The sequence below is a fragment of the Netta rufina genome (genome assembly GCF_964035555.1).
Source record: "Netta rufina genome assembly, chromosome: 9".
Lineage (NCBI taxonomy): Eukaryota > Metazoa > Chordata > Aves > Anseriformes > Anatidae > Netta > Netta rufina.
This window is the reverse complement of record NC_140132.1, coordinates 19728015-19800103: the sequence shown is the minus strand read 5'-3', so window position 1 is coordinate 19800103 and position 72089 is coordinate 19728015.

Sequence of the window (72089 nt, the reverse complement as noted above, 5' to 3'; positions counted from 1 at the left end):
CAAGAACAACACATTTTCCTTGGTGCACCTCACAAAAACCCTGTTCAAGACCATGATTCATCAGCCTCTTGTAGGTCTGACTGGGCAGTTAAAGACAGCTTTGCCCTTGTGCTAGGGGGAAAAACTGAGCTCTGAGACAACCCAAACCTCTCTCTAACTGCTGCACGAGTGCTGCAAGTGCTGTGAGTTAACCTTAATAACTTTGTAGGGGAAGCCAATAGGTCTTCAGCCCTGCAGCTGTGCTGCACCTTCAGCTGAAAGGCCTTAATTGCATCATCTTCTTTTAAGAGGCCCATGTGTCTGAAGCAGTACACACAGATCTTCTATAAGCCCACGTACAGTTTTCTTTAACACACTTGTTCTGTGTGAACTTCTTGGCAGCCTCAGGGTGTCCCATCCACCCCAGTATGTCCCATCTCCAGGCCAGGACTTAGCACACATTAGGGCCCGATGCCTGATGAGCCGCCAGGGTAGAGGATAACGAGCCGAGTATGTGGGTGGGCTTGGAGAACGGGGTCACCCTCAGTGTGTGGGTTCAGAGACAACTTCAGCAGTGACAGGGTAGGAGATAAGGTACAAGATTCTGCAAAGGGAAAGGGTCTGATTCAGACACGAACTGGTATAGAGGGCTGGAGGCGTGTCATTGTACCACTCTGGATTTAGAAATGGGTGATGGAAATGAACCAGCACAAACTGCTTCTCCAGGGAAAGTCTGCAGCTGGGTCGGTGCAGGCAGGTGGCTTGCATGGTCTGTGATCAGGTGTCAGTGACGGACTGGCCGTAGCCTGACCTAACAGAAAGCCCCAAAAGCTTACATTTTCTGTGTGTTTTACATGCTACCTCCTAAAATAAAAGTCAATATGTGTCAGACTGGAGATGTTTAAACATATAATTCCCTTTGTAGTGAACTGATGCTTCCCTTTACCTGTCTTACAAGCGGTTCTGGGAACACAAAGTAGGAAGAGACCTTGGACAGGAGATGAGAGGGACTCAAGAGATTTGAAGTTACTGAAGATGCTGGAAGAGGAACCAGCAAAATCAAACCCACAAACAAATTGTTCAAGGTCAAAAACCAATATGCATTGCTGAAATGTGCTGCTTTGTTTCTCAGTCCCAGTTAAGAGAAACAAGACCAGACGCATTGTGTGCACTATCCAGGGCTGAGGGAGAAGCAGAATAACCAAGAGTCAACAATCCATCAGAAAATATGAAAAGCAGAAGAAAGAGTGGGAGGACCAGGCATGCCAAAAAGACAAACCCAGCTCTTCTAGCAGCTGAGCTGTGACTGGAGAATGAGCCACACTGGGGCTCTGTTTTATCGGGAGCTGAAGAAAAATCTCTGCAGGGGGCAAATACATTGGTCAATGGGTACTGTTCTACCCTTTCAGGTAGAAAAGGTGATGCACTGGTGGTTGGGTTTGTGTTTTGTTATAGTTAGTAAGAGCCTCAAAGTGTGCTGGGTTTGTAGCTATACTCTGCCATGCTGCTCTTTATCTGATAACGTGAATTTTAAAAACATTGGGTTTCCCCTCTCTACAGAGGCATACACTTGGCTGCCATCCCAGGTAGTTAGACTGGGTGATCAACACATGAGTAAATGCAACGTGGTGACAGCACAGGGGCTGTGGGCAGAAATTTCCTAACTTACACTGGACAGGAAGTTTCATATGATAAAAAATGATTATTTGATTAATGTAAATCTTTTCTTTCTGTTGATAAAACTAAGCCAACTTTTCCAGTGGGAGTAGGGAAGCACTGCCTGGTGCCTTTATGTGAAGCCACACTGTCACTCCCAGCAGCGTGTTTGGCATACGGTGCTATGGTGTTGCCTACTGGTGCCACAGGCATCCCAAGGGCACCTAGGAGGTCCCTTCTCCCTTGCAAGAGGAGGCATCCACGTCTAGGAGAAGTTAGAACATGTTCAACGTGTAGGGCATTCACAAACCCACTGCTTTGGCAATGCACCAGCCCCTCCTCAGGCAGGGTATCAGTCATCTCACGGTGCCAGCTCACACAGGGCACCAGAAGACAAACTGAACTCTCCTCCAGAAACTCATTTGCACGCCCCGTGTTGCCAGCTCCTTTGTGCACAAACACAAGTGTTTGTCTGGCCAAGCTTTTCCTTTGTGGTGTTAGTTTTAAGCCAGACCAGGTTCTTGGCTTCTTTCTCTGAAAGAACAATGAATTCCTGTGCTGGAAGATGGGATGAGGGACAAAAATGTGCAGGTACCACCGTCTTCCAGAACCAGTGACAACTTTGCATGGCCTAAACAAATTATGAAATTACAGCACAAGTGGCATGATAGTATCATTCTTAGCTGACTGGGTAACCAGAACTTCCCAAATAAGGATTACGACTGATAAATAAGTAATGAGAGGACAGATAACACATGGTGTGCTGTTAATAATCTTTCTGAGAACAAAAGCCCGATTACTCAGTTTTTCTGAAAGACAGTCACTCGTTAAACATGCATGTGAGCAAAAGTAGTCTAGTGTGACCATCTGAGACTAGTTAATGACGAGGAACGTGGTTGTGGTCAAAAAGCACAGTCATTCAGAACCAAATTAACATTATTTTGAGGTGAGCAATGTTTTTTGTGGCATTCACCAGTTTTCTGGTATTTTATGAAGCTCTAAAGCTTGGCAATGTTAGGATCATGCCATTTGAAAGTCTGGTATCTTGAAAAGTTTAAAGGAGTTCTGATACGCTGGGGAGGTAGGGGTGAGGCAATGAAGAGGGGAAAATGTCATGGAGGGGACACTTCTTTGCAACTCAGAAGAATCTGTTGAGGAAAAAATGGCAATTTTCTTGTTACACCTTCAGCGTCATTGCCTGAGGTGTAAGCTCTGAAACCACGACTTCCCTAGCACAGTCCTCTGCAAAACTAAGCAAAGGATGATGTGTGCTTAAGGTAACAGGCGTGGGAGCAATTTTCCAGGAATACTTTGAAACATTATTGTTTACTGTTTTCTGTGTGAACAGTCTGTGAACCAAACTTCTACCCAGACATGCTTTGAAAAGAAAAACTTCAGAATATCTGCTCATTGTCCTCACCTAACTTCTACTCAAAGTTGAGCTTTGTTTGTAAGTGAAACTAGTTGGAGCCAGAGTCAAGGCCCACAGGACTAAAATGAATGAAGTCTTTCTGTGCCAGTAAGTAAACTCAGGGTTTCACCTTGAGGACAGGTTTTCCAAAGATTCGGGGAAAATGTCAAGTGTTTGTAATGCCCATCCAGGAATACGTTAACCCAAACCCTCACCTGACTGGGGTGTAACTGGCACCCAGGTTCTGGTGGCCCCTGAAGGTTAAGGTAGATTCTGGTCACTTATTTGAGTGCTTTAATATTTGGGTGCTGCAAATATTGCCCAAGGCAAGCACTATTACCTGCAGCCTTAGAGAACAGGATTTACCTGCTTCCAAAGGTATTACTCGTGAAAAATTCAAAGAAAGGAAAAATAAGCAAATGGTAAAATAAAATGAAGTTCCAGCAGTACTCTTATGAGATTAAAACTTGACTCAAGCTGTTAAATTAACAGCCCCATCATATTACTTGCTGATTAGTCAAGCAGCACCAAGTCAGTGTACAGGCAGAGCTGTGCGTGTGTGTGATGTAAATATAAAAGGGTATTCCAGGCAACTGCAGCATTTCCCTTAGCAACAAGTCATGTGAACTGTTAAGGAAATGTAAATAAAATAATAAAGTCATATCATCGTGCACAAAATAGCCCTGCAGAGAAGATGCCCTGCAGATATGAACTCTGTAATAATCTATCCATCTAGAAGCCTAGGTGATTTATTTTCCCACAGCTTTTGTGTGTGTGTGTGTCTGAAAGGAGTTTCCTTTATTTAATGGCTCACAGTCTGTTCTGGGGCTTGTTAGTGCAAAGGAGACAAGTCTAATTTTGCTAATCCATGCTGTGAAGGGAGTCAAACAGCATTTCCTATATTCTCTGCCAGTATGAAACAAAATCACACTTCTATCGGGTTCTTAATACTATCTCACAAGATAAACTTCTGTTGCTAATAATACCTGACACTTCTATGTATGAAAACACTGAAAAAAAAAACAACTTCAGAACAAATTGATCCCTGGAGTAACTATTGAATTTACTGGAATTAAACTAGGACTAACCCGGTATATTATAGGGTCAAAGCAAGAAGTTGGAGAGCCTCTTCCTTCAGCAGGCTTGCCCTGACAGCCAAGGTTAATGGTGCCAAGCAGAGCTCCTGCCATTTTCCTAGAGCCATCAAAGGCTGGAATTGGGATTATACAGCAGTGATCGGGGGTTGTTGCAAGACTCTGGTTCTCCTTCTTCCTCTTCAGTCAGCAGAAAGACGGAAAAGGAAGAAAACCTCATGTCAGTGCACCAATTCCTCATGGGGGTCTGAGGACAGCAGTGGGAAAACCTCAAAATCACCAGCACAGCAGACTGAAAGACAGAAGAGGAGGTAAGCTGTGAATACAAACCAGCTTTGCTAAGGGAAAAGTCCTTTACCAGAGCTCTGAATTTGGCAAAATTGGGCCTTTCTTGTTGCTTTAAATTATAACAAGAAACAGGTATTTTTCTGATACTTTCTAATCCTTTGTAAATACGTAATTGCCAAAATAATATATATATATATATATTATTTTTTTTTTCTAAGGTGGGAGCATAACAACATTTTCCTAAATCTATTTTTGCTGGTTTTACTACTTTCCTGGGGGGAAAAATTACGTTGCGATTTAAAGGCCTTTGATCTATCCAACATCCCCTTTTTGGAATTAACACCATGTTGCTCTTCTCTCGGGACACACTTATGAAAGAGGAGAAAAAATACCACTGATGCATATGCTTTTTTATCCACCAGTTATTTGAAGTCTGCACTCTCTAGAACCTGAGCAGTGCCCATGTGTGATCCCGCCTTGTCTGGGCAAGGTCTTGCACAACTGATGTGGGTAGCCCCGGGACTGGACTCAGCAGACACCTCCAGAGCCGTCACTCAGAGGTTATAGGGACATGGAGAGCAGCAGAAGCCAAGCCCTCTGCTCTCTTGTAGACTCAAACTCCTCTGTACTTGAGCACTGCTGCATCGCACTGGTATTTAGCAGCCAGGCTGGGGTAGCTGAGTGGGATACCTTGCTCATAATACACCAGCTCCTCCTGTCTCAAATGCAGACAATTTTCTTTGTTCTCCAGCACGTCAAATTAGCCTTTGTCCAGTCTATCACCAAACAGGTGAGGCAGAAAATTGCCAGAAAAGCTCTGAAGTTAGAGCAGTGTTTTGTGACTACAAAGTTTACTCATCTGGTAGTGCCCAAGGACACTAAAGCAAATGAGATTCCCCAGGGTTCACCTCCATTTTTGGGGGAATCTTGTGCAGCACTAGTTGTGACCCCTGCTCACCAGATCTTTGTGTGGCAGTGTGAGCAGTGAGACCACATCAATCGGAGGTGTGCCTGTCTGAGGCTTCACAGGGGCCTTCAGGGAATGTACCTTGGGATTTACAGGATCACCACACGTGGGTTCGTGCAGCATTTGATCCTAAATGGCCTGTTCACAGAAGACAAACCCAAGAAGTGCTGTGTTTTTGGCAACGTGTTTTACAGTACGATGCGAGTTTAGCAGATTGGAAATGATGAGTGCCTAAACAATCCCCAGGGCTGCTCTGACACAAACATTGCATTTTGCACGTCTCCTAGCTGCAAGGGCAGCAATTTGCACAAGTCTGCGACTTCTGCAGGCAGTGCTGTGACTTGGAGCAAAACATATTTACAGCACCTAAGGGAGAGGGAAACACCCAGAGGCCTGGGGACTGAGCCTGGTGACTCCTAGCACAGCAGAGAGGAACCACGGCCGGGAGACCCTGAAGTCAAAGAGCGAGCGATCCCAAGGGACTGCGATGCTTGCAAGGCAGAAACACGCAGCTGAGCCCAGCAGCCACCGTGTGCCTCTGGAGAGAAATCCTGACTGTAAGCAGTTGCATGTGTAATTTTAGGTAAGTACAAACGCACTGGATCTACGTAGTATAGATAAATACATAAACTTTATTTCCCGTGGAAACATTAACAACATGACATTTGGGTAAGAAGGTCTCTGGATGCTCCAGGAATGGGCACACACACCTGGGGCACGCAAAAGGCGTCGGAGAGGCTTCACAGAGGTAAGGGGGGTGGACATTGGTGACCACAGGTCGGAAATTCAAAGAGGTGGCCGCTGTTGCATGGCACATACGTGCTGGCCATCAGGCCTGCCTCCTGCTGGTCTCAGCTCTGAGCCTGCAGAAGTGGCTGGCAGCCCACCACGGACAAATACAGCTGCTGGGACCACCACGGACGAGGACCCCCTGCAGCAAGTGAGGCCCTTTGCAGGACTGAGCCCTTGTCAGGCTGCTTTACGGTCTGTCTGCACTGATAATCTTCAGTGACTGCGAGTTCTCGGATGTGCACATGTGGTAGTATTTGCTCATTTATTGTTATATTTATTTGGCAATCCGTGGCATGAATATGACCACTATCAGTGAGTAATACTTCAATAAAATGGCTCTCTACTAAAGCAGTGACTCTGGAAGCAGGTACTGTGCTTGGTATAATGACGAGAAAATATCTATCTAGTGCTGCAATAACCTTTGTAAAAGAATATTGCAGACCCAGGTGTCCTCTACAGATGTTAAAGGAAATCCCTCATCATGACCACTCCAAAGAAATAAGTACACTGAGAGCATTATTATTTTGGGTAAGTGCCAGTGTCTCAGAGGCGTGAGCCCTACAAGACCTGTGTCTTCTCAATACTGTGTGGCAGCAAAACACAAAGGGAGTGTCAGATTCGAAGTGGGAGATGGAATCAAACAAACCGAGCTTTGAGATAAGACAAAGTTTAGAGATCAAGGAAAAAAAAATGGGAAGAAGATATAAGGAAAAAATGCAGTGCAGATGTGGCTAGCCCTTGGTATGCTGCAAATCTTCAGTTCCCAAGACAGGGTGCCAAAATTAGGCACACTGAATGAAAGTGCTCTTGGCAAGGGCTACCAGGAGGCTGACAGCAGAGCCCAGCAGAGAAAGGAACTGCTGGCACCAGGGCTAAAGACAAGCAAATTTCTGTGTGAGTAACACAGTAAACTGAGGTCATGCTGAGTGTAGAGCCCCGGGGCAAAGCACACGTGGATTTTTCAAGGGATTAATGGGTCTTTTATTTCCTCTCCAAACTGTTACACTGGCAACAGCCACCTATCCAACTGCATCTATGAGAAGGAACCAAAAGGAATTGGGCAACAATGTATAGTCATTTCAAAGGGATTTAGGTCAGGTCTGGTCAGGTTTTTCTATGCTAATAGCAAGAAAGGAATCTTCAGCTGGGCAGATAAATATCAAGTTTGTTTGTTTGCTCTCATATCGGAGCTTGCGTTGTGGCTCATGTTACACATAGTTTACTCATTCACATCAGGCTCAGCTTGGGTTACAGGATTCAGTTTCCTCCCCATTAACATGCAGCCCTTCTAGGGTGGAAGTTGCAAGGAGAGACCTTTGCACAGCAACCCTGAGCAAACGTTTGCAAGACGAGGTGTAAAAGTTACCTGGGCAGGCATCATCCAAAGCAGGGTTGCATAAACAAGGTGAGTACAAGCCTGCAGGATAGTGGGTTTACATTTCACCTCAAAAACACCACCTATTTGAGCTTTTGCATAAACAAGGTGAGTACAAGCCTGCAGGATACTGGGTTCACTTTTCACCACAGAAGCACCACCTATATAAGCTTGTTACCAGAGCTCACACTCTGATCTGGTATTGCTGTAACATGGGAGAAGAGTACATCATCCAGCATTGCTCCCTCCTGCTCTTACACCGTTTCCTTGCCATGCTACCAAACAGAATGACAGTCCCATGAACAGCCACCAGCAGAAGAGAGCAGATCAGAAATTCTTGGGATTGCCCAAGGTGCTGGCAGGGCAGGGCAGGCTGTGCTGAGCAGCAGCATTGCCCCGCCAACCTCCCGTTTTTTCCTGAGGGGAAGGTTGAGACTTTTTGCCTCAGGCCAAGGTAGATGACTTGAACAGTTAGATAAGTTGGAAGGGAAAGTGCAAAGATCCTCGTTCAGTTATCCACACTTGGACATAAAATTGCCAGCTGAGTTTGTTTCATTATAGGGAATTTTAGCAAAACAATTGGATTTGGAAATATGACTTCTCCTTTCATTGCCAGTATGCACACCTGTAATCTGACAGGAGCTCAGTGAAGTTTTTACCCAGAGAAAATGAGATTGCATTTTATGCCCGCTAAACATTGCTCACAACCTCCCAGGGAATTTGGCTGCATGAGGAATCACCCAATATCTTGGAATAGCCTCTGGGTCAGGGTCACTTCTTTAATCTCAGCTGTTCTAAAAATAATTTCTATGTGACAGACCATTCCTTTTTTGCACCATTACTTGAAACTATTTTCCTGGCTGCTTTTGCTGGTCTACCAGAAATAAACCACGGTTTTAGAGTTCCGACTCTAGTTCCTTTTGTTACCAAAGAAGCTCATGAAATGCTGTAGCAGAACCATGTTAAATCATAGGATTTTTAGGTAAATCACATTAAAACTTCCAAGGATGGAGGTCCACCAAAGCCTCCAGAGAGTTGTTCTCACAGCAAATCATCCCACTAGGATTTTGCAGCTTACTGTAACTCTACATTCCACTACCCTCAACTATCTGCTTACAATTATTTTAGTAGACTTAAGATTGTTTTATCACCAAACTCACATTCTTTCTATAAGGTTACTTAAGACTCTGATCAGATTTTCCTTAAATTTGTAAAGCCAAACAGATGGGGCTGCCCTGAAAGCTTTCCCTGCAGGGAAGATTTTCCGGGGCATTCAGTGTTTTCATGGCTCCTCACTCCCAAATTTTCATAATCTCTTTGGAGCTACTGTCAGTAAGACCCAACACCAACCACACTGAGTAACGGGCTTGCCGTTATTATTGCACAGTAACACAAGTTCCCCTTCCTGCGCAGCATTCCTACTTGTATGCAGAGTTGTACAGAGTTGCACTAGCTCTTCCCACTTTCCACCTCCATGTTTTTAATATTGTTGTCTCAGCTAGACGCCTCTTTTCAAAAAATGTAACGCAGAAAAGGAGAAGCTTCAAGGATGGACAGGAACAACTATTCACATGCAAAAGACTTTCATGAGGAAACAGCTCAAATTAAAGGTAAGAGGAGGAGGAAGTGAATTAGAACTGACATTAGCAGATGTTTATGAAAAACAAATGGAAAAGTCTGTAAGGTTTACTGTGCCTTGCACTCTATTGACAAGAGGTACGCCAATGAAATTAAATGGCAACAGCTAGTAACAGAGGTGATAGGAAATCTTGTTTCCCAGAACATAATTAACTTGTGATGTCTTTGCCATGAATTACTATGAGGCCAAATTAGCAGGAAGCAAAGAAAATTTCAGCTGTTTCTACCTATCCAGGTAGGTTTATCGGGAATAAAATGTAGGAGGAATAGTGACCTTCAAGAAATCAACAAGCACATCAAATTATGAAAAACCCAACTTCCCTTAGGAAATGCATTCTCTTTCTGAAAGCACCTGATGTAAATATGTTCTTTTGTTGGAAGCAAGAAGGTGATTTTGATGCTGCACTGGTGAGGTGATCTGTAGGCCTTTACACATCAAACTTCAGATTTCCTGTCAGCCCTACACAAGCACCCATTTTTCTTCACAAGTGCAGTTATACCCGGTTGCTGTCAAGTTCATGTTTGCTTTCCTTTCATAGGGCCAATCTATTCACACAAAGGTATAGCAGTAGAGTACAAAATCACTTTTTCTACCACATTATTATTTCAAAACCTTTTTTTCTTTTTTTTTCTTTTTTTTTTTTTTTTTTTCCCCTGTAATCCTTGCCACATTGCTGGCCACAATATTAATGTATTTGTTTTGTTTTGTTTTGTTTTGTTTGTTTTTGTTTTGAAAGTGCATTTAAGGTAATCTAGAAAGCCCACAGAAAGCTTCAGTGGTGTTGCACCTACTTCTGAGTGTGTTGGCCTGAACCCCTTGAACTAAAGCCGTGTTGGGCTGTTGAAGGGAGCCATGAGGCCATTAGGGAGACAGATCCCTGTGCTGGCTGGGCCTCCCTCATCGGGGAGCTCAGGGTGACCAGGACGGGCCATGGCTCTATGTGAGGGGAAGCAGAGCCAGGTGCGGCTCAGGACATCCATGAGTGCCACAGTGACAGGGACAGGCTGAGGCCAGGCGGAACGCCATCCTGCAGCTCCAGCTGTGTGGAGGCAGGGTGAGGCACAGCCCGGGACGTGCGCACAGGGCCGGGGTGACAGAAGTGACGCTGAAAGCCCTACACGCAGCTCCAGGCCGCTGCCTCATTGCCATGGCGACAGCGCCATCTTGTGGCGCCGCGGCCGCGTGGCGGGCGGGTCCGGCCTCATGGCGGGAGGCGCAGGCGCAGCGCCTGGGGCGGGAGGGCGGCCCCTCAGGGGGGTGCCTGGCATCAGAGGGGAGCTCCGCGAGTTTCTCTGTTTTAATCGCGTATTCCGGCCTTTTCAGGGTCAGAAGCACAGGCTGAACCTCGTGAAAGCTTACATTTTGGTCTACATACTGTGTAATACCAAGTTGTAATGTGACTGCTCGGAGTTGTTCTCCAGTTGAAGGAGGCCTTCAGTTTCAAGTGACTTGGAAAATTCTGTCACGCTGAATACGCTCCCATGAAGCGTCCTATGGAAGCTGTGTTCGCTAAGAAAGCGTTTTTCTGGTCAGGCTGAGCCATTTTAGGGACATTAGGCCAGGACAGGCCAGATAACAATGGGAAGGGAAGGGAAGGGAAGGGAAGGGAAGGGAAGGGAAGGGAAGGGAAGGGAAGGGAAGGGAAGGGAAGGGAAGGGAAGGGAAGGGAAGGGAAGGGAAGGGAAGGGAAGGGAAGGGAAGGGAAGGGAAGGGAAGGGAGAATAACAACATGAAGAGGCTTTAATATTTTACTGAATGGAAGAGAAAATTTCAACCGCTCCTTCACTAACTCGCCTTTCACCCTCATCACATCATTGCACCTAATTAACTTTCCTGTTGCCTGCTGACCTGAGCACTGTAACTACCTGGCAGCCTCAAGGGGTAGGTGAGATCTGTCATTCCCAATCCTGTCTGCAGAGCAGAGGACAGTATATTCTGCCTCGTTAAAAGAAGTAACGTAGATGCCCTCCACCATTTTCTGCACCAAGATACCCATCCAACAGTTGCAACAGAGCAATATGGGCTTGACCCATTGTGGGAAAATTACTGTTGATTGCAATGAATTTACAGTCTAGCCCCCCTCTAAGTACAGGTCGATTCCTCTATTTCTATTTTCCTCTTTTGTTTCCCAAGAGTAGGTTTTCCTGCTTCAACAAATTACAGAGTAGCCTCCAGGCTTTTTATGGTTACTAGTATTTTATGTCACCCTTTAATCTCCTGTAAATCACTTTTTAACATCTTTTCTAAAATGCCTTTTTCCAACTCCTTTCTGCTTTCCCAGGGCTCCGGCTGCTGTTGTGAGAACAAATTTAATTTGCATTGATCGCTGTTCCCAAACAAAGCTGACTACAATCAACTCCGCCTTTCTGTGGAGTTCATTAGGACTTCATTGCAATGGACATCACCTCACATTACGCGTATTTATGTTACAGAAAACAGCTGACCGTATTAACCTATATGCTGCCTCTGGCCCAAGCCACTGAAGTGCTCTGAGAGCTGAAAGACTAGCAGGCAAAGTCTGAGTACATAAATCTGGAAATTAGACTTGGAGAGTGCCTCCTCAGCTGTCAGATAAGCTGTAGCCTTAACTCTGGAGAAGCCCAAGTTTGTAACCTTGGAGTCTATAATGTCAAACTGCAGTAGAAGAGTCTGTAACACCGTGCGAGGCATCCACTCTCTCCTCAAGTCAGCAGCTTCAATCTGACACTCACGGACTTGTTCACTGATGACTCCAAGCAAGTCAGTGAAGGCCAAAGTTGTGCAAATGTTCAATACAGCTTTGTCAGGCTCTTTGGAAAATCTGTCAATTAAGGGCAAATCGCCTTGTCCTAGGAAATGGAAATCCTGCCCCCGTCCATCCCCACACCACTGGGAGAGCTGATAATGAGACTTAGCCATAAAACTCCACCATTGTGGAAATGCCTTCTAATGCTGTCAGAGAGGAAGGGACTTAATGCTTCCAGCTTGACAGAAGCGTGGCACAGAAACAGAGAGAGCCATCAGGCTGCACTCTGCAAACCACTCATACACCACAGAGCCACGGATGGGGTTCGCATAGTCATATTAAAGAGGCAAGCCTGTAGCACTTTCAGCTGCAAAGCTGTGTTGAGAGAGAGAGGGGGGGGGAAAAGGAGAAGAAAGAAAAAGAAAAAAAGAAAAAAAAGAAAAAGAAAAAGAAAAAATTTTTAAAGAAAATTAAAAAGAAAAGGAAAAAAAAGAAAAAAGAAAAAGAGGAAAAAAAATTAAAGAAAATAAAAAAGAAAAGGAAAAAAGAAAAAGAGAAAAAAGAAAGAAAGAGAAAAGAGAAGAGAAGAGAAGAGAAGAGAAGAGAAGAGAAGAGAAGAGAAGAGAAGAGAAGAGAAGAGAAGAGAAGAGAAGAGAAGAGAAGAAAAAAGAAAAGAAAAAAGAAAAGAAAAAAGAAAAGAAAAGAAAAGAAAAGAAAAGAAAAGAAAAGAAAAGAAAAGAAAAGAAAAGAAAAGAAAAGAAAAAAGAAAATTAGAGGGTCTGTCAGTTGCAAATATAAACAACGGTAGACCAGAGAATTTGACTGGGATGGTCAACATTTATTAAAAGTTGATTTGGGAAGAGAAAGTGTCAACACTGCAGAGATGAATGCTGGTAGCACAGTGGCATTAGAGTTACCAAGAGGGTGGTGAGACTACGGCTTCTGCAAACCTCTTTTGGCTTTTGAACCTCCTTTTTAGCTATTGAGCTAAAAAAATCCTCCATGCAAGGCAACACATCAACTAGAACATTACCCCCAGAAAATATATAATAGGGGCCGATCTTGAATTTGACCTCCCGGATGTATTAGATGGGCTAAAATTATTTTCCCCTTATACAGCTTCTGAGTTGTTCTAATTCGAGGATAAACACATACAGATGGAAGAAAATCATGTTGACATGTCAGCACGGAGCTTCTTCCAAATGCACACAAAAATAAAGAAATAAAAAATCTTACTTAAAGCTTCATGGAGAGCTCTTTCCCAGTGTCGAAGCTCCCTGCTGTGCAAAGGGCCACACTCAGTGAATAAGTTGATCGGCAAAACATGTCAGCGAGGCAAGCAAATCAGTAATGACCTTGTCTTGAAGAATTAAAGCTTGACTGCAGCCCTGCTGGCCTAGGGCTGTCCTCAGCTCCACCAAACTGCCCTGCGGTAAGGCCGGCAGGCTTCAAAATACACCCACATTGCCAGTGCGCCAGCAGCACGTGCAGATTGCAGAGCAGGGACTGTTTGTTGGTGCCCTGATCCTTCCGAGCACCCTCCCAGCTGGGCCCGGCTGCCCACCCGGCTCCTGCTGTGCTGCTCAGTGCGCTGCTGAGCCGGGCTCTGGGCAGAAATGCTTCCCTTCAGCGTGGTGCCAAATTGCCGTGGCACCGGGTATTTCCTGGCAATGTGAGCGCAGCAACAGAGGGACCAGCTCTCATCTGCACTGGTGGCAGCATCCCCATGTGCCCGCAGTCACCACCCAGCCCGACACAGACAATCTAAGAGTCAGACAGGATAACCTGACCCCCCTCAGCTCCCCTCCCCATACACAGTGCCCTGAGCAGGCCATCCATCCCTACCACCTCCCTTTCACAACCATCGTTGCTGCCTGCCTTCTTGGAGACCTGGTTCAGGGCCGTACATGGGCAGAGAACAGACCTGCAGCCTATTTTCTGCCCATTGAAACCCCCAAACCAGGTCACCACGTGGGCAGGCAAGCAGCACTGCAAAGGAAGGGTATCCATGGAATAAGATGCAGTTATATAATTGTAACTAATTAGAACAGAAACATCTTGGACTCAAGCATAAGTAAAATTAATACAGAGAACGATACAGAGGGAAGGGAAGGGAAGGGAAGGGAAGGGAAGGGAAGGGAAGGGAAGGGAAGGGAAGGGAAGGGAAGGGAAGGGAAGGGAAGGGAAGGGAAGGGAAGGGAAGGGAAGGGAAGGGAAGGGAAGGGAAGGGAAGGGAAGGGAAGGGAAGGGAAGGGAAGGGAAGGGAGACAACTCCATTTGTCTGGGAGGTAACTAACCCCAGGGCTGGCTGTGCACCATGCCCTTGGTGGTGTGTATGGCAGGGTCTGGTAATCCTGATGAAGTCACCTACGGTGCTCAAAATGCTGCGTTCATAACGAGGAAGAAAATATTCTGCTCCGACCTACACAAATGCCATTTGCAAACCAGTAGCTTAAATATAATTGTGCTGGAATTACTCCGCTGATTTTCCCTTCTAAGATGACCAGCTTTGTGAACAGCGAGCAAGTACAAAACCAAATAAATCTATAGCTGGCAATTACTCCAAACACCTGCACCAACCAGGCTCATTAAAAGTAATTGAAAGGCATGTAAATGATGCTCTGCCATTAACCTGGCTCAATTATTCAGAGTCGGTATGTCAAGCTTTTAACCAGCCCCAAAGACAGCATTGCCGGATGCTTTTTCTGAGAGAGAAATGGGAAAGGGGAAAAAAGCAAGCTGCCATGTGGCTCCTTGTTGTGCCAGACCGAAACGAGCAGAGAGAAATGATCCGGAAGGAGTTTTAAAAGGGGCTGCTCCTCTCGTCTTGGCAAAGGTCTGGTTTTGTACGCAGGGGCTTCAGAGATGCAGCTCAGCCACCCTCTGCTCTGAAACCCATTCACAGACCAAAGGCAATGAGAGACCAAAGGCAATGGGTCACTCCGGGCTGGGGACACCTCTGCCCCTCTTGTGCCTAAGGGCAGTTGGGAACCAAGTGCCTTTAGGCCTCTGAATGTCCCGGGCAGGGGCTAGAAGACATTCTCTTCCCCAGGAGCCAACTTGGCAGCTTTATACATGGCCTGCAACAGCAAGGTGTCGCCAGGAGGGTTAAAGGTGTGCGTGTGTGTGTGTGCACATTAAAATTACCTTTACTGGGAGCGGTGTCAGCCCGACTGGCTGCAGCTGCTCCTTCCCAGCTCTGCTGCTGTACGCAGCACTTTCTGCCTGGCCTCCAGGCAGCTTTCATTTACCCTGGTAAATGGCACGACCTTAATTTCTGTCAGAGCAGCTCCGCCAGCCTCCCCGAAGTAGGTCCAGACTTGATCTGAAACAAGGGGAAGATCTGATCCTAACTTTTCAAAACCAAATGAGTTTCCTGCACCCTGGGAATTTTCAAACATGACACATCCATCAGCTTTCCTTTCTGACTAATGCTCGGCAAAATGGAGCTGTCAAAACTTTTTAAATTCAGACCCAATTGTTTGCTGGTTGTTCCGAGCCACGTCTTAAATGTCAGTGGGAAAAGTTTCCACGCAGCCGTCGTGGGCACTCACACACATCACTACTCGGTGACCTACACTGAGAGGCAGCCCTGGGGAGGCTGAAATCCTCCGGGCACGGTGTGAGGGCACCGCAGGGCCCAGCGGCTCCTGCTGCTGCAGTAAGTCCTGCTCTGCCCCCTGCAAGTCCCTCTGGTCCTGAAGTCTTTAGAGGTGAAATCATCAGCTCTCCTTCTCAATAAAAGTTCTTTTTTGGCACTAAAAATACCTCTGAGGCAAGGACAGGGTGGCATATTTTCCCTGCCTGCCCATCAAGCTCTTAAAAAATTAAGTTATTAATCATCTAAACATTCACCTCTGCGGCACGAAGGCTCTCTGGCCAAAAAGTCCCATAGGCAGCTGTTTCAAATATCTCTCTTCTCCTGCGGAGGATTTCTGAATTAAAAACACAAAAGTGAAGCATGGACAAACGCACCTTGTGACAACTGCTGCCCAGCACTGTGCTTTTAAAGTGGTCAGCTGAGTTTCTAGTTCATATTTCACTAATTTGCTTACTTGGTCCAAAAAAGGAAAACAAAAATAATAATAACAAAAAAAAAGCACACACACACAAAACCACAATCACACCAACCCCACGTTCATCATGCAGTTTATCTGAGGTCTACAAAAACAGCAAAGCTTTGCTTGCAAGAAGGAAGAGAAGTTTGCAGCAAAAATTGTTTTGTAGCTGATGTATCAATGGAAAAAGTTAGTAACGGGGAGTGTTCCCTCCTTCCCTGTCTCTCAGTTGCTATTAGTGCTGGTCTTTTGGGTGTAGCTTTCCTCTTGGGCTTCTGTGTTTGTTTTACGTATTGCTTTCCTCTTCCTTTTGGTCAGGAGCCTTTTTATGATCAGGCAAGATAATACTGAGCAGCGGCACCGAATCTGCAGGACAAAATGAGCCTTTGCTTGAAATATCCAAGAGACAAATGGAGGTAAGTAGGAACAAGCAGCTCAGTCTGTTTGGGTTGGGGGGTTGCTGTCAGCTCGTTTTTTGGAGGTTGCTAACGACTGGTGCATTGGACTGGGTTTGTTTTGTTTCTTTTTCCCCTGCAATTTGACTGCAGTGTGAAGAATGTAAAGTCTGGCTTGAAAATATACTGAAGTAGTGATCTCATTCGGGCCTTTGGTATGGATTACGGAGAGTTGGTTAGGATAGAAATCCTTTAAGCAGGGTTTACTAGGCCTTCATGGCAGACCTTAAGTACATTTTCCCTTTCCTTTCTTCCCCATCTTGCAAAGCATCTCTGTATTTCTGATTCACAGTGCACACTATAGCTAATCAGAGAGTTTATCCTGCTCCTATTATCTTCTTGTATTTCATATATATTACAGAGGTTGTATTTGCTCAGCTGTACTGAATCCTATTATGAAAGCAGGGTGCAGAGGGCAGTTTCTGGATGCACAATGAATCTCTGTAACTAATAAAATATAGCATTTGCTCTGCTGGAAATATCAATGTGAAGCCATAATGCTAGCAGAGAGCTGACAGGGTAAGTGATCCCACTTCATAATCCTATAATGTTGATACAGTTTGGTGGTACCAGCATAAAAGAGATACTTAGAGCTAAGCTGGACTTTGAGATAAATTGAAAATGGTGTCTTTAAAGGAAAACCATTCAGTACAGGATTTGATGACATGCAGATCTTTCACCCATAGGGTGCCATACCGGGCAGCTGGGTGAATGAAAATAGTCTGGGTTATTGTGTTGTACAAACGTGGCGAAGGTTTACCAGGAGAAAGGGGTTTGCATCCAAGCAAGACTACTCATGTGTGTCAAGATCAGGCATTAAAAAATAAATATTGATACCCTTCTTTCTGTTTTCTACATTATCTTTCAAGTATCTTGAAACTTACTGAGATGTAGGGGTTTTCCACACTGTTCAACAAATACTTCTGAAAAATCATTCCTTATCTGCAGACCGCTTCCAAAGTCAAACCCCGAGTCACATTAGTTCTGCATGCACACTTACAGTGTATTTTTGGTCTCCAACTGCATTATCATGATTTTTAGAGTTAGGTTTCCAGACTCAGCTGCCGAAAAAAGAAATCAATGTTATTTACTGTGCTCTCAGATGTGCACAAAGGTAGTTCATGTGTGAAAGAGTTCCCAAAATATTTTGTAGCATCTACACACTTCCTATTTTAGTTTATTCTCTTCACATAGACCAGACGCAACACTCCTCCATGTTGTGATGTACAAGAAAGCAGAGCTGCATTTTGTTGAGTGAAGGATGTGTAACTTATGAGAGGACTTCAGTTCTGCAAAGGTCTTAGGACAAGGAGCAGCCTGGAACTGGGACCTCTGAATCATCTTTGGGTCAGTCACACCACCTCTGGCTGCTCTTGTTCACTTCCTGCCCGATCTCCTCTCCTATGTAGACCCAAAAGTCCTTAAGGCAGGAACTTTGCCTTACTGGGTGTTCATACAGTGCTTCTGGGTCTTGCTGTTAGTTAGATAGCAGCATTGCGCGGACGATAAATCAAAAGTGCTGGCTTTATTCTTCCCTTTTCCACAGCAAAAAGTTCACTCAAGCGGGTGGAAGTTTTTACACGGCAGTAGCAGACCTCAAGTTATGACAGTCAGTTCATCGGTTTCATGGAAACGCTGAGTTAAACTGCATTTATGTTGGCAAACCCATGCCCAGAGGGCTGAGTCACTCTGCCCGAAGCAGCAGCTATGGCTCCTTTGAACATTTGATTTTTCAGAATACAACCTTCCTCCTCCACCAAGGCCTCCAGTATGCTTCTTGCTACAGATGTTTGCTTTTTTACAGTGCACTGAGACAGAGACAGAGTCAGTCACACTCCCCAGCTACAAGCCTGGTATCCAGGGAAGAGAGAGAAAGCACAGTGTGAGGAGCAAACACAGAAGGAAGACAGCTGAGTTATATTTATAATCTTGAACCACTGATGCAGACAGAAACAGGGATGTACAATCATTACTAACCTATACAGTTATTTTCATAGCCTGATTTTAAACTCACTTACATGAGGGATTATTTCCACTGCCTTTTCAGTTTTTCTTTTTTACACAACTTGAAGCACCGCTTCCAGCTTGTGTAAAATCTGAAGGAGCAGATTCTGACCTCCTAGAAATAACCTGCTGGTTATGCATGCGGTCAGCAAGGCCACGCGAGGTACTGAGGGTGAGGCAGGACCAGCCACCCACTCTCTTCTGAGCTCTCAGCTGGAGCACAGACCTTGGCTTTCTGCTGTGAGCAGTTCACAGTTACAAGTTCCTCTGCTCCTCACATTTTATTCTAGCTGGATTTCTAAAAGAGAAAGGCAGGATCTTGCTAATTATAGAATCCAAAGTTTAAGAAAAATAATACACAAAGTACACAAAACAATAACAACCTGTTATATAAAAATATGCTGAGAGTCAGTGGGGAATAAAGAAAAAGGAGTACTAGTGCAGCCAACTAGAAGAAAAACAAACAAACAACAACAAAAAAAAACGCATAACACAGGGAAATTAAAAATAAAATAGAACTACTTTGAAACATGTAAATTGGAATACACCATTAGAGAAGAGGTGACCGGTCTCCCCAGAAATCATCAGAATGGCATACTGAAGTCAGCAGGCAAATTTGAACATAGGATATATATATATTATAAAAAACAAACAAACAAACAAAAAACTATTCTATAAATGCCTGAAATGTTAGAAAGTAAAATACTTTCGAAAGCAAAGCATTGGGATTGGGCAAAAACAGAATTTGAATATCTTCTATTCAGTTGAATTATCTACTAATCGATGCCAAATATTTGACAGCCATTTAAAATCATTTCTCAAGCTCATTAAAAAAAAAGTTGCTTTCCCATCCCCTCAATTAAAGAAAAATCATCACATCTTTTTATGCTGAGAGCTAACTGATGTATGTCATGTCACATATCACTGCCTCTGCATCTGACAGGAATCAAAGCAGAGATTTTGAAAGGCAAGTGTCTTTGAACTGCAAATTATGCTTAACAAAGAAAGTGTTTCAGTTGTTGTTTCTTAATGAAATTTCTGCTTTTACATAAAAGATGTGTCTGACACTTTATTTCCTGGATGGTATGAAGCTGTGCTGAAACCAGCAGTTATCTATTTATTTCTGATTATACTGTGGTGTTTAAAGAAGTGGAAAAAATGTCCAATTTATTGCATATCCAAAACTTCTGGTGATTTGTTGAGAACTACTGGCAACATTTATCTTCCAATAGATATTTTGTTCTTGATGCGTGTGCAGACATTAAAAAGTATCTGAAAGTTTGGGGTCTTAGAGTTTTAGCTCAAGTTTTCTGTGCCCAAGAATTTCTGCTCATACTTTCATCTTTCTGATTCTTTTTCTGGGGCCTCGTTCTAAAATGGGTTTAAAATACCCAGGCAAAAGCTCTACTCAACCAAATCTACAAAAAAAAAGAGCAAAAGTCATATGGAGAAAAAGAAAATGCAACCCCTCAGACCCTCAGATCTTGACTAGCATCCTTCTTTAAGTACAATGCTTCCTAAGCCAGGCCGGAAAGTGAAACTAAGACAAACTCTAGGAATCCTGGGTTAGGAAACAAGTAATATATATATTTGTTATTTATTTATTTATTTATTTATTTATACACACACACACTACTGGGCACAGGGAATTTTAATTAGCAAGAGAAGAGGTTTTTTGTATGTTGACCTAACACTGCTTTGCTTGATATGCAAGAGTGAAGAGAGACTTCTTGCTTGATTGCTGAGACCTTAATGTGTGCAGGTAGGAAAGCAGAGCATACAAGGTGTAACAGGTTGGAGGGAAACAGAGAACAACCAGCATCTGATTTGTTCTGGGATAAGTTCCAGCAGCTTTATTCACTCACTGAAGAAACCTAGGCTGAGGGGATCTGACTATACCTTGTAAATTAGGAAGCTTCAGGATAGGAAAGTACTGGAATATGAGGCCACAAAAAGCCAAGGTGTTGCAGAGAGCTGCTGGTACGTTAGGAATTGATGACAAAACCTGCAGTACCTGGTATGGGGAAGCAGGTTTTAGAAAGTTACTCTGTATCCCTGGAATTACAGAATTTCACAATATTAAGCACAGCAGATCCAGAATGGTTATTATTTAAAAAAATAATAATATTCTATGGTTTATGTTCCATAAACTGAAAAAGGGAATACCCATTTTGTGCGAGTTCCTCAGACTGTGTAGAACAGCACAGGTTCAAAAGGGTTGATTCTCATTTTCCTTGAAACTGCTTTGAAAAAGCTTTTTACATTCAGCCTGAGTGTAAATGGCAGTATGGCCTATTAACTAGCTTACACTTGCTCTTTTCCATTACTGGTTTGTTCCCCATCTTTCTGTGAATTATGTGCATTTGGAAAAAAAGGCTTAAAAGATTTTATGGCTAGTACAATTCAGAAACTGCATAGGTGGTAATGTCCAAGAGTCGCTTACTCTTCATCTCTAGCTGATAAGGCATTCAGAGATGCTGCCATGCAGCAGAGCCTGGGATTAGTTCTGAATTGTCTCATTTTCCAGGGTCATTTTCCAGTGCAGCGACACGGCTTTTCCCAGCTACAGCCTGGCACCAACGCTGGTAAGGGGCAGTGGCACAGCAGGCAGCCAGAGCACAGGGAGGTCTCTCCAAGGCCCTGCAGCTTGCAGACTCCCCTGTTGTCACAGTTCCTGACCCACCAGGTCTGGAGAAGGGACAGAAGAGGACGACACACCAAACGCAGGATGTGCTTCATCACTGTACAGCCCAAACGGCCTCTGTGTGTTAATTAAAGGAATCAGCCATGAGTGCTGCCTGTGGAGGCTGGAAGCAAACCTTCCCATCCCCTTCACAGTACAGCCCCTCTTGGAGAACTGTGGGCTAATCATGTTTGTTACAATTAAAGGCAACCACATAAGTATGTTAGTCCAAAAAAATCCCATCTTGCCAAAAATTTACCCGTGCAGATTACTACCAACAATCCCACAGGCAGAAACTAGCACGTGTTTCCCATTTTCCAGTGCTAAGATCCGTGTGTCTCCACAGGATCAGCGTGTTTCCTTGGAGCATTAGCAAACCACACAGATACTTCAGCAGTGGATGTTTTCTACATCAGATCAACCTCACAGAGAGAGCCTATTAGCTGCTCAGCTATTAGCACATCTTTTACTCTTCCCATGTTTGTGGGTAACTCCGGAACCTCCCCTTACTGATGATTGTTGAGAAGGGGTTAGAGAAACCAGAGGGAATTAGCGTAGGTAAGCTGGCTGCACCCTAGGGCAACAGATGGACCAGGTGACTTTAAGGGGCTCCCAGGCTCCATTTTCTGTGATTTCTGTAATTTGATGCTTCTGTTTCACTGACCAGACAGCTGGCCCTCCATTAGTAGACAAGTAACAGCAGCGATGCAGGGTGGTTTAGATGAAGCCAGTTTGGAGTGTTTGCTTTTGCTTTATGAGCAGTCATCCTGCTCTGGAGGGGAGCTAACAGGCTACACGCACAGCTGCTCTTTGTGTTTTCAGACATCTGAAAAGCTGAAATCCTTCCCAGCAAAAGAAAGGTTGTGCATGCAAACACTAGCCATTTTACAGCTTGTTGGAAGACACACAGTTGTGCACAACAGCCTGCGATACCATCTCAGAAACATGTATTCCTCCACTGTATAGATACTCTTATTCTACCTTTTACCTTCTAAGTGTGTGAACAGACTGCATCTGGATGGTAGGAGGCAGAAGTTCTGAAAAACAGAACAAACTTTAGCAGTTGTGGACCTTACTCGCCAGATTGAGCCCCCAAAACCTTGATGTCTTATGAAAGGCCAGTATTGGCATAATAAAATATAAGCCAGGTTAATTAAATTAATCCTGAATGTCTGACAGTATCCTGGCCCTGCCTGTTTTTCATCTACTTGGGTCACCAGTTTCAGGTACGTGGGCCATTCGGAAACGATGCAGCACTTGGCTGTGTGTTACTGGGAGAACTGGGAGAAGGCAGGGCCTTGCTGTGCTGGAGAGGTAACAGCATCGAGTCTGCAGGAGTGGGAGGGGAATGGCAATACTTGCAAACACTTAAATATGATCTGTCCAGCCTCGCAAACCGCTCTTCCAAAGGGAACGCCTGCCTGCCGCTGTCGGTTCTGAGAGGCACCAGCTTTGAACTGGGTAGCTCAGGAATGCATCTACGTCTTCCCATCATATCACAGCTTGGGTTTCTACCCATTTTACCAGACTGAGCTTCATGCAGCTGCCATAGTCAGCCTCAAACCCACATATGTTGGTCAACTAAACACTTAAATATCCAAAAAGTTTAATATTTTCCAGTGCATTAACTGAATACCCAAACTTTTTTGGGGTCAGATTTGCCACAGATCTGGTCCTGCAAATACAGGTTGTGCTGCATCTGCTCCAGGTGCTCTGAAATTACCGTGTTCCTGTCCTCTTAAACATCCCAATTTCATACTCCTTTTTGCAGATTTTCTATTCTCTTTAGCAGATATACAACTGGTTTCAGTTTCCCCGAATCCCGTGTATTACACATGCATTCAATACTTTCAAGAGTTTTGCTAAGAGACTGAAAGACCTGGGTTTAGAGCTGTCTGTCTATCACAAAGCAAATAATCTGGAAAACATGCCTGTATTTGAGCAAGGAGAGCCAAGTCCTCACATACCAGGAGGGCTTTCATCTTCCTGCAGAAGTCTTTCTCCAAATTTGTAATCACAAATGTACACACAGGGAAACTTAAGATTTATCCAAGTCATAAAATGCCTGGATTTTAATTCTTTCACTGCTAGGAAATATGTACAACTGCTTGCATTATTTCAGAAGCTTGTTGTTGCTGTTGGCTTTTTTTTTTCCCCTTTTCTAATCACTTTCTGGTCTCTTTTTAAAATACATTTCTTGAAAGGCTCCTATTTTTGTACCTTAGGCGTTGTAATAAATTGAAACCGATGAATGCAATTCTGTTCAGATTCATGTGTTAACTCACGAGTCCCTCTCGAGTACTCGTACTGGAGAGTGATAGGCAAAGCATGTCCATGTAAGGGGATTGGCAATAGCTTTGGAAATAGCTGTTCTCCTTCCCAGTCCGCACTCATGAGCCATACTTCCAACTCTTTTTTTTTTTTTTTTTAAATAAAAGCAAATAAAAGCTTTGCTACAGAGACAATATCTGATGCCTAAAGACAATCTCTGTATCAGTGTTATTCCATGAGATGTTAAGGGAGGCTTAGATATTTGTTATACCCTTGGTGGCCTGAGCCTTACATCGTTAAGATTCATGGCAGTACGAGAAGATCCTTTTTTCTCTTTCATCTTTTTCAGTCAACACCAGCTGAACAAAGCCAAACAAGCGCTTTGCACAGTTGTCATCCATCATATACCTACTCCTTTATTATACCCATGCAGCATGTTAAAAATCAATGCTAATATCTTGTCAGTTATTATTAAACTGTTTTTCAATGCTCTAAATCTCCAGAATGCCCGAGCTGATGAGGTGATCAGAGCCAAACCGTTCCCAGCACTGCTGGCTCAGAAGCACGCTGCCTTCCTGGGTCCTGGCATGCCTGCCCTAGCCCCCGGCTGCCACCGTGCCCCCACCCTGCCCTCAGCTCTGCCCACTTTGAAGAGTTCACTTTGTTGCCTGCAGCACGTCTGACTCGCCTTTTGCCTCCTTTTACCCAAAGTGGATGCTTTCATGTAACTGTGCGAGCTGTACTGCCCCAGGGAACCAGCTAGGGACTGCTTTTTGCTGCTCTCGCTGCCTATCGCCAAGCCAGTTAGGGAAGTGCCTGGTTTCTTCCCCGTTGTGTTAGTGAGGTGTACCTTATTGTGCGTTTTGTTAAGTCAAAGGTGTGACAGGGATCTTAGGAGGCCCCAGGCATAAGCACTGATCCAGCTCCTCATGTAACGGTGAAGCAGTGCTCGGGCAGGGCAGGTTTTCAGATGTTGACAGCCTCTCATATTTCCAGGCCCTAGCCAGGAAAACGTGTTGAAAAACCATTTGAAACAATTTATAATCTAATTTTGTGGACTTGAACAGTTCAAGTAAAGATTTGAGCATGTTTGTTAAGGGAAACAAACTGCCATTCTGAGCAGCTGGAGGTTTACCCATCCCCAGAGCAAAGTCCATCAAGCCTAGAGATGCAGCAAACCACCAGACAGCTGCATGTGTGTCATTTTGATGGTCACACAGGAATGCCCTCTGGGCAGGAGAGGATTTATGAACACTCTCTGAAACCCCCAATGTCTCATTTCTGAGCTTCCCATGGCAGTATATTTCTTCCTCCATTTTCACTTCGCTCTTAGAGCTTCACTCTCCATTTAAACCCTCTAAGGAAACTCCCTGCAAGATAGATGTACATTACCCCTTCAGGAGAAAGCCAACCTCTTTCAAAAAAAATAAAATAAAATAAAATAAAACTGAAGTCTATTTAATAATGTCCTCATGTCTCTCTTTCTCTCATCTTCTCTAAATATTAGTTCAGAAAACAGCTTTCACTTATAGCAATTTCACTGCCATAATCCAGACAGTATGGATTATTTTTGCAGTGACAGTCTAATGCTAATTTGCAGCAGTAGAAGGCAATTTGCTATCCTAACGAATTGCTTTTGTCCTTGGATGAAACCGACAGCAAAGACGGTGCCCCTGGTTAATTGGAACCACTAGATAGATATCCATAATGTTCTATATGGGAAGCCCAGTGCTGGAGATGTTATTAACATTCAATTTAACTCCTACAGAATTAGAACTAAAGCACTATACTCATTTCTAAGCAGAAACCTCCTTGGAAATAGCTTGACGCACTGTTTTGAAAGATGTCAAAAGATCACGTCTTTGTAATGACCAGGGAGACGCGGACCCAGCACAACTGGCTGTACAGACGATTCTTCTCAGAGCTGTATACAGCACACATCAAGCTTATAAAAAAATAGATAAAATTTAAAAGTTATAATAATAGAAAACTTTTCCATTCACTCTGATTGTGGGATATCGATGTATCGTGGGGCCTAAGTTCAAGTCCGGCCATGTAACGTAAAAAGCCAGTGTGTGAAGCACAAGATTTGGTGACACTTCCCATAACTACACTACCACTTAGGCACCCTCAGCGTCCAGACCCTTCAAAGCCCACTTGTTCATGTCAATGCCTGCAACACCGCTGCCTGTCCGGGTACTTGCTCATGAAGTTAGGAGTGCTTAGAGCTGTGTAGATAGTCCCTGCCTGCCAGAAGGAAGGTAAAACATGGAAAAAAATCTCTTCAAACCATGGTATGATAAGAGTGCCACCCACTGAGCCAGTAAGACAGCTAATTGGCGGGGGCACAGGGAGCAGGACCAGGGCATGGAGACAGGACAGCAGGACAGCTGCACCATGCACAGCTCCGCCAGGGCTGGGAGTGCAGCTCTGCTCGTCACACTCTGCCCAGGGCCAAACAAAACTCTTCCCTGCCCGCGAACTGCAGAGCCTGGCCAGCAGCAAGCAACACTGCGTGCAGGTCCAAGCCAACACGTGGAAGCACACCTGCCAACATATTTGCATGAACTGTACCCACAGCTGAGTTCAGTACAACTACTATTTGCTGAGGACAGAAAGTGATTAGCATCTAGCAACTGGCTCTTGGTAGAGTCACCTTCAGACTAGTCAAGCACAGTCCTACTTAATCTGCCTGTGTTTCCAGAGCGCTGCTCACCATGTATCTTTGCATCGCTGCCATCCATCACACCACCAGTTCTCATCTAAATACTGCCAGCAGCACTGTGAGTAGCTCAGCTCTGACACTCCCTCCTTCTCCCTCTGCATCTTATTATTTAAGTTGCTGCTGGCAAAGAACAGGAAAGTGGCTGTGTCCACAGTGACATTAGCAGAACTGGCAGCTTAATCAATGCTGAGCCATCCCCCCTCACCTCCACTTCTCCACTGCTCCTCTTTGAGGCAGAAGAGCCCTGTAAAATCACCACGGCACCCAGTCAGTCAGAAATACCACTTATTTTCCAGAAAGCCTTCTGTACCCTCTCTGCCTCCAACTGTACATGCTATGACCCCTTCGCCACCCAAGGTCCCTAATTGGAGCCACAGCCAGGACTCCCAGAGCACAAACTGCTCCCTTGGTCAGCAGGAGCACCTCTGGCAGCAGGCAGGCAGACTGGGGAGCCCTTCTGCTCCCTGCAGGTTCGTCATGGGGCAAATAGGATTACAAGAGCACTAACGGCAAAGCAGGCCACCAGAAAGGCTGGGTGCAACCAAAGGAACTTGTCGAAAGGTTTTCCAAAACCTTGGAAGCTGGGAAGCTTGTGAACAGTCCCCAGTCTCTCCCATTCCAACAAACTGTGGCTTTTCAGTATAAAAGGAGCAGGCAGACCTCTGGTAGCGATACAGCTCTGCTCTCTCGTTGCCACAAGTCCATCGCTGAGTGAGAGCACAGTCTCTGGAGGGGAGCAGAGCTGCAGATGCTTCCTAACGTGCACTGCAGGGGATTCACCAGGACACGATCCTCCTGGATTCCAGGACCCTTGCTAAGTCAGGCAGCCCTGGCAGGCAGGTATGTGTGGGTACAGGGCAGCTGCTGCCCCTACAGCCATCATTCTTCCAGTGCATCAATGTGCTTCTCTGACACTACCTTCTTTGCAAATAAACTCAAAAAGCATTTAGGTACCACGCTGTGTAGGTTTCCCTAATGCGTTATTACATTTCAGGGGGAGCAGTTCCATCTGGTCGATATTCCCACTGTTGTAGCTGCAGGGAGCAGGTTGTTTAGCATCTCTAGATCACAGTGATATGAGCCTAATCAACTCTGTCTCAATTTTCAGGTCTCATTGAAAAGCATACCTTGTCTCCCTTGTCAGTACTGCTTAATTTTCCTCTTCCGCCAAGCTATTATTTAATTCACTGGCAGTAGCTGGTACTGACAGGCAACAAACACAGTTTGCAGGTCTGATCTAGGCCACACTCTGGAGCTGAAGGACTCTGATCCTAATGGTCACACAAGTTTGGACAAAGTGTTGTGTCCCAGTTTCCCTATCTTTGACATAAGAACAACGTTTCTACTCCCAAGGGAGGCTGGAATGAGTATACTCTAGAAACACTCAATGCTAAACATTGCTACCAGCCTAATTATCATGTTTATAGTGTAATGGCTTGCAGAAGTAAGAGAGTAGAGGACAGCCTTATAGGTATGGGGTGGAACGGAGTATGGGAGATCCAACCTCAGTTCCTGGCTCGTACACAGGTAACAGGAGAGACCCTAGCCAAGGTCTGGGCTTCAAGCCTCCCCCTCTAGTATAGGAAATAGAACTTTTCCCTTTTGGGAAATTCTTATTTGTGTTTGCAAAGCTACTTGTTACTGTCATTTTTTAAATGAATAGCTGCTTGTGCAGTTCTAGTATGGATTCGGTTTATAAATAAAGGACAAGAAGGAATAACTGCAATTATGAGAAGCTTTGCAATACTCAATCAACATCTGTTTTCTTGTTATTTAATGAATTCTTGCACACCAAAATTAATTCAACGAGGGAAAAAGCTTTCACAGCCAATGCTGACTTCAGTGACTTCAATAGTTATTCACAACATTGAGCGAGACAGCAATTACTTTTGCCCCTTTCACTGCAAATAAGGAGAGCGCCATCAGACCCAATAGCTACTACAAAAATCAAACAAGATTACTTACAGTCTGGAAAACAAACCACATGCTTTGTGGATTTTTCTGTTAGCGTAGTTTCTAGACAAGCATCCCTACCAAAGTTCAAAGCATTAAAGCAGTGCCACGCTTGATATAGCAGCATCTCCACACAGGTTTAGTAGGAACACACTGAGGTCCAATGAGTACAATTAGCGCCAAGTGCTGTGTGCAGGCAGCATCCATCCCACTGCCCCCCCTGCCCACCAGCTGCTCTCCGTGGCCACCCTGATGTGCCTATGAAATCCTGCTTCACATGCTGTGTTTTGCTTTTTTCTGTGTTTCCTGAGAAAATGCTCAAGCAGCTCGTCTCCATGAAGCATCTGGTGAGTGGAGCTCTGTGGGGCCGTTGGTTTGCAGCGGTTTTCCCCGTGGCACACACACACAAACACACACACATTTCTGGTCTTACCGTCAGTGGCTGACCAACTGGTGCAAATCGAATTCTGTGGAGTTACACTGACACACAGCAGCTGGCTAGCTGGCCTTATCGATTTTCACAGGCCTTGATCCCATGCACACTCATATCAATTTATTGGCATTTTTAAGATCTGGCCTCTCTGCAGACCAGTGCCTAGACCTGCCAAGACCGTGTTTTTATTCCAATTATACAACTTAGTCCACTGAGAACATCTTCCCTCAACCCTCATCTTCCATCTAGGACAGATTTTGATCTATATTACAGAGAATTTTTTAAACAGATTAAGAATATCTGCAGTAACAAAGATGCTCAGCAGGATGCGAGCTGTACGCTGGTACTTTAGGTGCAGTGGTAAGGAGAGCTTTGTTACAACAAAATGTGCCTTTGGGGAACTGGATGGGCAAGAAGACTGTGGTTTGAGCTAGGTCTATTCTCCCAGAAGTGGACAACCAGTGACAAAGCTCAGGGTCCTGTGGGAAAAGAGCTAATCAGGGAGGGGGAATCAAGGCCTCATTCTACAAGTTTATCCCACTGAAAGTTAGGAACAGAGATAAACCCTTCCCTGCATTATGCTGCCCTCTGGAGCAAGACAGAGGGCTCCCGATGGTGCTGTTCAAGCAGGAGAGTAATCAATAGTCTCAAGTCTGCCTCTACATTACTTTTGTTTCCAGAACATTTTCCTTGCACAGAGTCTTATTCATGAGTATTAATGATAAAATTGCTTGCTGGTGTGCTTAAACTACAAAGCTAATTGTGGCAGCCTGCTTGGCTCCACACACCACTTCCTGCTGGAGTATCAGGCTTTGATTAAAGAAAGAGAAATTTGTAGATTTACATGATGTTGCTGCTCATCACATGAGAGCAAGGTGACTTGGATATGCTCCTTCAATAACCACACTCAAACATTCAAGCATGACCCAGCAGCATTCAGCCTTCCCCAGGGCCCTCTGTGGCCAAAAGATCTTTGTCAAGATGGCAAGGGGCTGCCAAAAGTACCGAGGGAGATTGGCTGATGATTCAGTATGGCCCCAGGAGTAAGAAATGTTCTCTGCTTAGTTGGGGTGGTGACCAGCACATTACAAACCTGGAAATGAAAATGCAATCACCATTACAAGCACCGACATCTAAAGGCACTACCTTTCAGCTCTCTAGGACCGGTGAGAACAGTGATGAATTAGCTTGCTAGCTTGATGGAGGCAGGGTACCGGGAAAAGACTAAGTTTTGAAAATACCTGCATTGCGTAAAAGCTTTTGTATAGAATATAACCACAGCTTGCATAAGCTGAAGGTAATGGGAAATGAAGGAAAGTGAAAAAGGGTGAAAGAAAGCACCTGGTTGTAAGGAATGGGAAAAGAGCAAGGTGACTCTGGCATTGCAGTGGTGAGGGACTTGTCTCACTTGTGAAAATTATTTCCATTCTTCTTTCTCTCTGGTTATGTCTCTATTGTCTGTTTGCCCATTTTATTCCAGGACTGTCTTCTAATAAGTATTTACATGTTCATCAAAGATCTTGTGCAAAGACAACATGACTATAAGCTACATGTACACCGCTTAAACACCAGTATAACAGCACTAGAAACACCTGCCACCAGCCACAGAGGGAGAACCCTGGGTGAAAAGGATGTCACAGAGCCAAGGCCCTGTCTTAAGGGGTGTTTTTGTCCTTAGCGTTCTGTCTATGCAAGGATCAGGCCTACCTTAAAATATGATCAATAGGAAGGGTTGGAAAAACAGAATTGCACACAAAATGTTGCTCTTCTCCAGTTTGTATCAGTCTACAGATGTATTGCCCATCTGTCCCAGGCAGAGCCCTGCCATCAGCTCGGCTCTCACCATAGCCCTCTCTGCCAGCCACTGCAGGAGCTGTGCAACTCAGGAACGGCTCAGCCCACAGGGTTAGAGGATGAACCCACTGTTGGCCTGAGCAGTGATAGGCACAGGCAAGGTGAGGTCTTCATGTACTCATCATCTTTCCTAATAAACAGACTGAGTTTCATCCTTATTCTCTTATCCGTCTCATTTTCCCCAGCAGACACGTAGCATGGCTCTAGTTGCATACAGCCCTCTCATCTCCTTGTCTAAATGTTTGACACCTCTTTCCTTGTCCAGAAAGTAATTGCATCCTTAAATCTCAGCCATGTGCCCCATCCTCTTCTGAAGGGTTGGACTGACCTGACTCCCCTCCGATCTCCTCTTGTCCTCCTGATTTCCACCCCTTTGCTCAAAGCTTCCCTGCCTCAGTGAAAACAAGCATCTCTCCAAGGCAGACTGACCTTCACAGCTATATTAATAAGGGAATTAAGACTAATTGGAGGAAGTGGTATTGCCTCCATACATAGCATTATACTAAATTGCTGCACCTATTTCTAGCTTACATATTTTCTCGTGAATGCTTAAATACCAAAGCCAGTTTAGAGCCATAATAATGGCAAAAAGGCTGTAGAGGACAAATCTGTTTCTTAGCTTATCTAACTGCTAGAGTTAGATAGAATTAATTTGACCACAAAAGTAGTTCTATGAGGGGAAAATATCAGTCATAAAAAACTGTTTAATCTTTCAGGAAAAAGTGACTGGGAAAACATCTAGAAAAGGTGTTTGGAAGCAGCCAGCTGAGCTGCAGTCAGCAAACAGGGTGCCTTCTTCTAATGACTATTAATGTCAGCATCGATGGCAGATTTCTTGACCAAAACAGAATCAGATGACATCATACCCCCATACCCCCCCCCCCCCCCCCCCCCCAAAAAAAAAAAATATATATTTAACTGTATTATATCAGGATCTTCAGACACAAAAAGTTTTACTTGGAAAAAGCTCTACCATACAGTGAGAGGGATTACTTGGTGATACGGCATGGTCTCTCTCCCACATGGGGCAGAACTGTTCTGTTTCTTTCCACAGTAACTTGCCCCTGCCCATCCTGGCGCTGCCTTGGGTTAGAGAGGCAGAGGCAGGCGGGAGGACAGAGGGGGCTCGAGGAGGGAAGCAGATGAGGAAAGGGGTCTGGCAGGGCAGGAGGGGTGCAGGTACTGCGATAGCAGGATGAGGATGAGCACCTAACCACAAAATGGCCGACCTGCCCCATTCCCCGGCCTCCTGGGGAAGGCAAGCAGCTCAGCCCTGGTAGGCCACACCGAGCTGGACCAGGACTGTGAGACTCGGGAAATTTGGGCTTTCTCTGCCTTCATCCCCAAATCCTTTGTGCCACTGGGAAAACTGCACTCTGTCCTCAAGCCCATAGTTTTGCAGGCCCTTGCTGGGACCCCCTTTCTCCTGCCACCCTCCTGCAGCACCCAGCTGTGAGCCCCTCACCACGGCCTCTAGGTGCTGCTCTGCCACCACCATGGGCAGGCGCAGCGAGGAGGGGGTGTACTGCCTTCCCCCACTGTGGGAGGAAATAACAGCGCTCCTCATCCCCAGAAAGGGCATTTTTAAAGCATCTCCATCGCCCTTGTGTAAACGAACACAAAGGGCAAGGGTATCCAGCCATAGCCGACTGTTTTCTGCAGGGATTGCAGCAGAGGGAATCAGCCTGAGCGCTGCAGTCTGCGTCACGTTTTGAGTCTGCGACAGCTGTAGCTTAGCTTTTCATGCTTCCAAAGAAAAGAGGTTAAACTGAGTTAATGGCATTGTCATGATAGGAGTTAACCCTGGTAGGTCAAGAGCAAAGATACAGGTGATTTGTCTGTCAGAGAAGGAAAGCAGTAATGCACAGGGGGCCGATTCTTGAAGGCAAGGCTTAAAGCTTCAGGCATTAACAGATTAACATTTCACATAATTATACAATTAGACATTGATCGCTATCAAAAAGCATAGTATGAACACCATCAGTTTATCACCATGCCCTGACCAGTGATGGAAAATTTGAACATGTACCAGAAAGCCTATTAGTTGCCTCTCCACAAGGAACTTTGCTCAGACATTTGGCAAAGCTGTGTCTCATCTGCTGCTTCGTTAATGAGCGACAAACATTCCCTTGTTTCCAGGGGGCAACCTGCTCAGCACAGCCACTGACTGCTCCCATTGCCTGCACATTACTGCTGTAAACCTACAGTTTTGATGGGTTCCCACACAAAAGTGCATTTTGCAGTACTTTCCCTCCATACTATTTCAGAGCCATGCTGTTAACCTGCCTTTTGCCAGCCACCTTCATTCCTCTGGGGTTTCACAGAGAAAACTCTTCCTGTTTGAGTGGATATAGAGCCTCCGGGCAAAACTATCAGCAAAGTACAGTTTCCCAAGTGTTAAGCAGGGAAAAGTATCTAGGTAATCCATCCTGATGCTGGAGGTATTAGTGCCAGCAGAGATATAAGGCCCCTACCATATCATGCTGTCCCTAGGTGGGTATTGCTGCAGTGACTCACCCAGCGGCCGCCACTGCCCAGGTCCTGGTGAATAGACAGGTTTTCAAAAGATGATTTTGTATGGAATCAAATTTGACTTCTTACCTGTTTATCCAAATCCATGCACTTCCCCCTGTGTGCACATGCATACACCACAGCTTTCTTGCATTGGGAATTGGAACATTATTTCTGATTTTTATGGTATTTGTTGATATTGCTGCAGGCATTTGGGTTTTGAGTGAAGAGAAGAGAAGGCAGTGTATGCTTTTCAATACTGGCATATGCATGCATCTGTGTGCATGTTCTGCATTTAACGCAGTGTCTCTGGCACCTGGTATTTTGGTGCTGGAAAAAGCGTGGGTACCACGCATGTCTTTAGCACTGTGAGCATCATCTCTTGCCCTGTTTTACAAGACCTCTTGTAATTAGGTTTTATGTTAGAGCTCAGAGGCCCTTTTCTGTGTCAGACAATGCCTCAGCAAATTTTGGCTAGATCGAGGATTAGTATCAACGGGAATCAAGCCAGAATTTATAGCAGAAGCACAGATTTTATTTTTCATTGAACTGAATCTTAACAAATATCAGTGGGTGTGATAATTGATTTGTTGGATGAAATATGTTTTAATCATGTCATTTGTTTCAAAACACTGTTTCTAGTATTTTTTGTATGTGTTGATTTATTAATACCACCTTGCAAACTGAGAAACTGGGGCTTTTCCCTTCCAGACTTTAACATGGATGAAGTGCTGTGTTTGGGATTACTAACTCAGACTCATTGTAATCTTCCCTAAAACACAGAGATAATTATCTGTTTTTATTGCAGCAGATGCTCTTGCAAGGTCTCCTGTAACTCTGTGTTACTTGGGGCCAGCATACCATGAGCCACATCACACTGTCAGGGGTAAGGGCTGTTCTACAAGCCAAGCTGTCCTCCTCTAAGCATCAGGGGCTGAGAACCAACACTGCAGAGTCCAGCAAAGGAAAACCTGCTCATAGGCGAGCGTAAGCTCTCTGTAGCTGGAAAACACTTCCAGTTGTAAGTACAGGCATTGCTAAAAATGGATTCAGGTCAGCTTTTTCAGTGCTATCTCTCAGATAGGATATTCAACAAGTTGTCCTAGTCTCCAAGTGCGCTTTCTCTACCCAGTATGGACAGGCTGTTTCTTTATTCAAGAGTCACCTCATGTCAGATGCATCACAGCTGTCTTCCTGGCCCCTTTCCTCTCCTGGATTTACTTTCTATTTGGGTGATCCTTAAAAATTCTTCTCAACATAAAAATCAAACAGTTGCCACCACCACAGGGTGATGTTTATGTCCATCTTAGAGACAGCTGCGCCTTCCTTCCCCCCTGCCCCTTCTTCCTTCCTTTCCACTCTCTCCAACTGGCTCCGTAGCCTTGCACAACACACCAGTTCAGTTTAGGAGAACTAGGGAAGAAGGTCAAATAACACAGTCATTGTTAATAAGACAAACTCCTCGTTTTCTGGGGACAGAGATTACATTTAGCATTGGCAGGAACCTTTACTGTGGATGTGTAGGATGCTGCAATATGCACTACAGGTATTTTAGGCTTCTCAGAGGGGCCTTTCCCACATTAAGTATTCTCACCAGCCCAGTCTGCCAGCACTGGCCTAAACCAGACACTGTACCACCCCCAAGTCACAGACATTTTCTGTCAAATACCTGAGATTTGTACATACTTAATACTGGTGCATAATATTTATGCTTAGGCATGTTTTCTTATAAATTATTTCTTAGAAATAAAGCACTAACAAATGGGAATTACAATGAAATGAGACAGCAGTGATAATACCATTTGATGTATTTGGAGCAATGATTGGGTTAGATCAGATAATGAAGGTGTAAAATGGATAAACACTGGCATCTCTAATATTCATAATAAATTCTAAGACATTGAAAAGACTTCATGATATCAACAAATAACAATTCATAACACTAATGACAACAACCTCATACAAAAAGTGATAGTCATTGAAGCAAAGTGTCCCAAAATGCAGAAACTATCACAGGACTGTATAAAACTGATCCATCCAACACGCAAAACAATCAGAACAGTTCTTGTCCTCAGCTTCTCAGCTCTGTATCTCACAAGGCACCTTTTGCTCTTTTGGTTTCATCTTCAGACACGCAATGGGGATGATCACTGCTAATGAGAACAGTGATTTTAATACCCACTGCTTTAGCATTGGCAAATACTGTACTGATTCTTCTACCTGACAGAGGAAAAAATTGCTATAGCAAACTGTTTTATGCTGCCTATAAGTCCCCATGTTTATAATGAGGGGAAAAGAAGGAAAAACATACTCTGTACCAAAGCCACAGGAAAGGGTCTGGAGCACCATCTGTGGGGATGACGGTGCTGCTGGTAATGCCCTGGATCAATTTCCACCTTCTCTCACCCAGCGTACATGTGCCGTGACGGAGGCAGCAGAGGTGACTGTGGTATATGGCAGAAAACTGCAGCATGGGCCCTTTGGGGCAGCAGCCTTGCAGGTCATGGCTCAGGTAGCTATCTCATAGCTGCGCCCACCTCTACTGCTGTGCAACTTGGATCACACTTCAAGTGCAGCCCTGTCAAAGCGAGAGGGGTAGGTGTCTCCTTTCCCAACTGATTCTTGCTCCTGAATTCACCATCAGGACAAAAATCAAACCCAGCAACAAACCTGCTGAGGCCAAACAGCCCGCAGCTTAGCAATATGTTGTAATAAGCCATGAGAGCTCTGCGGGGTCTGGATGTCACTGGGGATAAGGAGCAGCGGCGTGACACCAGATATCTGTCAGCATTAGCAGACTAATAATGTCTCACAGAAGGTAGGGCTGTGACTTCTCCTTCAGGATTTCCTCATCATCTCACAGCAAGGAAGCCAAGGCATAATAACCGTGTTTGTACAAGAGATTCCTTTACCCATGAGATCACGTTCCAGCAACAGCTGCCCCTGCGAGAGGCACTTGCACCGCATCCCAACTTAATGCCATGAAACCAGACCCCGCCACAAGCTGGGTTTCATCAGATCCCCTCCCCTTCAAAGAACAGACAAAATATACTCTGCTGTCACACTGAGCTTAGCCTTGCAGCAGATGTGGTATGTTTGCAAGTGATAGCCATTCCTGTCACTTGTTGTCATATATTGAAATTAATTTCTCCGACAAAAATCTGCTGTATTGGAAATGAAAATGAGCAGCAGCCACATCACCACAAGCACAAGCGTGTGGCCAGCAGGGCAGCCACAACATTTGTGATAAAAACAGCCTTCCCCACTCTTTCCTTTCCCCCCATGTAATAACTTAGTTATGGTGCCATCTTTCCAAGCCAACTAAACGCACACATTTTTCTCTTCGCAGTTGGCTGCTGCAGAGTGGCTATGCTTGAGAAAATTAGTTTTTATCATTTTAATCATCTAATCTTCATAAACCTTTTAACGCAAAAACAAAAACTACTTAATGCGCAGCAAGATAATTAATATTGAAAATAGACTCGGCAGGGGAACTGTAGTACCTGCTGCCTTGCATTAGGCTCTCAGAATAATGAATTAGCCAGGAGCTTTAGGTAAGGCTGTGAAAACAACATAAACAACACCAACACAGACACTGCTTCCATTCACTTTCCATATATCACAGCCGGTACCTACAGAGGGTGGTGACAGCCCACCACTGACAGAACCTTCACCAATGTCCCTGCTGAAACCTTAGTGACTCTTTCCAAAAAAACCTTTCATTTTCAAAAATATCACTTTATATCTAACAACAGAAATGTAGTGGTTTACCTGGTCTGGAAGAGAAGAGCTTGCCTTTTCCCCTTAACCCAGCCAGTCTTCACCTGCGTGAGGGGAAGGATTTGCAGCTGGACCCTGTTAGCTTGGAAGGGGTCAGACTTGGTTAGCTGGTTAGGAGAAAAGCTTTCCAGCTGGACCAGGAGCCCAACAAGAGGCTCTCAGCTGCCCTAAGGGACAGTGGACCTAGATAGTCCTTTCCCCCCAAAACAGCAAATTCCAGTTGGAATTCCAGTCAAAACAGTGTGGAGAGAGCAACTAATCCTTTCTGCTAAGTGCATCTCCTTTAAGCAATGTCACATAACTCATTAATACTGAGAACTGTGTACGGCCCCACAGTCTGAAAGGACCCCAAAATGCCAAAAGTAATGTGTGTGCTTAATGAGCACTTAGCAACTTCAAAGCGCTATACAAATATTAACTACTTTTTTGAGGAGCTAATTACTGAGGGAAAGACATTTATTGCTTTTTGTGAGCACACACATTGGGTGCATGCCAGGTATCCTTTGAAGGACCACACTGAACTTGCTGGGGCTGGGGCTTGCTTTGGGGGTTGTGGCTGGGACCTGCCTTCTGCTTGCCTGGTTTGTAGGGAGACACCAAGCTTAGGAGGACCCGGTAGCAGTGCTTCCCATCCTGACCCGTCACTGCAGCCAAAATCCACAAGGGGCTATTTCCAGATTCGCCCCTTCCAATCTCTACAGCAGTCTGTGCATAAATCCGCTTGACTAATCAGCATGCATGAAATAATTGTTATATCCCACAGTCACAGTGACTTCAAAAGGTGCTGCTCAAAGATGTGAGCTTAAAAAACCTGCACAGAAAATAGGAAAAGGTGGGGAGGAAATCAAACGCGAATACAGATTCATTTAAAGCTCAGTAAGGAATGGATAAGGATAGCAAAAAAATTCAGAGTGAATTAATGCTGCCAAAGGATTTAAAGGGAATATGAAAGATACTTATTACATGAGCACTGGGGGAAGGCAAGCAAAAGTTGTAGAGAGAATGGATGTCTATTAATTAGTAAATTGGGGTGGGTGTGGAACTAATGATGGCTAGAATCTATCCTTAATGAGACGGATGAAAGAAATGTGAACAGTTCACAAATAAGGAAAAGCCAATAAAATATCTCTTCCTAGTCAACATGTGAGGAACTACTTGAGGGAAGATGAGCCTATAGATAAACCTGCTGATATGGATGAGCCCAGGATATTGGGGGAAGTGGTGAAAATACTGTACCCCACGTGATTCTCTCTCCTAAATTGTGAACATAAGACGTGAAGTGACTGAAGTATATACAGATGTGTAGAAAGAGAAACAAATGATCCCCAAAGGCTACTGAAAAAATCTACCTTTCTAAAATAAAGAAATCAGCATCGTTTTGATATTTGGCAAAGGTGAGGAATACAAAGGCAGTCGGTGCAATCTGCCCCCCAAAGGGTCCCCACAGCGGTCCCTGGGTGACTGTAGTCCCCTGTGACACAGGCCACTGCTGCCAGGCAGCTTGCTGCTCCTAAATCTGTCACCAGGCTGCAGGCAGGAGGTCCCTGTCCTGGCCAGGCACCATGCCACCACGGAGAGAGCCCTGGCAGGGAGGATGGTGCTTTGCAGATGGTGCTGAGCAAGGCACGCTGCTGCAGGGCCTGCCGAGGCACTTGGGGTGACCTTGCTGCAGGACGCGGGCAGTTGCTTTCAGGAGGTGGAGGGACCTCAAGCCCTGGCTCCAGCCCTCCAGGGAAATGGTGCCCCAGGTCTTCATGGAGCATCCCAGCCTGGACTTGATATTGTAAAGGCAGAACTCCCAATTAGCTGAGCCCACGGTGTAGGACTACCATAACAGTGACCCCAAACACCCATTTTTAGAGGTGCCCCTACACCCAGCTGCCTTGGAGGCAATTCTGGTCATGGATGTTTGGCATGCCTGAGAGCTGGCCCCGGCAGCACGAAGCCTCAGGCAGCATTGGTCTAGCAAGAATAAATCTCTCCAGACAAACTTGATTGCTTTTTTGATAGAAACAGAAAATTAACAGATGAAGGGAATGCTGGAGCTGTAATATATTTGCATCTGAGTAGAGCGTTTGATACTGTGCCTCATGAAATCTTTCTAGAAAAATTAATTCAAATCAGCTTAGAAATGAGCATTGCCTTCTTGATTGAAAACAGGCTGGAAGGCTATGGAGAGAGTGGCAAAGCATGGAGCTGAAGATGAGGAGTCCATAGAAGAACCACAAAGCTCAGCTTTACAAGAAGTTTTAATTTGATGTCTTCACTGTTCGTGTAGAAATGGAGAAGGAGGCAACATGTTATTAAGGCATGCAGACGAGGTGACATTAGGAGGAACTAAAATCCTCCACAAAGGATGTGAACAGGTCCAGAGACAGAAGCAGCTGGGTAAGGACACTATAAAATGAATTTGGGGTTGGTTACAGCACAGGAGAATTTGACCAGTTTTCCTGCTCACTGGAGCAGAACAGATCAATCAGTTTTCACAGGCAGGAGGGAAGGAGGTTTCGGTTCATAATTCTGCCTGCCCACTTCTGCAGGTGTGAATATTGCCAGTCTGAAGACATAGGAAAATCCGCTTGTATCCCAGCTTCCTTCCTAAACAGCAAGTTCTGAATTACTCATCCAATTATACAATGTGCGTATTTTCTATGTTATTGACATAAGGCAGGGTTTTGACTTCCACACGGATGAGGGATGATGGATAAATGATGTTCAGACTCCACACTGCAGTCTCCAGGACAGATATGCAGATCCAGAATTACTCATAAAAAACAAATCTAGCATTTTAGAATCTGTCTGCCATATAGCTGAAGCAGACCAGAAGGTGAAACTTCATATTTTCCCTCAAAACTCATGGGGACAAATCAGACCCAAGCCAGAAATGAGGCAGGGTGGTGGGGAGGGCAGTGGTGCGGGGCAGCCTGGGTTCAGCCCACCTCGATGGTGCTGTGCTGCTGCCGCACCTGGAACATTGCCTTCAGTCCTGGGGAGCTCGTTAGCGAGAAGATGGTGAAAAATTGCAGGGAGTTCAGAGAAGAGCAACAAAAATTATCAAGGGGATGGAGAGATTCATTTGTAAGGAAAGATTAAAGGAGCTAAATCAGTACTGGAAGGACTGAATTTGTAATGTACTGTCACTCTGAGAAAAATGGCTTTGGAGAGACATTGCAGGCTAGAGCTGAACGATGCAAACACCAAAGACAGGGAAGAATTCAGTAGCTTGGAAGGGTGTAAAGGAAAGTACAAGAAGTCAGAAGCAAGGAAGGGGATGTACAGTGTGATAGCCATAAACGTTTCCTGACAGGGGAAGCCTCATAGTTTGCAATGCTTAAACTTAGAGCAAAGAAAAAGCAGATGTGCAATGGGGGTGCTCACACAGTGCCCCAGGAGGGCCAGAAGATCACCGTGTGTCCTGCTGCTTTCGGTGGGTAAGGCACAGGTCCCTAGCTGGGGGTTACACGACAGCACTGGCTGTATGAATATGTACGAGGCTTTGTTCGCTGTGAGCTGCGGTGACAGTATCATTTCCTCACATTATTTCAAATTTCCTCTAGTGAACATTTGTTCAGAATGAACAGTCTGGATTCAGGTCTCTGAGTCTTTTTTTTTTTTTTTTTTTTTAATTTTCATTGATTGTCCGAGAGCTTTTATGCTTGGTGGTACTGTGAGACCAGACACGTGCACACAGGTTTCCTCCCCTGGTATGCACATGTAAAGTTTCCAGCTTAATCTCTCCCACTTGCAGTCACTTGTTAGCGCTCTGCAGAAATGCATCTTTATGTTCTTAAGTGCAGCTGCTCAGTGCCAACAGCAACAAGCTCAGGGCAGAGATCTGTAATGCCTTGTCCAAGTTGATACACGTTACTCTTCAGGATTGCAGCCTCGTAGGGATTGTGTAGCTAATGCAACACAGCATCCTGTTTTTCTCATTTATTTTGTTTTACTTCATACTCTGCATTGCTTTCACCTCTCAAATATTGATTAAGTCAAAGCCTTGTACTAATCAGAGTAGCAGGGTGTGCATTGTTATACACATGTACCCATTATAAGTCGGTTTTGTAAAGTAGTTTGGGAGCTATCTGTTTCCAGCAGTAGACAAGGGCTGCGTGTTTTAGCTGAGATCAGCTCTCAGGTTCAGTACCACCTAGGTTCTCTTTCACTAGTGATTTTCTATGCATTAGAAACTGTACTCTGGTCCTCCCCTCTCCTCATGATGGTTAATTAGAGCAATTCACGTGAAGTAAATCAACTTCCACAAGTGATTAAAGAAAGGGAAGGATTGGGTAGGTACATAGCATCTAACATAGCATCTAAGCATTTAATAATGTACTATCTGAAGAAAACATGGAAAGAAATGAAATTGAACCTCTTTGTGGGTACTGGTTGTCCCAACCCGAAAAGCAGCAGCCCAGGAGAAGACAGGCACTCTTGTAGCACCAAGAGCTAAATTCTTCTTTCATTTATTTTACTGAAACTCCTTGAAGTGAGCAGAGTTTGCAGAGAGCATACCTGGAGGGAGGGCACGGACCCTGCAACTGATGGGGCAACTTCTGCCTGCCCAGCTCCTGGCAGCTGCCAAGTGTGGATTTCTAATCTCTGCACAAAGCCGGAGATGTAGTCAAATGCCTCGGCATTAGTCATTTGTATTCTGCCTCCAGACACTTTCATTCCTCTTGCTTTGAGTAATATTTTTTCAACCTTGTCTTCTCATTAAAATTTCTTCTTCATTATAGAGCGTTTCAATATAATTTCCTCCTGAACTGAGCTCAGGGTACAGCCCAACTAATAAGAATTGCATGATCCGCATTATTATGCACACATAACCCATTATAATTGAATCTTATTCCACTTTAATTGCATGTGTTTACAAACACTGTATTCACTGCAACAGATTATGTATTTTAGTTGATTGTGCCATTAATGATTGAAAAGCCAGTGTCATTTTGCATTGAAACCATTTTTTGCTTGCATAACAAGTGACAACAGAAAACTTGTGCAGAGCCACAAGGTACGTTTCTAACTTTCTGCTCTTTATTTTTAACTGTTGAACAGAGCTCTGCCTCAAACTGAAGCGTACCTCCTCAGAAAAGCAGCAGTTTGGATCACTCAAACTATCTTCAGGCTTCCACAACATGGCAGGATTTTGGTCAAATACTCATTTGGGGTTGAATTTGGAGGCCAGATTTATTTCAGAAACAAATCCCTTGCTGTTGTCAGCACTCTACATCAGCCAGGCAAGCCCAGCAACTTTGAGCTCTACAAGCAAAGCTTTGCACCCTGAGCTCCCCCTTCCCCAGTGTGCTTTAATGCCCCCCCGACTGCCTGGTGCTTTGGTCAGTGCACTCGGGTCAGCAGATGCAAAATGATTTTGGAAATGTTGCTCCCGAGACTTCAGGTACTGAAGAGCATTGGAAAATTTGGCAGCACACTGTGCTGCTTTGGTGCAAGGTCAGTTAGATAAGGTCAGTCGGGATGTTAAATCTAGCCACTGCCTAGTTTGTCATCAGGTTTTATAACAGGAACTGGAGAGCCTGCTAGACCAGAGTCTCCAGAAGAAAAAATATTAAAAACAAACCAGTATTTTAACCAAGATTTATAGAAAATGTATTTGTTTTTATGTGCCTTTTCTCAGACACATTTACCCTGTGTAGCATTAACTGAGATATATGTGCTACATCTGGGCTCTGTTCAGCTTTTTCCTTGCATAGCTTATCCCGCTGCTCTCCAGGAACCTCTGCAGGGCACAGACTGCCCCTGAAGCTGCTCTTCAGCCACCAGTAACACCCTGCTGCAGATGCTGACAGGCCCACCAACTGCAAGCAGCTCTCAGACAGTCCTCAAACCTAGCTTTTTGCCACCAGTGCATCACAGGTCCAGTGGCTTTCCCTTGAGCTTCCTCTGTTACAGCAAGTCTGTAACTGGGAGCTGCCTTCGTGGCCCCAAACGTGCACATTGGCTTGTTAAATTTAATCGTCATTGAATAAAATACTGTTACACTAGTGGAGGAGAAAGAAGGGGTTTGTCTGAAGTGAAAGATGTTTTGGCAGAAATCAAAATGCAGGTGATGTGCTCAGCATCTTCAGGATGCGACTGTTTATGGCTTTGACAATAAATAATGCATCAGAGGCACTGACAAATGGAGCTTCACAAAACCCCGCGGAGTAAATCAGCAGCTGTTAGCCAGGGCGGAGAGGCAGATGGGGCATAAAAAGGTTAAGCAACTTGACCAAGAGGATGGAGCAAGCCTGGGACAAAGCTCCTGTGATGCCCAGATCTCCGCTGGTAACCCCAATCCCATTTCCTTCCTGATTTTCTTTTGGCTGTTACCACCTGCTAGGAAGAGCCACCAGTAATGCATTTGGATGCTAAGTTGTCAGGAGGATGTGAAGGCAGGAGATAAATTAATGATTTTTGTGTTCTATGTATGGATTTACAGAGAATCTCAGGATTTAATTTGGACACTTTCAGTTCTGCCATGCCTTTTTGGTTTCATCTATTGGATTTTTGATAACTATAAAGCCCTCCAGTGGGAATGGGGATTTGAATTGTTTTGGGGTGGAATTAAGCAATATAGCGCAATTCTGTGTTTATAGCAAGAAGGCTTTTGTTTTCTGCTTATAGGGATTTGGGCAGTAACTGTGCTCTTGTTATTAATCGTTGTGCATTATGAGTCATGGTAAACTTACTGCATTGTTTAAACTATTTTCCAGGCATCATAAAATGCTTAGAGGCTTCATATATCTTCAAGTGTGAGATATTGGCCACTATTACCCGGTTGTGTAAGGAGGGATGGCGGTAAGATTATATATCAGCAGGTGCACCAATAATGTGGAGGTGATCTTGCAGGCTTTTGTTTACTCTGATTTATGTCAGTTTGCTGCGACTTAAAAATGCTTTCAGCTGAACCAGTTTAATTCACACAGTCTGAATTCAGTGCAAGCAGGATATCATCGCTCTAGCTGCCTTGCCCCTTCTTCCTTCCTTCCTTGCACACTGTCTGTCCTGCTCGACTGGCCACGCCGTAGCAGGCAGTGCTGGTGAGGTTTGCACTTGAGTTGAGAATTATTTTTTTTTTGCTTTTAGGGTCGAGGATGCCCCACACCTCTCTTTTGCAAAGTTATTCCAAGCCTGTAGGCAGGACGTAGTGCTGATCCAATGCTTGCTGTCTTGTGACGAGAAGTGTGGCAGAAGTGAAAAGCGTCACTGTTATCCCTGTCCTTTGAAACGTGGTCCCTAGGGGAGCTGACACTTGAAGGGTTCTCGCTATGTGGTGAGCTCTGCTGTCAGCCTGGGAAGCCAGGATCCAGGAACGGTGGCTCGCAGGTACTTTGTGCCACGCACTGAGGAGGTGAAGCTTTTGTCTGGGGAGCACAGCTCTGCAGAGCTCTGGAAGGAGCTGTTCCTGTGGCTCCAGGAGAAGAGGTGGTACAAGGTCAGAGCTTTTAGAAAGGGCAGAGAGAAAACAAACCCTGCAAACCTTGCCTGTGTGTATTTGCATGCATGTATACATATGCAAGCAAGTTTGTGGATATAATTAACTCCTAGGTGTCTGGATGCATTTGGACCCAGGTGAGGAATACATTTTCATCTTTGTGTGAATGTGACTGCATTAACCTTAAAAGAGGAAGGAGGAGGGATTTAAAGCACTGCAATAAGGCTGTATTGAGGATGAATCCCTTGCAAAATTCTTGTGCTAAATCAAACTCAGTTTTAGTTACATAAACTCATAAACTCTTGCATCACGCAAATGATTATCTTTATACCTTCATTACTGATAAATGGCCAAATGTGTCATCTTTGTTTTTAAGCTGGCAAAGATATTTGCTCTCAGCCTGAGATGTTGTCTGCCAAGCTTCGGGACTGAAGCAGCTTTTTATGCTTGAAGCTTTGTACACACAAGCCTCTGTGCAAAAAAATAAAGAAGGGTTTATCACTGACAAGTTGGCACAATCTTAACTAGCGTTGAGCAGCTGGAGAATCTGGAAAGCACATCAGAGTTGGAGTCAGTGGGGAAAAGAGGAAATTCTGCAAACAGTCACCAGATTCTTGCCATAAAAGGAACAAATTAAAGGTGAGCAGACAGTGCACTTCAAAGATGGGACAGCTTGCAGAAGGCACAGCATGTTGGTAGGACCATTAGAAACCAGGTTGCAAAGTGATTAATGAACTGGAGTTGCTTTTTGGTTCTTGGGACCAGAAATCGATTGCATCCCAACAGGAACACCGGAGATCTGAGTGCAGAAGTCAAGCCACCACTGAAAATCTGCACTCATAGCCCATGCTTTCTAAGCACCCTCCCTTCTTGCAGCAAACACTGATAATTTGAACTTTACAGCCAGGCTGCTTTACTGGGCTTTTAGTGGGGAAGGCTGGTGGAGGAGGGGAAAAAAAAAAAAAAAGAAAGAAAGAAAAAGAAAACCGGGAGAACAGAATCAGTGGCATGCAGAGCTTAGAGCTTCAAGAAAATGTGTAGAAGTGCATCAAGTGGGATGCTGGATGTGAGGAGAGCTCAGCTCCCAGCCCCAGGCATTCCCTGAAATCCTGGGAATGCCTGCGATAAGAACCTCCTGGCCATGGTGAGGGGTGACATCTCAGCACAAATGTTTCCCATTCCTGCTTTGCTGGGTGCTGCTAAGCTTCAGAGTGGCTTGGTGCTTTAAGCTGATGCTCAGAAACAAATGGAGGGGCTTTCAAGCACCAGAAATACCCAGCGATTAGCTCAACAGTGGCTAAAATAAAAGCAGCATCATGCATGGAAGAATATTTGGCATTTTTCCAGGCCTTCGCAAATACAAACCCCCATCAGTCTAAAGAAGCATTAGGAGTTTATGATGTGGAAATAACTGGCTGGTGTGTGACGCATTTCGAGCTTATGGTGAGCCATCTATTAGAAGAAAATGTTTTAGACATTCCGGGGCTGGACTCAACCTCACTGCTGCAGGCCAAATGCCATGAACATGAGGCGAGCGTTTCAGAAGGAGAATAGCCTGCCATGCACAAAGAGGGAAGAGATCAGGAAACATTAGACATAATTACTCCTCAGCTATTTAATACTCAGATGAGCTGATGGGGAGAAGTCTTCTGTAATAGCTGAGTTCGGGCAGCTTATATCTGCTGGGTGTCATCTTTGCTGGCTTCTCTCACTCTGAGGCGTCTACCAGATGGACAGAAACCTTTTACAGTTTGACCATTTGACTTGAAGCAAGCTCTCGGAGTAAAAGGGAATCTGCCAAAATGGCAAAAGTGAGTGAACCGTTTTCAGTGCATCTATTTTAGCAGCAACAACAAAGGCAGCTCCATCATGTCCAGCAGTCAAGGTCAGCACGACCTTGGGTGTGAGCAGTAGCACCCTACCCACGCTGGTGGGGCCGGGTGATTCTGGAGAGCTGGGGATCTCCAAGCCCTCCACAGACACCACCCGGGTTTACATATACCTTCAGCAACAGAAAAATATTTGTTTTACAAATAAGCAAACTGAAACAAGGAATAGTCTTGCCCAAGAAGTCAACCAAACACTCAGCAACCACAGAGACTGCGGCTGCCAGTGCCTCTTTTAGCTGCATTCCCCCTGGGACCAAGCCAAGAAGTATCAGCGCCTACATTCACACGTACTCCTCAGTGACAAAAAATGGCAATGAATCCTCCATTACCAGAGCAATCCCAAGTGGTATTCACAAGATCCTTAATCATTTCCTTAATGAGCAATTTCTGGTGTGCTTCCTTTCTCCAGAGCAGCTCTTGGAAGGAAGCCTGGGGCAGGTTCAGGAGGGCAGGTCTCCTCTGTCCATAACCCCAGGGTGCAGGAGCTACCCTGATACTTGCCCTCAGGGTGGTGATAGCACACCCGACATTGCTCCTCTGATCCAAGAGCTCCTGGCATTCACATAGAAAGTGAAAAAAAAATATAAGCCAAACTTCAGTCAAACTGAAAAATGGGACTGGCCTTTTTTTTTTTTTTTTTCCCTATAAATACTCACTGTCTGTCCTCCAGGTACTTTTAATTCTTCTACCTACTATTTTTGTCAAAAGACAAGATTTGTGCTCTTTATTTGACAGAATCTTTTCAATGACTCTGGGGGAAAAAAAAAAAAAAAAAAAAAAAAAAAAAAGGAAATATCAGTGCCAGGACCTCTCTGCTGGAAAGCCCTAGTAGGTGTCACCCAGCCAGAAGGAAAGGATGTTTGGCCCAAGCTCTTCACCCCTTGGAAACCATCTCTCCTGCCCTGATTACAAATCCAGGCTTATTTTCCCGTTTATAACCTGTGACACAAAGAAGCTTCCCAAAATCAAATACTTCTTCTTTCCTGAAGTGCCCGGTACTTCTCACATGCTGACAGTACCTGGACACTCACTCACACACTTTTATTTTCATTTCAGACAATACCAGCTGCCAGTACGCCCCGCACAGCCTGAACTTGTTAAAAGAAAGCACACAGACAGTTCCAGGAACAGCGAGCGCCCTTTGCTTCCTGACTTAATTATGACAGCATTTTTATGGACTTTCCAAGTACTTCTATGCCCAGAGGACTGGGTCTGTTGCAGGATGAGTTGAGGACATCCTTGCTCTCTGAGCAAAAATTTGAGGGGCATCTTTGGTGCTTCAGTCACTTTTAAGAAAATGTGTCAGGAGGCACTTGCATGCGTAACATCACATCTCAGCCTTGCTGCTCCTTGCCTAGCCTTTCTGACATGAAGTAAGGAGACATCTACTTTATGCCAGTAGAAAGAGAACATTTCTCTGTGCTCCATGAGACTTATATTATTCTGCTGTAATCCTGCTACCTGCTGGGATGCGTCATCGTGGCGTAGAGCTATGGCTTTTTTCAGCAGACACGAGCAAGCCTGGTCAAAGTGCCAGCCCCAGGACATGCAGAGCATCAGCCGTGCCCTGCCCCACCACTCACATCCCTGCATCTCAGTGGTGCCATCAGCAGGAGGCCAGAAATGGTCCAGCCACAGCCGTGCAGGTTTCGGTGCAATTAGGCTGGGGTTAAAATGAGCGACTAATGCTCTGTGGGAGCCTGAGACTGCATATCCTGGGAGCAGCGCTGCAGCAGAACCACAGCTCTTTGCTGGCAGGTGCCACAGCCCCTGATGGGACAGAGCATGGCTCGGCGCTGCTCCCCAAACAAGGGCAGGAGGAGCAGAGGCAGCTGGAAGTCCCTTTAGCAAGAGACAGCAAAGAGGGAGAAGGGGGAAGGACTGCTGCTCCTCCACCTTCCGCTGCTACTGTTTTCCCGGGAGTCGAGGCTCAGACCTGCTCTATTTCCAGGATTTTGATAAAAGTTGCAGGCACAGGTCATGAATCCTTCAGCTGCAAGAAAGCCTGACTCCTTTTTGGCTGTGGGGCAGGGGCAAGAGCGCAGTCACTCTGCCATGCCCACCAAGCACAGCACTGCCTGGCAGGGGGGCCCAGCACAGAGTTCGTTCATCCAGGGGCCAGAAAGCTGCTGACAGCCACAAATGTGCACGTTGGGGATATTCACACATGGTCTCACAGAGCTGGCCTTCAGTGGATATTTTCTGTGCTCCTGACTGGTGCAAAGGCTCTTCTCTGAGCCCTCCTCAGCCACTGCCTCGCAGGGGCAGGGTTGTACAGAATTGCTGCCAAACAGATCTGATGGCAGGAAGGGAAAGCAGAGGGCTGGGAGGGGTCTCTGCGTCACTGAGCCCAAGCTTCTGCGATCACAAGCCACCACGTCACAAGATCCCTTTCAAGCAGCAGTGAAGCTCTGTCTTAGGGCTAGTTTTTTTTTTTACCTTCACTTCTTTGTCGAGAGGACTAATCTGGTGCCTCGTTCTTCTGACGGCTGGAAATCTCAGAATTTCCAGCCTAAGTTTATCCGTGACCCATTTATACCATTTGTTCCTGTGCCAACACTGGTCTGCAGTTTAAACAGCTCTCCTCACTCCCCAGTGTTAACCCTCCTGCCCCCTGCTTGCATAGACAGCAATCACATCTCTCAAAGCCAAATAAAGGCTGCATTTGCTGCACTTCTCTGCAGCTGATCCTATTTTAACACACCTTTTCTGAGGTCGTGTGCCAGGACAGATTACCTCGTACTCCGGGCAAGGTCTCCAGGCCCTGGCTCCAGGACAGCTGGTGTCACTTCCTTCTGTGTCATTTCAGAAGATGAACCCCATTTCACAGAAGTAACGCAAGGCATGATTCCCATGAGAACTGTGAATTCCCATGAGAATCATAAATGCAATTAACCCCTCCAGCCAACCCTAAAGGCACTCCAGGGGCAGCCACCGCACCCAAACTTTCCCCAATATATCATTTACTCTCCCTAAGTCTCCAGTCATTTCCTGCACAATGCCACTAATCCCTGTTTTCTCCAGTTTGACTGATCTTTTCACTATGTCAAATACTTTGTGGAAGTCCAGAGAGATTAGATCTACTGCACTGCTTTTGCCAAGAAAGTCAATTATCTTATCAAATAAAACCATCAAATTCATCTGACACAATGTACCTTAGGTAAAGCTGCGTTGCATTCTCTCCCCCAGGAAGGAGTCATTTTCCTTCGTAAGGCTTTGTGTAACATTGAGGTCAGACGAGCTAGCCTTTAGTCACATCGACCATATTTTTCTCTTAAAATATACTAAGCAGGTACTATACAAAGGGGTGACAAGAACCAAGGCCTATCTGGATATAGATTCCCTACCTGTTGGTGCCATCAGAACTACAGCAAAATAACAGCTAACCTCTAGTGCTTACTTTTCTGGCAATTTTTTGTTTGTTTTGTTTTTAATGTTTGAAGTGTTCTACATGCATTGCTTCAGAGGTGGTTGATAACTGGATTTTTACAGTGCCAAAGATCAGAATCTGTTTCAGGAAACCAGCAGACCAGGTTCTAGAAAAGAAACGTAGGACCTGTATTTCTGCATGGCCAGTGGAAACAAAATGCTCTGTCCTTTACCGTGGAAATTAGGGAAGCTGCTCTCTAAGACAGATCAAAGAATTGTAAAGTACACAGGAGCAGGTGATTAGAAATGAAAATAAAATTGAGAATATTAAGTGTGTTTTGCTTGGGTTTGCTCCAAAGCCTTCTGGATGGTGCAACCAACAGGCTATTAGGTACTCACAGCTTTCTGTCTGGGGATCTAATTCTTTAGCGACTCCACATCCTCCGGTCACTTCTGAAAAAGGACCTAGATTTGGGGACCTGATAGGTTCCCATGTGCTATGTTAAGGAGTTATTCAAATTAACCTCTTTTCACTCCCTTGTTCTCTGTTTTCCCTTCATCCTACCCCCAAGGAATTCCTAAACAGCACCAGCTTTTCACAGATCTCCTCCAGAAGGAAGCCCTAATGAGATCATTAGCCCCCTTGAAGTGCAGCTTTAGTGAGGGAGGAAGATGGGGGTGGAAGGTGAGGAGCTGGAGGGGTTTTGGTCCTGGGTCACGTCACATTATTATGCTTCATGATGACAACATTTTGAGCCTGCCCCTTACCGTGCCTTCATTCAACACAGCCCTCAGATGGGCTCCGAGTCTCGCCCCCGTCCTCATTTTTAGGCTTCATTTTTGGCCAGCTGCAGTGGCACTAAGGCCATTTCAATAAGAGCTCATGAGACAGACCTCCAAGCCGTGTTGTATGGGACCGAGTCAGGCATTTTACTGTTGTAAATAAAGTTGATGAGTTAATAAACATTAAGAAAACCAGGACACTTCATTCAAACTGTTCTAGGACCATCTCAAACAGCCTTTGATGGACAATTAACCTCCTGCTCCTATTACCATCCATTCATTTTATTTTTGTAACTTGAATTAGAAAAGAAAGTAAAGAAACTTAAACATGGTTATTACCAAAGATGAACCTTGTAAGAATACCAGAGTCCAGATGAAAATTCAGTCAAATTTGAACTCAGCTGCAAAGAAAAACCACAAAATGTTTTTATGAACCTAGTAAGGAAATTTTAGCAAATCTGATTATGCAGAGGAAAAAAAAAAAAATGCTCTTGTCATAATTAATCCAATTCAAGAATCAGATGCCGGCAATGGGGGTAATCTCCTTCTCATTTATCTCATTTATATTCCTGTAAACCCACTGAAATCAAAAGGGCTTCAGGAATGTTTAAGACTTCCTTTGTAAAACTATGCTGCTTGACAGTCACTGGGCTCGTACTTATGTTTAGGTGGCTCTACCATCATTATTATTTAGTGGACAAAAGATCTCGAGAGCAAAATCCCACTTCAAGATTTAAGTTTTTAAGAGTAAAATGCATTTGTACATCTAAAGTCAGAAATTGTAGAAGGCAGTAGTAATTATACAGTAGAGAATATCTATCATACCAGGTGTGTAAGCGCAGTGTTGATCCTCTAGTCATTAAAAATGGCTATATTAAAAATTAACGGCATGAAATTTCTTCAGAGTATCTCAAATATTTCATGTGGTCCAAGGAATGTTCCAGTAGCTAAAATACCAAGAGGCTACTGAAATTAAGTACCTGAATAATTTTGGGCAGGCAGTGTCTGTTCAGTGGTTGTAGAGCCCTTGACACAACAGAGCAGTCCCTGACAGGGAATCTTGAAAGGGCCAAAAGAGCCAGCCAAAATAATCAATGCACATGATTGATTTCTTTGTGAAAGAGAGGAAAGATAAAGTAGATATTCAGTTTGGGGACTTCAAGCTGTGTTCATAAGGCTCCTGACCCCTTCCTACTGGCAGGTACGCCGGGTCAGAGCAGGGACTGGCACAAGAGGGACAGGGGTGCTCTGCTTCTAAGGTGGATCCACACCTGTTAGCATCAGTGAGGCAGCCAAAGGCCTGTAGTGCCGGCACGGCTGTTTCCCTCCTCACTCCACCAACAGCAGGAGGTGTCTGAGGAGCCAGGCAGGTGCTCCAAGGAGTCACCTTTTCCTTACGGAGCAATCACATCCGAGCTTGCTTCTGGGGGCTGAGAGTGGCTGAAGCCCCCAGACCCAGCGGGGACTGATGAGCCGCCGAGCACAGCACGGGAGCAGTGGGCAGCAGGGGCAACCAAGGGCCAGAGAGGATCCAGTCCTCTCTGCAAAAATAACAGCAACTCTGCCTGAGAGAAAATAAAAATAAAAATAAATATATATATATATATATATATACACACTGTGTGAGACAGATGGGACCCCGGGGATATTTGTTCCTGCACTACCAGATCCGTCATGCTTCCCCCAACAGGTACTGCATGGCCGGGGATTGTGGTTTTTAACTAGTTTACTGTACCAAGGGGTATTTGAAATATAAACATGAAAAGTAAGTAAAGAAATACATCTTTCTTGCTGTGGCTGTGGGTAGGAGGAGGGTGGATTAGAGGAGGCAGCCAAAGGTTAGCGATGCAGCTTGCATGTGTGTGTGTGAGCACAGGTAGTGGGGCTGAAATGCATCTGCAAAGCCTGATCCTGCAACATCCAGATGGTCTCGCTGGAGCTGAGGCATTATTGGAGGAAGTAAGAACTTTCTGGGACTGATTTTCTAGATTTATTCTATTCACTCACCATTAAAACAGCCGGTGCCTGTGGGCTGAGGCTCCAGCTGGAAGCCCCTGCAATAGAAGCACGGGATTTGGGTTCTGTTGAGCAGATCTGTGTGCAGTGCATTTTTTTAAGTGTTTGGCCTGTCACAACAACAAGTAGGGATGTGCTCCACAGCTTACAGAGCATCTTCTGTGCCTACCTTAGAGTCCACAACTTAGAGTCAAGGTTATTTCTAAGAGTCCCAAAGTAGAGCAAGTACAGCCACAGAAATTTAGAGAATTATCAAAACTTCCCAGAGCAAAGAGAAGGTCAGATTACAGGTGAATTTATGGACAAGCTGTTCCTTTTTCTTTTTTCTGTTTTTAAAGTTACCCAAGCGGAGAAATGATGAAACATTACCTCAATAGGTATAATGAGTATAAAATGATTTCAAACAGATGTAAACAAATAACATTAGGTAATTAAAACCAGAGATAACTCACTGGCTAAATTCCTCTGGAGTCCTCTTCACTGTGGCCTTTGGTGATACATTAATATTTTATATGCAAGATTGAAAAATGTATCAGAGAGAAGCACATATTTCTCTTATCAATGGAAAATGTGTGTTTATGCCAAAGGAGTACCCCTCTAGCCTGTGATAAAGGCAAAGCTTTATCATTCTGCCTTTCCTCTTGGAAAGCATGTGCTTGGTTTCCAAATACCTTTTTTTTTTTTTTTTTTTCTTTCTCTCCTGAGTCATTTATCCATGAACTCATCCAGTGTCCGCAGTGGTTGTGATGACAGGGAATAAATAGGTGGCAGCTTTGTACAGGGACTGTAATTTTTTCGCAGGGGGGAGATAACTTCGTACACAACCTATATATCTTTGGAGATGCACATTTAACACCAAACATTGCTCTCTGTGGTATAAATCCCAAATAACTCTACTACAGTAAATAATAGTGAAAGCTCACTGGTCACTCCCAACTTACACAAGATAACGGAGAGATTTGGACCCTTGGTGAATTTTTGGTAATCACACCCAAGAAATCCCCTGCTAGTCACTTCGGCGGATGCCCCATACCCTGCACCCACAGCCCCGGTGTGGGCTGAGCCCCTCTCAGCACCAGCAACAGGCTATGGATGGATAAAATGACAAATTGGCTTTTTGTGAAGGTTTTCACCCACCTCCACCAGCACATCTTTTCTCTGAAACAGGCTGGGCTGTGTGATGGTTGGGAGGACACTGCAAGGCCAGCTGTGCCTGCAGGAGCATCTGGATGTGACCAGCGACGTACAGCGTGAACCTCAATGTGCAGTACAGAGGCTATGGAGGCAGATTTAGGCACTTAGTAAGCAACAACATAACTTGACAAGGCTCAATTTCAGCTGTCCTATTTTAGTTCTTGGCCAAAGCTCACAAAGCTCTTCATAAAGGCAGTGCAATGCCATTGTTGCTGCCTTACAGGTGGGGAAACTGAGGCACAGCACTGCTAAACAGCCCCTCCACAGTGCAGATCCCAACACCCATGCTATTTAGCTGCTCCCACAGCACATCACTCCATTGAAAATGGCCTTGCTGGGACGCAGCAGTCACTTTCCCTCCCTCGTGGCATGCTCTCTCCACAACTTGATCCTTCGCACCTGGAGAGCAGAGCTTAGCACACAGCACCGAGTCATCAAAGACACCAAAACAGGCACTGCACTGATGCAAAAGACCTTTCAAAAAGAGAGAGAACAGAAATAGAAGCATGAGCTTCATCAGAGAAGTGACTATTCCACCAAAGCAAAGCAGCAGCTGAGGGAAGAATAAAAGGAAGAAGAGATTAAAGGAGATACTTGAGTCCTGAAGAAAGGAGAGCACTGCATAGCAAATGATTTGCAGGGGGGTGGGAAGAAAAAAAGGCAAGGGAAGAATTATCCAGCAGTATCTTGCTGAAGTTGCTGGAGAATTAAAATTAACATAGGAATAGGACGGTGTAGATAGCAAAAGCTGGTAAGAGTTGGCAAAGAAACAGCTAGACTGTATATAAAATCAGACAGCAACTAAGTGGGCAATTTGGTTTTTCTGTGGAAGGTGAATAATACAGTGAATTACCCACCACAAAGCATGGGAAGCATAGCGGTGATGACTGGGACAGTGCTTGAGGAAATTATCGACCGAGAACGAAACACCTCTGATGGTGGCATTCCAGGAGAGGAGTACACTTGGAGAATTGCACACAGAGCTTAGACCAACATGTGCTGCAAATGTTTGAACAGTAATCCATTGCTTAACAAATGGGAAAGCAGCAGGCAGCAATTGCTGCTCAGCAGAACCGTTCAGAGCAAGAAACAGCCCAATAGCTGCACACAAAATCAGGCTCTGAAAGCGCTGGTACTGAGCCCAACGCAGAGGAGAGTAAAATCACCGAAGCATGAAATCCTGTTGGAATTACTCTACACATGCCTTGGAGACTGGCCCCAGCAGCTGGGTGTGCATCCCCAGATACATATTTTACTAGCATTTAAGCAGTAAACATTCCCTGGGCCCAGCGAGCAGCATTGTGCAGGCAACCCGTTCTGCTGGATTCTGCTCTCTTGCTGTTCAAAGTTACAGTCAATCTTCGGTGATTTACTGAGGAGGATTGGGTGCAGCAGAAATCATTTAATTTCGTCATCTCTGCCCAAAGAATTCAATAGTTTACACTACCCATCATTGTGAAAGATGCTATTTGAGTCTGAATTCCCCCTCCAGGTAATCATAAAAGGATGCCTGACCCATATCCGAGCAGGAAAAAAACAGCGAGGCGCTGTTTGCACCAGCAGAAGCAGCCTGAAGAGGGGAAGAGGTTTATTCTGCTGTCTTTGCTGGTACCTGTCTTAGGCACTTCCCAGTACCTGCTCCTCAGTACCACCGGGTGCTAGGCATCATTGCAGCATGTGGAAGCTTTGCTGCTTCTGAAAACTAGCTGTGCTTTATGATAGCTTTGCTGTGAGCAGCATCCCAACTGGCAAATATTAATTAACTCGCACATCTGGAAGCGCAGTAAGACAGCGAGCTTTTGGAGATGGGAAGTGAAGGAAGGGTTAAGCAGTCTTTATTTTTGCCAGCAAGGATACGTACTCTCTTCCCCATCCACCCCCACCAAGTATGAGGCGCAGCAGATGTTTTGAGAACAGCCAGCCAGATCTATCAGCCTCTACATAAACGAAGGTTGAGTTAGTGAAGAAGAAGGCAAAATAATGTTTACAAGAGAAGAGCAAGAAGATTTCCGACACCTGGGCAACTTAATGATGGCAGATGGCAAGAGCTGACTGCAAAGAGAAGGAGCAGTGCACACCAGCAGCTGTCGAGCAAACAGGGAGGAGATCGGCCTCTGCCGAAACCATGCCGGAAGGATTTAGTACCAGCAGTGAGAGGAGGGTGATAGCCTGAATATGCAAAAACAGAGGAGCCTGTGTTTTAACTCCTCAAACGACTATCGTCAGAAGTACCCAATGGGTTGTCAACCAGGGAGATTTTCCCAGCAAGAAGCCATCTATTTGCATCAAACAGTGCCAGCCTGCAAAGCAGCCACTTCTGGGTCATTTAACAACATTCCAGCTGTAGATGTTTTCTCCTAGGCGAGTGGCTCAGAAAGGGCTGTGTGAGGAAAAGACAGACGGCTTATAAAGGGGGACAGCCAGGCAGCAGGTGGAAGTGATGAACTATTCTGTGCAACATAACTCAGATGGGGACAGCTTTGCAGGATGCCTGGGTGTCCTGTGACCATCAGCACAAGAGAGGCTGCAAGACTATGGCCAAGCACGGGGCTGCACTTCACCATGAGGAGACAACTGATTTCTGACTTCATGCTAGAGCTGTAGATTGTGCCTGGTCAGCCAGGAGAGCCTGGCTGAGTGTTTTCCTGCAGCACCATGTCAGCTGTAGCACCTCAGCATTGTTGCAGGTGCAGTGCTGCCTGTTTCACCCCAGGGAAAGGAAGGGAGATCTGCCAGAGCCGCAAACTTGGGGACTGACGTCAAAGGCTTTCTTGAAAATTTGTTCACCTAAAAGCCAGGGGTGGGATTAAAACATGTAGCCAATATCACCATTAGAAGTTCATCAACTCCCATGCTGGATTCATCCTTTCTATGGAAATTTTGCCAGAATCTGCAGAATTCTGTTCTCAGCTCAGGCTCCACAAAGCCCAAGAGTATCTACTAGATATATAGGACAGGATTTTGGCCTACCTCATTTTAAGGATCCTTCTCCTGGCTAAGACTAATTTCCATTTATGCTGTAACTACACATTCTTGATACAGCCTGTTCCCTGCCATGCATATTGCATCTACAGCTCTGCAGGCTAACGCCGCGCTGACCACTGACACTCTTCAGAGAGACCCCAGGTGGAAGAGCCATCGTTCAGTCACTCCTTTAATACCCGAATCACACCGACTATCTATGGATTAGGGAGGCTCCCTGCTGCTTTCAAATGCAGATCCGTTTTGAAAAAGACTCAGCAAGCAGGTAGAAAGAGTGCTGTCTGCTAGGTGTGTGACTTCAAAACAAATTCCTAATGCTGCTGGAGAACTTATCACCACAGGGGAAGAAAAGGTTATGGTACGTGTAACCTGCAGCTTTAATTATACCGTGTACTTCCCTGTGCAGTTAGGAGTGTGTAACAGATAGTTACACTTTCCAGTTATGTATCTATCAAATTCTCACTATAATTAGGATGACTCATAATGAAATTATGCATTAGTCGCTCCATTCATTACATTGTTTGACTTACAATCAGCATACAAACTACAAATCTCCTGAATTCTTCTCCTTCATCCCTCCTCTGTTGTTTCCTATGCACATACCGGTCAGAAATAGACACAGGCATTATAAAATTGCCACAGCTCTTTTGCAAGTGATGGGTTTTCTCCAAGAGGGTCTACTGCAGAGCTGAACAGCAGCCTCAGCAGAAGTCACTAGCATTTTTCTGAGGGAAAGCCAAGTGAAAGCACCTGTGAGCCCTCCATTTCCCAGAGCAGCCCTACTTCACAACACTCCAGCAGCATGGGAAGGTAGGAGATTGCCACATCTGACCAACTCAGAGCTCATCATTGTATCATGTCTCCAGCAGGGAGCAGACTGATGCACCAGAAGAATGCACGGGCAGTAGAGCTGTGCTGTTGGTGGGGAGCACACATGAGCCCCATCACTGGTGGCAGCTGCTGTTGCTGCTCAGTGATTAGAAAAAGCTTGAGAAAAAGGTGTGTAACTCAGAGTATCACCCTAAAATGGAACCGTTTTGAACTACCAACCCCTACAAGATCTTTCTGGTCATTTCCTATCACCTTACTCCTTGAATAATTTACCCCCCTTTCAGTTACCAGCCAATGTAAGTACATCTCCCTGTCCGTTGGGTCCCACAGCTCTCACAAATAGTTGTCACCTGTTGACCACCAAGGCTGAGTGGTTTAACTTATCACAAAGGACTTCAGCATTTGGGATCGCTGTGGCAGCGAGGTCCAGGGGTGGTTTGTTCACTGCATAAGGGTGATGGCAGCTGGGATCATGCATTCTTTATGAGCCTCATTTTGTTCAGCATGCATGGTTGGGGAACCTTGGACATAGGTGGCAATTGTCACCTGCTTTAACCTGTCAGTGAACACTGTTGTGTCCACTTTGGCTCTGAAATCTCTGAAACATCACCAACAAAGTTGGTGCCCCCAGGCCCATCTATCTTCAATAGGAATCTGCCCAATGCCTCTTGATCTGCTGTGTCATCCCACGCACAAATCAATTGCATGGTGAGCCCTGTAGTGAGACACATATATTGCTGAGGACAAGGAGAATTCTTCTTTCTTTCCCTTTTTCTTCCCCTTTAAAGTGAATGTAGTGCTTGTGCAGATGCCGGGTAGGTGGCAGGAGCGGAATTCTTTAAATTATTCACAAAGCTGGAATGGTCCAGGCAGCTGCGCTAGCAGTGAGCACGTGATTGTTGCCCACCCTTAGGTTCATGCCTACCACGTTCAAGGTCCCCTTTGTTCCCACCAGTTCTGGGAAAAACTTAAGGTGCTAATAGTCCCCCACTGTAACCAGAACCAAAGCTGGAGCCCTGAGACCTCCCTTCCCACACTGACTGTAAGGTGCAGGGGACAGAAAGGGGAAGAGAGGACCTCAGGTGCTTGAGAGCAATAGCAAGCACAGGCATGGGGAAGCACGGTGCGAAGGCAGCCCAGTTAGGAGTGGCGTTGATTTGGGGGGCAAATGTCATGCCTGTAGTGGTCCCAGGTGTCCCCGTCAGCATCTGTGGGATGTGGCTGTGCACGTTAGCCTTACTTTCGCTCACAGTTTGCATGAAGGCAGATATGGGAGTGCACACTCTGACATGCTCTTTGGTGTGGGCATCTTCTGTGTTGGTGGTCAAAAGAGAGGTCTCACTCCTTAACTCACCTTCAGTACCCCTCAGCTCCCAGTTATTAAAAAAAACTAATGTCCATTTGCACTTTCAGCCCCTTCATTCCTATGGTGTGAGGCAGCCATGGGTGGGTTTTGGCTGTGATCTGCCTTCCTCCTTAATCCTCCAAGTGCCATTCCTTTCCGAGGTGTCTCCATGCATATTTTTGCTTTAATCCAAGGGTCAGACTGGGCAGTATGGAAACACCAAATGGGTGCTGAAGCAGCAGCCCAGGTGCTAACTGCCCCCTTGCTCCCTCCTAGCCTGCCCTGGCCCCAGCCTGCCTGTGTGCCCCCCAGCCCCATGTGCCATCGCTGCTGGCAGACACGTTTGCACTGGTGGCTTTTACGTTTGACCACTAGGGACCACACTGGGATCAGCAACACAGAGCTGACAGCAGACGTTAGCAAGCTTTGATCTGTCTTGACCAGGGCTGGTCATGAACTGGCAGCCAAGGAGAGGAACCCTACCAGATCCCGGCAGAGCACTGGTGTTTCTGACCGGGATCAAGGGATGCGCACAGGTTCATTGAAAGCAGCACTCCCCAGCAGCATCCTCTTACAACACTTCTTCCCCACGTCACAGGCACTGCAAATACCACAATTCGCTTGTGTTTCCTCAGCTCATTATTATCCTGGATGCTGCCAATTTGCAAATATGGGTTGTGAGACCCTCCTATGTGCAAACTGCACTTTCTCTGTAGGGAAGCACAGCCTACGTCTGTGACTATAAACACAATACCAGCACGGTCCATACATCCCCCTCGCTCCCCTCCTGCCACGTCTGCCTCGCAGAGTTTTGTGAACTTTCAGCCCCAGCCACTGTTCTCCCCAGCTCCTGCGGCAGCCCCAGCTCGGTGGGGACGGATGTTGCTGCCTGCATTTTGCCGCTCACACCGGGCGCGACAGCACCTTCCAGCCCCAGGAGGGATTCTCTCCTTAGTTTCAAAACAACGTGCGAAGCCCTGTTCCGCAGAAACAGTAGCCTCAGTAAGTTTAAGGATGACTGAAGCTATTTCCCCTCCCGGGGAGGTTTAAAAGCTCCAGAGGGATGAGCAGGGTTAGAGCGATCGCTGCGTTTCCAGCAGCCATCCTATTACGGCACTGAATCACGGCAGGAATGGCACGTCTAGCCTAGGCTAATAAACCCTCCCGAGAGCGTGCCTTACAAACACGGCGAAACAGCCTTAAGTGAGCTCGAGATAACTAATTTCAAGCATGGCTGTCTAGTGTGCCTGTCATTCCTATTGTCCTTCCAAACTCTTTCAGACATTTTGAGCAGGGAGCACTCGGCTATGAGTTAGCAGGGGTTGTGACACTAATGGTCCAAAAAGGCTGAAGCGCCGGGAGGGGACGATGACAGCGCTTAACAACTGGTGGCACTTTGGAGGATACCACTGGATCCCGGTTTATTAACAATTAGGCTTCGCCTCGGAGGAAGATGTGACAGCTATCGGAGGTAGGATTTGCATGCGAAACAAAGGGAGCTGTTGCTGCTGGGTGCCTTTTGTTTGCGCAGCCAGGTGGGGGGCCAGGGGGAGAAGCCGCTAGCCCTGGGGTTTATGGCAGAAAAACCTCGGGGACCAGCGGCTCAGAGCTCGTCCCTGCTGAGCGTGCATTCCCCGGGAGCAAAATGCATTAGAGGTCATGCAGGAAACACTTTACCCCTTAGCTACCAAGCCAGCCGGGCTGCTGCTGGGGTGGGAGAGGGGAGAGGAGAAGGTGCCCTGGAATAAAAGGGGAAGGGGAAAGGCATGGAGCCTGTCAGCTGAGGGAGATGTGTTATTAGCATGTAAAACGTGCCTGGGTTGCCACTGCTGTCCTTTGGAAAGGGAAAAATAAAGCAGGGGGGTGGATTTTCTGGGAGAGGAATTCTTTGAGTTATAACCTATTGGGAAAGAAGAAAAAAAAAAAAAAACAACAAACACATAATGTGTCCATCCATTTTGCACTATCAAAGCTTCCTCTGCACTGTTGACATTGTTTTGCTTGACAAGAATTGTAGTTTCAGACTGAAAAAGGTAGGGTTTCCTCCTGTGCCACTGCCAGCCCCTGCCACCCTCCCTCCCTCTGAGAAACAACAGCATGGGGAGGGATGTAAACAGTGTTCAGCTGGATGCCAAAAGGGCTGGGAGCAGGGGCTGGGGATGGAGTAAACACTCAGTAGTGTTACAGGAAAGCTTCCCCTTGAAAAGACTTGATTCTCCCCAGCCAGAAGTCCAGGAGGTGGGATGCAAAGTTGGGAGCATCACGTACTTTTTGATGCTGCGCCTGTTTGGTGTGAGAAAATGTCCAAACACCAGAGTCCGGTCTGTATGGCCAAACAGGGCAGCACGGGCTGTGCATGGTCCCTGCTCAGTGCTAGGCTGCAAGTTTGCATGTTTGTGGTTGCATACGGCCCTCACCACGATAAGCAGCAAGAAATTAATAACCAAAAATCTCATGTACACGCATATGGAGCATCATTACCATTCGGGGTGTTTGATCCAACTGCGATGTTCCCTGCATTGATTAATTGTTTCTACTTGGGCATTAAAGTTTCATTTCCAAACAAGAGACAGACTTGAGAGAGAGTGGTATTTAGTGACAATGAAATGTTCTGCTGGCGGAAATACTTCTCACAGGAGCTATTAAAAATGCACTTAAAGGAGCTGAGAGTCAAGTCGTGCAGTAAGAGATACGGTACCACTTGCCCTGCTAACTACTAAAATTAAGGTTATGAAACCGTTTTAAATCTATCTTAACGTGGGTGTCACTAGGCATACGCTACAATACTGTTGTCAAATGCTCTCAACTTGGAGAATTCAGTTAGACTGATTGTTTTCATTACATCCTCAATAGAAAAAGAATTCCTATGTAGCCGAGACTCACCAAGTAATTTGAATTTACTCACCCTAACAAATGTTCTTTTAAGGAGAATTTCAGTGTATTATAACACACTGTACTTGGGTCATGCTGTAATTAGTTTAGTAACAATACATTGATGGCAATTTAACAGCAAAAGTCAAATGCCTTTAGTTACAGTAAATACAGGTTGTGCCAAAAGGAAGCAATACTGGACCAGGAACAGCAGGAATTGCTCTTAAGAAACACAACTTATAAATATTCAGCATTTGGTCCAAGCAACAACTTTTCAGTAAAGTGTATTACTTTGCATTGCAAATTGGGGGGAAAATCACTTCAACCCATGTCATCTGTGCTATGTGGTACATGACGATAACAGTGAAAACTTTCTTCCAAAGACAATGTTTCTAGTGGTTTGCAGGATGGGTCAAGGAGATATTATGCGGAGATATTAAACCTGTGTCAGAAAGGAGCAATGCATGTGGAAATCAAGCACCTAGTTTTTCTTCTCCATCTCACTTTTATTCAGAAGCTTAAGAGGTCTTACTTCGTTTTATTTCTCATTCTTCATTCTAAGTGGGTGCCCTTTCGGAGGAAAGGGGCTGATGGGGTAAGACCACAGGGGAAGCTTCGCTCAGCCTGCGCCCTGCCACCCGCTCCACTCCTGGGGACGTGGGCAGACCCCAGCCTCTTTGCAGAAGGGGCAGGGAAGGGTGACAGCCCTGCTGGCAGTCACTGGGAGGGCAGCATTTCATGGGATGAAAATACAGACAGTGCTGCTCAGGTAATGAGGCTGAACGTGGAATTCTAGAAAAGGGAAAACAAAAAGCAAACTTCTGTAGCATGAGCAGGTTCATGTTTCAAGCATTTTGGGCTATGAGTAAGACATACTGCAAATCCCATCATCCAAGACTAAATGTGCTTTCAGAACTATCCCAGACAAATTTGCCACTTAGAAAAACTTCTGCCAGCAGCAAACATCCATTCGACTGAGAGCCTGTCAGAAGTGACTCCAAATCTCTCAGCGCTCCCCTTGCTCCCTCAATGTTCAGCAGATAATGAAGTAAGCTGCATCAGATTGATTCACTGTGCTGAGAAACAATTTCCCCCTTTTCTTCAAAAGCTGAATGAGTACTTGATGCCACGAATCTCGCTTTCCCTTCTGCTTTATGAATTGTCTGCAGAGCTCGTGCAATTTTCTAATTTATTTATTTGATATTATTTGGGAATTTCTTCAGTGAATAACACTTGGTTTGCAGATCTTTTGGGAATGGCAAATGTTTGCAAATTCATGCTGTGTTGCCTAGTTCAGTCATGTGGCGTTCCCTGATTAGATGATTTGTGTAACTAACTCACACAAAGCGAATAGAAAATTCCTCCACCAAGTGTAGAGTTTCACACTGGATTGCCATTGCTGTCTGAGCAGTCAGGTTTAAAATTCCTGCCTTGCGAGCAGCCACACAAGCAACACATCAGTGCTGAAGTGCTCCCACCAGGCAGATGTGAGAGCTGGGTTAAACAGCTTTCAGATTCATATACATATTAATGGCAAACGTCTGAATTCTTGCAGCTCTGTTAGGACGTACAGTCAGCACCATCCATCATGCACGGCATGGGCCCATCTCTCGCAGTGCTTGCCATGCCCCCCAGCCTCCCTAACTTGTGCACATCAATCCATGACGCCTGCGGAAACTGTTTGTGCAGCCAAAACAACAGGAAAAAAGACAGTATGGAAATTTCTGAATTTTCCATGGCAGCTTCTCCTGTTGCGGGTCTTGCATGTAGCAAGACATGAGGAGAGGCATCAGGGAGGACAGCAGGAGAGCACCAGTGGCGGTGCAGTGGCTGCAGGAGAAGAGCACAGAAAGAAGAAAAACCAAGGTGGCCCCCACGGGCACAAACATTACCAGACAGGGACTGACGCAGCACGAACAAATAAATATGCCCGAACAATTTTTATCATGAATCTGGTGAATTGGGGTCATTATCCTCAAGCTCTATGGCCTCAGCAGACCCAGTCGAGGGCAGGACCTGGAGCTGTCACCGGCCTGCAGGCGCCACGCGGGTGCTCGCTGCGGGTCCCGGGGTGACGTGGTTTGGCCTTTGTCACGCCGGGGACTGACGGCATGCCAGGGAGGTACGGGGGAGCTGTGGAATAGCAGGCAGAAAGGAAACTATCCAACATCTGGTGTGTGGCTCAGAAGCAGCGAAGTGCAGTTGGGTGAAGAATTTCTGTCAAGTGATTTTTCTCAGACAGAAAAAAAAAATCAGCTGTCGAAACACCAAGCTCTTTTGATTCAGAAACAAATGAAGAGGAGAAGGTTATAAAACAGGAATATATTTCCCTTTTGAATTATTTTTGCACTGTAGTTATGTCAAATAGGTCTCCTACAGAGTAATTGTATCATCCAACTACTTCCCACTTCACGTAGAATTAATCAGGTGCGTGCTGAATCAACAGGGTTGTTGTGACCGTGTGGAGCCGACCAGCAGCGTTACACCCCCAACAGGTGGCCCTTTTTGCCGTTCCAATTATTTTAAACCCCAATGTTCCTAGATATCCTTATTTATTCTAAAATTAGAAGTGGGTCTGAATTGCACACAGCAAGCGAGTCACACACCGAGAGTCACTCTGGGCAATACCCATGTGTTCGTATTCCACCAGGGCACATGTAATGCCAGATTAATGCTGCTTGGGGACAGCAAGGGAACTAGAAGAATTAGAAGAACCAAAATCAAAGCAAACATGGAGGATCTTTGCTAGGACAAAAATTGATTCAATGTAGCCTGGGATGAAATCCCATCTTAAGACTCCCCCTGGATACTGCTAAGTCTGCTGTTAGGTCTCTTTCTTCTAATGCTACTTTTGCTTTCTTAATACAAAGCTGTCCTATTGCCCATGGTGAACCCCCACCTCTGCTTGTTCCAGGTGGAACTATTTTGTATGGACCACTTTTAAAGCAGTAATTCATTTTTGAAGAGAAAACACAGAGAAAGCCAGATCCCAGCTTTTTCTGCCCATGTTGCTGTTAGTCCCCTTGGTCTGTGCTTTGCTGCCTCAGATGCTTGGTGGGGAGCAGAGAGCCTTGGAGGGGAGAGCTCCCACTGACAAGCTCTGCAGGGACACCCAACAACATCTTGGAGCTGCAGCATCCTCTAAGATCCTTGAAAGACTGGAGGCAGCAAGGTGGTTGTTAGTGACCATGGGGGTCCCTGCAGTTTACTTATCAGCCAGTCCTACAGCTCTGCAGGAGTGACCTGGCAGCTCTGAGGCCCTCAACAGTCTTTCAAAACTACTCCAGTAAATGCACGAGCTATTTAGTTAACCCTCTGCGTTGCATAACTGGCCCAAACCTCACCAAGCCTGCACCAGCCTGTCCTGCCTGCTGAACCTTGGCATCGGGCTGCACCACAGCTCCCATCACAGGGAGCTGGCAGATCCCAAAGCAGTGGGGCAAGTGTCCTTAGGGGAGATGATGGGCATGGAGCAGCCAGGACCCGCTCCCCAGCCATCCCCAGGCACCCAGGGGTTCTGCCTGAATTCAGTGTTCCTCCCGCTCTGCGTGCCGCTGCCTTGTCCTAAATCAGCCACTGCCAGAAGGGTTTTGAAAGCCAGAGGAGACAAAAGAGCATTTGTCCCATTTCCCCACTTCCCTGTCAGTGCTTCAGAGATCAGAGAGAGACCAAAGCTTCTGTTTAAGCCCGATGTGGTTCATCTGCCCAAGGTCACCGCTCCCCGGACAGCACTGCCCTTGTGTGCCCTCTGAGGCACGGTACCAAAGGAGAGACAAGATAACATTGCCTGTCTTAAAGAAGTGCTGCAGGAAACATTCAATACACTTGGCTGTACTTTACTTGCAGGCAGGCTATTTTCCACCTCAGCAGAGTGGTACTCTTTGCTGACAACCATTAGTTATTTGCAAATTTAGATGGGCCTTATAAACGTCAGGCTCCTGAGTGAATAAATAACGTTTCAGAGCACTAACTTGAAATAAGTCAAACTAGGAATGGTGAGAAGACCAGCAGTATGGTCCCTTTGGGACACGCTCCTTACCACTTCTAATTAATATCTGGTACTTAAAGCATCACAGGCCATGGTTAAATCAAAGTCAGAGGAAACAAAGGAATATAAAATCCTTCTGGAGACTCACGTCCCTTTCCATCCACAGGAGTGGGTGTGCTCCTCAGTGCTGCTGCCAGACAGACTGACAGTGACCTCAGGAGTACACGTTTTTGGGAGCACAGCCCAGGGGACTGAGCAGCCAGGCTGCCTTTGCATCACCCCTTGTTCTGCTGTCTCCCTGCTCCCACTCAGCCACCACCTCCTGCACCTTCACCTGGCCCCTGGGGAGCCCGTTCAGCTCACCAAACCTTCAGGAACCTGTGCTTTGGTTTCAGCTGGCTGAGGGATGTCAGCTGGGTCTCAATCAGCACCAGAGCTAGCAAGATATGGGGAGCAATGAGCAGTGGCAGTCCTGGCACATCACGTTTTCTAGCTAAACGCCCGTAAATTCCTCTGTCCTAATGACCCAGTGAGGCTGCTGCAGAAACAGGCTTCAGATAACCACGTCTTGATCACAGCAACGTGTTGCAGAGACCGACCTATAAAAGAACTGAAGGGCAAAAAAGGACACCAGCCTGTCTGTGCTCGTTGCTCTCTGATCATTGTGGCCCATCTATCTATTGAGGAGCAATTTTTAAACTTGTCTGTTGAATTCCAGAGCTGCTGTTGTGGCAATAGGGCAAGAATTGATTTGGATTGAAAAACAGTCCTTGTAGAGCAGGTGTAAGGATGTCTGTTGCGATTTGGTCAAGTTTACTGATCCAGGAAATGATCATTTCAGACAGAGAGCCTGAGTGGAAAACATCAATGCAACTAGGCCATCGTTCAGTTCCTTCAACAAAGCTTACATACTTCAAGGCATAGGAAGCAGTAATCCAGGAAGGGAACAAAGGAAGTTCATTTGTAACCATAGCATTTATTAACTGCAGGATCTGGGGAAGTTGAGTCCTCTGGCTTTTGAAAACCCATGCTAATGATGCATTAGGACATAGGATAAACTTCTGACAAGTTCTCTGTCTTCATTTACTTCCACATAAGACGTTGATCTTGCTGACACTCTGCTCTTTGAAAGCTCTTCTGCTCTCCTAATCTCTAACTGCATGAAAAGTGCATTTTTCCCTCTTGCAAAGACCATCACAGGACTTACCGTCTGGATGTGAAGTATCCCAAGAAGTCCACAGCAACATTTTTTTTGGTAGAGCTTAATTAAAATGATCCAGCAATTTGTATGCAGCTGATTTGGAAGAATTTTGTCACAGGTAAACGAGTTTTGGAAAAATTGCTTTAATCTCTTCTTGCTTACTGTTTTAGTCGTATTTCAAGTGGATTAGTATAATCTTTCCTCAGCCAAACTCCACAGCCAGTCTATTCCATCATTGTTCTAATTTTACAAAAAGAAAAACACTGAAAGCAATTAATTAAAAATCTCTTCAGAGATGCATATGTGGATGTGCTTATTCACTAAGAACTCACAAAATAACTCTGCATTTTAAAACAATTTATCTGGTGCATTAAGCGTGAACAGGATGTCTTTGTTAAGTGCACCATCCTTTAGATGGTTCTCTAAATGAATATGCTTGTCATGTAGAGATGTCTGCAGTAACTCAGCTCAGGCAGAGAGGATCCCCTTTCAAACAAGGTTTGAGTTGCTAAGTGGGTTTCTTTTTCATTTTTCCTGTGTGACGAAGAAGCTGATGGATTTCAAGTGAGAAGATTTCCCCTGTTGGGACCCAGGCTGTCAAAAGCCATCACAGAACTTGCAGGATTCTGTTGTAATACCACAAGTTCTCATTCAGCTCCAGAGGCATCGGGGTTGAAAGAAAACCCCAAATAATTGACAATGGGATACTCTGCCAGGCTGAGACATTGTTTTTTGCACACACATACCAAGATGGCACCCAGGTGGGGGGCAGTACTACCACACAGAGCAAACTGCTGGCATGAGAGAAGTTGGATAAGTAGACATGTTTATTCACACAAAGCCTTGGACTAGAGTATTCATAAACTCTTCATGTTAGTTTAATATATATATATATCTCATATTTTGTAAAATGTCTTTGTTTCTTATGAATCAAATAAAAACTAAACTTTCTTGAATTCAGGGTGAGGTGTAGCCATCGGGACACTTGATCTCAAAGCTGTCCCCTTCCTTAACAAAACTCCAGCACATCCATGCTGTGAGTGCTGTGCCTTCCATTCTTTCACAAACGTTGATCTCCGGAGTCAATGCAGCACTGCTCTGCAAAGCACACTTCCCAGGCTATTTAATTATACCTGGGGAGGCTGATAGGAGATGTGGTGTGCTCCACCTGTTCTTGGAGCAGAAAATCTTGGACAAATGGGTTTCTCTGGCCTTCGTTGTTATTGATCTCATTTATGCCATCTTCACATCTTCAGCCTTCATTAAAATGTGCCTGTTTGCCTGCTCACCCTGCTCTCCGTTCTGTTTGTCTATCCTTACAAAGCCTCCCGCATCATAGCCTGCTGGTCACTAGCCAGCTATCCAGATGGCACTTATGTACCACATTGATAGGTGCCTCAGAAATATCAGGGAGAAAGGAAAAAAAAATATCACTGGAAGACTTCAGATGCTCTTTTTGATAAATGGCAATTGTAGAGCTAATTAGCCTGTTCGCTTCTTTGGAGAAGCTGTGGAGGCAACAACAGTTGCAGTCCTACAGGGGACCATGTGAGGATGCGCCTCTTGCTCTCTGATTTTGGCTTTCCACTCGGAAGTGCATCAGGCAGGAGGTCCATCTATCCATCCCTCTTCTTTGAAAGACACCGGGTTTCCATCTGGGTTTGAGGATTTCTCTCCGTGCCCATTGTTGTCCTGCCCTAGCACCACTATATGCCAACTGCTTCTGCATAGACAACTGGTTTCTACAATAGAGATCAAACACTGCTCACCTTAATTGTGTGAGTATCCCTCTGGCAATAATAAGGCTAATTGCCTCCGTAAAGCCAGCAGGATTTGGCTCTAAATCAACCACCAAAATTATTTAAGCGTAAGTGCTCGAGTTCCTTTACAACCCCAAGGCCCACTCATTAAACATTATTTACATCACAGAAACGCTGCTGTTCTCTCTTCCATTTGCCAAGGAGAGAGACAGGAAGATGAGGTTTTCAGGAATACCCATGTAAGCAAGGGGCTGAGCCCACCCCAGATGAAATGACCAGGAAGAAAGCTTGCCTTGCTGTGGTGAAATGCCCTCAGAAGTCTGTCCACAGGACCCCCAGGGTACCTAGGGGTGCCTCGTGTCCCCAGCAGCCCAGCTCTGTCCCCCAGGGATGGCACGAAGCCCTCTGGCTGGGCAGCTGCAGAGTCCCCTGCCAAGGAGGGAGCCCTGCCCGAGCCTGCCGTGGCTACGTGTTTGACTTCAAGCACGAGACACCATAATCTGCAAACTATTCAGCTTGGTCCATAAAACTGATATACATGTACATTCTCTTCACCTCCAGAAATTTCTAGGCCACTTTTATAAATCCTATTAAGCCAGGGGTGTGTATCCTGCGGTAAATATTTTAGTACGATAAAGAATTTCCAGCAGCTTTGTTTTAGCAGTTGGCTCTGGCAGGAGGGAGGAGGAAATCCCTCAGAGCCAGCAGTGTTGTGCTGGCTGCTCCTCAAAACTGGGTGCCAGAGCCATGTGCTGGCAGGGAAAGCATGTGGTGACCCCTCCACCAAGGCTTCGGGACAGGACCCTTTGGAAGAGCCTTTCTGCGACCCACCTCAGGAGCAGCAGCTGGCACTCATACACAGCCCTGAGCCTCTGGGGCTTCAAGCTAAATACCCAATGTACCTATGGAGTTTAAGGACCCTAAGGACTAGGCAAGAGGCAGGCAGGGTGGTCGAGGAACCTGGTTTTGCAGCCAAAATGCTCTTTGGATCTGCTGGGCTGTTTTTCTCTAAGCAGTCCCAGTTCATTGCCTCCCCTCATGCAAAAATCTCCATGTGTCCGTAATCATTTTCACTGCCAGTCTCTGCGCTCTTTTTATACCTATTAGAGACTTTATGAAATAGGATAACCAGAAATGAAAAAAGATTCTGAGAGTAGAGCATGCAATTGATTTATGCTAATGACATTGTAATAATATTTTCAGTAGTTGATTTCTTTTTCATTCTGTACACAGCTAAAACGTTGATTACTTTTCTATTCCTCTCCCACTTATCGAACAGCTACTTACAGTTGGGTTCCACAAGTTTATTCTTAGGTCTGCCTCCAAAGTGGTTAAAACATAATTAATTTAAATTCCCCCAACACACGAGAAGTTGAGATGATTCTTTCCAATCAGTCTTACTAGAATTTGTCAATGAGCTTCACCAGCTGTCACGCTGCTCATACATTTGTCTTTGCAAAGTTCCTCCACCAGCTTTGACATATTTAACAACTGTTAATGCTAAAAAAATCCACAAAACCCTGTAATTTCTATTGAGCCATTCCATAAGCCTTAGAAGTCCCCCAGATGTGCATGAATAAATATCATAGTCACCTGTGGCAGCATCCTCAATGATTTTTGCTTTTCCTCACACTGATAACTTTCCTCTCTTGTGCATATGTCAGGGATATAAAAAGCTAAGTGTGCCAAGAGGCATTAGGAGTTTATAAAGGCAATCAGAGAATAAACGTTATTGCTGAATCTTGCCTTCTTAATACATTCTGCCTTGGAAACCATATTAGGTGTCAAATTGCCTTACCCTAGAGGGATCAGAGTATAAAAGTGTCCTTCAATAATGGAGGTAAAAAAAAAACCCGGTGGAGAGTTTATGATGGAGTTTGATAACCCAATAGAAGGGATTATATAGCATAGTGCCAGGGACAGCCAGAGACCAGGTATAAAGGCTTTTTCTAGCCCTGTTGTCAACTAAAGATACGCAAACTGGTTTGGACAAAAAGCAGCTTGATTCTTGTCTTAAAGGTGAGACAAAATCAAATATGAACGTTTCATCAGAGGTCTGACAAAGCCACTTGCTCTTCTTTTCATTATGGTATGGTTGTGTACCGCCTTATGTTGGCTGATGGGAGATAGAAAAACAGTATCACAAATTTGGGATCTGCCAAAAGCTGCAAACACCACCAACACCATCACTTTGTCTTCAAAGAACACTGCGAAAATTAAGGGCTGGATTTTCAAAGCACCTTGGCATGAAGAGCTCCTCCGGATTTCCATGGTAAATGGAAAACAAGGCAATTTGCCTTTCATTTTCAGCATGCCCCCATAAAACAACTCACGGGTGTCATATCTTACAGGTTAAAGAGTTTGTAAAAGAAAAAAAAAAGAAAGTAGTTCCCAAACTAATCGCATCTAATTGGTATATTTATTATTGATGCGTGTGACACGGTAGCTGCTGAAAGCCTCAGGTTGTGCCAGGTGGTGGACAAACACACAGCCATAAAGAGCAATTACCTGCCTTCAGAGGCAGCACACGAACACGACACTGGTGTGAGGCGTCAGATCCTGTAGAGATTCCCCGTGCAGCGGGAGCAGAGGCAGCTTGTTGCTGCCACTCTCCTGAACATGTTGGGTGGCTTTACAAAGAGCTCCTGGGGAGGGTCCCATGCAGAAGGGACCCTGCTGAGACATGATCCCAGCAGCGCTGGAGCCCATCAGTATCACACCAAATTGTGACCCACTGCCAGACCCCCGGCTGAGTTCAGTCCCCAAGGCAGATGGAGCCCTCCCACAGGAGGACAACCAGTGTTTGGTGTCACCCCCAATGCCCCAGACTTCTCCCATCTCTGTGTCAAATCTGCTGCAGTCTGGCAGCTCCAAGTGCATCCTTTAAAGAGGAATTAAAACCCTGAATGTATGCACATTTGCTTTGCAAGATTTGCACCTGGATTTAAGTTTTTTGCAGTTTCTCAGAAGGGCACAGCATGGAGCAGGACAGCACTTAGCTGGCTGTGTTTGCCATGCTACTGGCAACGTCCTGCCAGCCGCTCTGGGCTCCCCAAACCTAGCAACATGCCACATGCAAAACCACATGGGCTCTGAATGAAATACTGTATGTACAAAGCAACAACCTCTGGCCAGTTTTCTCAGGTCTTTCCTCTGTCAGGCTGCTGGTCCCCCAGCATCACGGGCTGCCTAGGAGCTAGCACAGAGCCCCCTTGGCCTTCCTTGGGTAAGGACAGGGCAAAGACCCCAGCAGCGAGACACGCACACACACCTTCTCCCCAGCTGCTTTGCTTTCCTGGAGGCCTCATTCGTATTTCTGAACTGTTCGGTGTGAGCAGCAGGGAGTGATGAGAGACTGGGACAGCAGCAGCTGCAAATGGGCTGCCACATTGCAGGAACCGAATGTTTATTTTGTGGCTAGCTGAGGCTGGCTGTGCGGTAGCTGATATCCCAGGGTGGGCAGGAGCACAGCAGTGCTGGTGTGGCTGGGGAAGAGCAAGGTGGAGGGGTAACTACAGACCACACTGTTTTCTGGCTCTTTCGGTCAGACTATTTTTTTCTGGTGGGGGGAAGGCTGTATTTACAGCATCCCTGGAACCGGGCCATCAGCTCTTCTCTGAAAGAGCTTGTTGCCTGCCATTGAATTGCACTGTATAAAATCATAAATCCAGAAGAACATTTTCATTCATGTGGTTTCATAGTAACTACAGAAGCACATCTGCCCTTTCCAAAGCAGTATCTGCAGCTCAAATTCTCAGATACGCGTTTCCCA